This window comes from Delphinus delphis, chromosome 3, assembly GCF_949987515.2.
Source record: "Delphinus delphis chromosome 3, mDelDel1.2, whole genome shotgun sequence".
NCBI lineage: Eukaryota > Metazoa > Chordata > Mammalia > Artiodactyla > Delphinidae > Delphinus > Delphinus delphis.
In genome coordinates, this window is record NC_082685.1 from 105,000,439 (window position 1) to 105,072,527 (window position 72,089).

Genomic DNA, 72,089 nt, shown 5'->3' on the forward strand with positions numbered 1-72,089 from the left:
GGCACAGTAAATCTCAGTCTATTGACTTATTTGTTAAAATGCTAATAATTCATTTCAAAATTCAATATCTAACCTCAAATAAATTGTTAAAAGAGGCAAAATGTAATCCAATGATGAAAAAACTGCCATTTTTGATGTATAGATCTGACATTGAAAAATACCTCTACCTTATAAACTTAAGCAAGTTACTTAATGGACCATTGTTTTTCCACTCTCTGAATGTAACAATACTCATGTCATGTGTCTATTATGAGGACTCAGTGAGATAATATATTCCTGCTGTTTTGCAAAATACTGGATAAAATTATAGTTGGGGAGTGTATTCTGTTAGATTTTGTTTATTTGCTTGTTTCTTTCGCTTAGAGATTACATTCTATTAATAAAAGTTCTAATCATTTTTCTTGAAATACTATTGTCTAAAATATACACAGCTGCTAATTCTACATATCTCTGGCATACACAGTGTGTGAGTGGTAGAATGTAAGGGTAATTTCAATTATATCAAGAGGCCGAAGGAAAAATTTAGGAGGGGAAAAACCTGGAATGGGGGTGGTGGGTAATCAAATAATTAAGGCTTTAAAAGAAGACTAAATGGCAAGAAAGAGATAATGAAGGATACCTCACCAACAAAAAAACCTGGCTTTCTTTAGAGTAATGATCTGGAAACTTTCAATGGAAACTTGTATGTAAATAACTTTAGAAAATGAATTAATTAATAAATGACCATATTCTGTGTGTACTCTTTTTCTTGATACATGTCTAATGAGAAATAACTTGTGGTCTAGGCCTCTGCCCTTAGGCTTTATGCTTCTTCTTTCACACCTCCCTTTCACTTCTTTTAAACTTGTGCATACCCCAATTCTCCATCTTACCATGGCTTTTACCACTGGAGTATAAAACTCACTGGTAAATCAAACACAGGGTTGATTTAATTTCAGATATTGTCAGTGTTGAGAAAGGGAATGCCACTAGTGAAATATACACTTTTACAAGTTTAATGGTTTCAAATTCTTTGTTTTAAAAAAAAAGAAGAAATAGAATGATCAGCTGGTAAATTCTTTAAAATTTATTTTTGTGATAAATCATTGTCATCTTCTCCAGATGACTTAAAAGTTGTTCAAAGGATGAGTGACATTGTGCGGTAGTTTGTGATTCCAAAGACTACTGCAACAGTATTTCCCATATCACATAACCTTTTTATTATTAATGACCAATTATAAATTGAAATGGAGTCAATTTTTCATTGACTTGATGAAATTACTGGTTTGGCTTTGTGATCTCTTTTGACCAGTAGATTACAATGGATGTGAGTCTGAATAACTTCTAAGGCTGGGCCTTAAGAGATGTTTTTACAGCTTGGGATGCTACCATAGTGGAAGCAAGCATAAGCAACCGCATAGAGGGGACTTGAGAACCCAACTGACAGTCTCGGCTCAGCTACCAGTCATCACAGACTGCAAAACACTTGAGTGAGGAAGTCGGACCTTCTAACCATCCTAGAATCTTAGCTGATACCACATAAAGCAGAACTTTCTGGTCAACCCAAAGAATTATAGGAAATAATGCATTGCTGTTGTTTAAATCTGTAAATTTTTGAGTAGTTTATTACATATAGGAAATAATCAGAAAAAATTTCAAAGTCCTTCTAGTCTCAGCATTTACACCTTAAAAAGGCAAATAAATAGAGTTAAGGCTGAATCCGGAACCCTATGAATTGTTTAGCTAATTAAAAAATGTTTTTCCAATAAAATTTTACTTTTTTATATTTTATAATTGTTTAATTCCAAATATGTATTAAAAATCATACTAATGATAATTTTTAATAGTTTAGTTCAAAACAATTTTTAATATCAAGGTCTTTGAAAGTGAGGACAATTTATCTTTTAAATTTTAATTCAGATACTAGTTTTGTTGCAGGAAAGTAATACAGGATTTAATAAAACCTTGCATAACATATATTACCATGGTATAAAATACTGTGGAGAAAGCAGTTAATAATAAAAGCTTAAATAGTAAAAAAAAAAAAAATAGTAAAAGTATTAATATTAAAAGCAAACTTGGGCTTCCCTGGTGGCGCAGTGGTTGAGAGTCCGCCTGCCGATGCAGGGGACACGGGTTCGTGCCCCGGTCCGGGAAGATCCCACATGCCACAGAGCGGCTGGGCCCGTGAGCCATGGCCATTGAGCCTGCGCGTCCGGAGGCTGTGCTCCACCACGGGAGAGGCCACCACAGTGAAAGGCCCACATACCGAAAAAAAAAAAAAAAAAGCGAACTTGTTCTTGTCCTTTTAAAGTGTATAGTCAGCTTTCTTGAATTGTTATGGTATGGAAAGTCCATTACACATGTAAAAGGGTAATAAAGTAATTTTATTTTAAAATGAAAATACTTAAGATTCACTGGAATGTGTACCTTTAAAAATGATTTTTCCTCCTCACATATTTTAATGATGAAAGCTAACAAATTTCAACTTTACAAGAAAAAATCCAGTCATTGATATATGTCTGAAAAAAGACTTGCATTAAGCTTCTATAAAAAACTATTACAATCTAATAATAAATGGATAAAAACAATTAAAAATTGCATGTATTTTATATTTAATATATATTTTAAAACATTTTTATTTTGAAATAATTTTAGATTTAGAGCAGTGATAGCACAGAGAGTTTCTGCATATTTTCCCTCAGTTTCCCTTAATGTTAACATCTCATAAAACAATCACATATTTATCAAAACTAAGAAATTAATGTTGGTACTATTAACTAAACTACACGTGCTATTTAACTTTACCAGTTTTTCAACTAAAGTCCTTATTTCTGCTCCAGGATGAAATTCAGGATACCATATTGAATTTAGGTGTCATGACTCCTTAGCTCCTTAGTCTCCTTCAATCTGTGATATTTATTTACTCTTTCCTTGTTCTTCATGACCTTACCACTTTTGAATAGACTGTGTAGGGTATTTTGTAGAATGTCTCTCAATACAGGTTTTGGCTGATGTTTTCCCATGAGTAGACGGGGGTTATGGGCTTTTGGGAAGAGTACTACAGGGGAGAAGTGCTTTTCTTACTGCGTCATATTATGAGATACATCTTATCAACACTATTTATCACAAATTATGTTAACCTCAATCACTTGGTTAAGGTTGCATTTTCCAGATTTTTATTCTGAAATTGTTATTAGGTATCCCCCCCCACCTTTCTGTTTATTCAAAGTGAGTTACTAAGCCCAGCCAATGCTCAAAAGAAGGGGAAATGGGCTCCAACTTCCGGAAGGAAGAATATCTAAATTAATTATTTGGAATTTTTCCGTGAAAAAGACTTGAGCCTTTAACTCCTCAGAAATGGGTATAATTTTTTTTTTTTTTTTTTTTTTTGCGGTACGCGGGCCTCTCACTGTTGTGGTCTCTCACGTTGCGGAGCACAGGCTCCGGATGCGCAGGCTTAGCGGCCATGGCTCATGGGCCCAGCCGCTCCGCGGCGTATGGGATCTTCCCGGACCGGGCACGAACCCGTGTTCCCTGCATCGGCAGGCGGACTCTCAACCACTGCTCCACCAGGGAAGCCCCTTAAATACTTTTAAGAGAGTTTAGAATGAAAAGACTGAGGATACTAAATGTTGGTAAGAATATGAAAATTAGAACACTTCTGGTGGGAATATAAAATAGTATAGCTACTTTGGAAAACAGTGTAACTCTTATAGAGTTAAACACCCACCTACCTAGAGATGGAGCTTTTCCATTCCTGTGTATTTTTCCCTCAAGAAAGGAAAATGAAACACATATGCAGATGGAAAAATATACCCAAATGTTCAAATCAGTTTTACTTTTAGTAGCTGAAAATTGGGAACAACACAACTGTTAGTGAACAGATGAATGAATGAATGAAACAGTGTATCTATACAATGCAACACTCTCAGCAATAGAAAGGAACAGATGGTTGATACATGCAGCATGTATAAATATCAAAATCATTATGACAAATGAAGGAAGACAAACAAAAGAATTCATACAGTATGATTACATTTTTATGAAATTTGAGGAAATTATTACCAAGTTGCCTGAAATTAGAAGTCGGATTTACTACAAAGGGGTATGAGGAAGCTATGGGAGAAATAGAAATGTTCTATTTTATTTTGGTGGCTTCACACGTGTATGTATTTGGCAAAACTCACCCAAATGTACATTTTAAAGTTTGTTGCATCTAAATTAAATCTCATTAATATATGACAAGGGGCATGTCTTTTTCAAAATTATTTTAGGACTTTCATGGACAAAAATGTTGGCAGTCCCTGCATTAGACCATTATGTCTTGATGGCAGGGACCATGTTGTACTTCAGAGAAATTTCATTCTTTTGATCTCTGAGATCAATTTTAAGCTATATAATCTGTAGTCACCAAATTAGAAGAATATTGCTTGATGTATTAACTATTTTCATTCTTTGGACTCATAATTTTTACTTCTTTTTCACTCCAATGTCTTAATCTTACATTTTGAAAAGTTCTTTTATTGATAGAATTGCTTAGTTTTAATACCTTAGGAATGTGTGTGTGTGGCTGTATTAACCAGTCTAAATTTCCTCTCATAATTCTAATATTCACGGTCACATCTATGAGTTTAATAAGTCAAATTCCATTAACATTTTTCTTCACCTTATACCACTCAATTTATATATTTTTCCCCAGGTGACTCTTGGTACTGAATATGATATGAATGAAATAGCATAAATACATACACACTCACATACCCAAACCAAAACACACACACACACATTCATAAGCTTGTGTTTTTTAAAAGCATGTTCTTGGAGTTCTTTATTTCCCCTGCTCCTGTTCTCTTTTTCCATTAAAAAAAAAAATGCATCTACTCCTCTAAATCAGGAAGTGAAACTATGACTCTGACTTGTAGTGTGTTAATTTAGTTTAAGTTGAAATAATTAAAAGAGTTCTTAAGAATTATGGATCATAAAACTGGAGAAACAATACAGTGTGAGACAGTTCATATGGAAACCTTATCTCAAGGTCCTTGGAAATCCATAATGAAATAAAGGAAATGGTATGCTGAAGACAATTACTCATGTAATTATGACTATTGAAAAGTTCTAAATATCTTCCATGAGTTTTATAACCATTAATGTTTCAGAAATATCTTTGCCTCCTGAGAAGTATTATTTGAAATTATTTGACATGTTACTTTAAAGAGAGTGATTTAGCATATACTTCCATGTAATTGAGATGGATTTACAAAATAGATTGTATAAATATTTATTTGAGCTAGAAAAAGTAGTGTAGTGATAAGAGGATTTTGTACAAAGCCTTAGGAAGCTAGCTACATGGTAATTATTTATAATGAGATTACTGATTCAAAGATGAGAAAAGTAAGGAGTCCGTTGCTGAAAGAAATGTAATATTAATTCTTACAAGCCCTTTAAAAATGATCTGTTAGAGGACAACAGGCAAAAGGCCACAAGGAATTTATTGTTTACAAATGCCACAGTTTAGATACACAAAAATAGTACTAATGTCAAGGGATAAAAAAATATGAAAGTGAAATAATACAATCACAGGAGATAAAATAATGTCATAGATTCAATTTAAACATTACAAAGATGGCAACACATTTTTATTCCCATATTGCAGTCTACATGAGAAAACTAGGCATTCAAAAATATTTTTCAGAATTTACTCAATGGCATACGTAGTACATGAACAATACAAGATTTGAATTATAACAACATATATAGAACAAAGCTTGAAAGTTTCTCTTCATCTACCCTAATATCCTTGGGTCAAAGAGAGGAGCCACTGTCAGCAGATTGGTCCTCAGATTATACATATTGAGAAATTGTAATCTCAACATATGTGTCTGTATCTAGACAGTTATATATATAATATATACATATCTTAATATATAATACTAAGGGCATATACAAATCTGAAGGAGACATTGACCTATGCAGTACATTGCTCATATCAAAATAATAAACATACAGTAGAGATTTAAATAAAGGATAATTTCAAAGTTAAATGCAGATTTATGGATGGAAAATTTGCACACTCTCTCTAAAGTTAAGGCAAATTTTCATTATTTAATAGAAGACATTTTCATAAAGTGATTACTTTGAATTATGCTCATAAATTAATAACCTGAGCCTGTGCAGTATATATTCACCAGTTTGAATGCAAGAGCTGGCTGAATAAGGGCAGGTGTGGACAGGTGTTATTAGATTCAATTCCCTTGGTTACAGTTATGTTGTACTTTTCACTATGTCATTTGGAATTTATTACCTCTTTCTGTTTTTATTCTCTGAGTTATCTTACTATCTCAGGTTATCCCAGTATCACCTCTTCAGTATTTTACTTTCTCTCATCTGAAAAAACCTGGGCAAGAGCTCATTGAGAGAAATTAACATAGAGGTTAACTTTTAAATTTGGGAGCATTAACTCTTGACAGATTCAAAGCATTGTAACTCAACTTTAAATTATTCTCTGTATGCTTAATTACTCATGATGCATGAATACTAAATATACTCAACAGTTATTTCAAAACCATTTTATACAATATATTGCTTTACTACATGTATGAGTAGAGACGTAAAAAAATACCAATTGTTTCTTTTAATATAGCTCTTCCAAATTATAGATAGATGGACAGATATAGATATACATTTTTTTTATTTTCTCAAATTTAAAGTTTGTCAGTTGGTGGAAGAGATAGTAATCATTGGTTTTGAAACATAGTGCATTTAATATAAAACCTTTTAATTTAGGTTGTCTATTTTTGATGAATTTAAACAATATTGAGACATTAATATATTCAGCATATGAACTGAATGAAAATCCAGAAATTAATCCAAAGTATGTTAATGTGATTACTTTAAAATATATACATATTGTCTACTGGTTGTAATATTAAGCTTTACAAATTCTGCTTCCTGGGCTTTTTCTTTACTAGATTTGAAAATGAAATTCCCTTTACCTGAGAACCTTTGATTTTTCTTACCCAGTTGTTTTATTTTTATTTTTTTCCTAATTACAAAACTAGCAAAAATGAACGAATTTGTTTGTTCCAAGCACTGTGTGATTATATTTCTCTAACATGTGCACAGACACAGCGAGAGTATACAAAGGTTGATAAATGAGCCATTTATTTGAAATGGTAATAATCAAACTTATCAGAGGTCACCTATTGGCTTCTCTATGGATATATTAATCAGTAAGCTTTTGCTGAACCTCCACAAGGTGACAAACAGCTAGGCACTTTTTAAAGATTTCTATTTCTTGCATTATGTAAAATGAAGGAAATACTGATGAAATTTGAATCTTAGGCACCAATGTAAGCCTTCTTACAAATCATAGCACATTAATTTATACAGATATATAGAGATTATTTTAATTTATTATTGGAACTTATGTAATAAATTGTTTCATTTCAGAACTTGTATTCTCATCTGAAAATCTCTTTTTTTAAAGTGGCACCTTTATTATATTTATCTTTGCTTCCTTATGGATAACAATATCCCTAAGTAATTTCTCAACACAAATACTCATTGGCTGAAAGTTGCACAAATATTTTTTTTAACAAATCAGTTTCAAGAAAATTTTAACTTTTAATAATGGGCTAGTGAGGTCTTTATGCAGGTAAGTTAAGGATAGTTAAATATGTCTGCCTAAGATATGCAAAGGAAGGATAGAGCTTGAACCATAAAATGATGCTTCAATGGTTCTGGCTAGCATATCCAAATGCTATAGCATAGTTTACAGGAGGTTTTGTGAAATTAAAGGGGGTTTATATTTCAGGATAAGAGTAAATCAAAAGCTGAATATTAGAGATAACTTTTATTGCAAGTCCCTAGGCATTTCATAAATAGTTAAGATTCATTTTGCTCGATCCTATCGTTCCATGTTTCATAGTCTACAACAACTCATTCTTCCTTCCGAAATTCAATAATAACCAGTCTACTCTATAAAGTGATTTAGCTCTCAACATTCTTTCTTTGCTCCAGGCATGTATTTGCATGTGCATTGATTCACTAACACAGGAGACTGGGAAATAGACCACATTCTCTAGGTCCCATATATGGAGGTTTATAAAAAATAATAGATTTTAATATCATATTAATTATCTGCCTTCTTCTCCTTCCAGATTTTATGATACAAATAGAAATAAATATAGATTTAATTTCATAAAATCTGAATTATGCCACCACTACCACCATCAATAAACACACAGCTATGGTAAATAGTTTATGCATATCTTCTCTATATTATATAAGTAAAACCAATTATAGTAGATTATAGGAGATCCACATGTCAAAGAAGGGTGACACATATTTTTTAAGTGACTTGTAATTTGAATACATGTAATAAATGTAACTTGAATATTTTGAAGTTTTATTGTATGAATATGACAGTTCTTCTAGCTGCATATTAGAACTGTGTTGACTGTAAAATGACCATTAAGTCCTTTAATAGCTTTTTCATTGAGAGACGGTGTCCATATTCCCCACCTTTGAATTTGGGCTGGCTCATGATTGCTTTGACAAATATAGAATAGTGTGAGTGATACTAAGCTAAATCCATACCTAGGATTTGTAAGGGCTGTCAGTTTCTGCCTTGGTCTCTTGGAGCCCTGACTTTTGAGTAAGAAGTCTGAATACCCTGTCAGGAAGCCGTGTAGAGAGTCCCTGAGACTAAGTGGAGAGAGAGAAAGTAGCCTAAGTCTAGTCTTCCAGGAACCTCTGCCAAGATGCCAGATTCCAAATATGCTAAGATGCCAGGCATGTAAGTTAAGTCATCATATATTATCCAGAGCAATCTAGCTGCCAGCTGAATAACACCCAGTGACACCAAGTGACACCAGATGGAACTGAAGAATCTCCCTGGCCCAATTCCCACCCAACAAAATTAATGAACCATATTAAAATGTTTGGTGGTTTTGAGGCACCAGATTTTGGGGCAGTTTGTTTTTCAGCAACACCTAACAGAGTCAGAATATGCTATCAAAAGTGGTGTAATATCATAACAAAAAGCTAAATTATGTGACATATCTTAAAACAAGATAACAGACAAAAGGTGGAAGATTCTCAAGAATCTTGAGTAGAGTATTAGGGGAAACTGGAAGAGCCTAAAAGAGATTATTGGTGATAGCTTGAATGGCATTGAAGAAACAGTTATCGGGAACTGTAAAAAAGGGGACCCTACATTTGCTGTAGCGCAAAGTTTGTCATTAGTGTCACCTGTATGATGTGGAACATAGAAAGGGTACTTATTGGCCTCATGGGTCTGGCTGGGAAGATTTCCAAGTAAAATGCATAATGCAGTAACTGGTACTTCTAGCTGCCCATGATAAAATATGAAAAGAAAAAAAAATGAACTAATGTAAAATAACGGTTTTTGAAAAGAATTTGGGAAAATATGAGCCAGAACTTACGACTTTTAAAAATAAAACTCTAACAAATCCCCAGTCTCTCCCAGAAAAATAATCTCTGAGAGAAATATCATTTTTAGGTATCAAAATAATTATAGAACCTGGTGGCTGGATCAGGAGTTGGCAACCTGTGGCCAACAGGTTGACCAAGAATTTTTGTAAATAGTTTTTATGTAACATAGCCATGCCCATTTGTTTACATATGATCTATGGCTGCTGTTGTGCTACAACAGTAGAGTTGAATAGCTGTGACAGAGACTCTATGGCCCACAAGCTTAAAATATTTACTCTCCAGCACTTTACAAAAAAGTTTGCCTACTTTTAAGTTAGAAAATAAATCTTTATGGATTTCAAAGGTATATGTCATATCCTTTCCATTAAGCAATAGAGTTTCTGAGAATGTGAAGGATGCAGTTGAATAGGAGTCTCAAAGAACAAAGAACCAATATTATAGAGAAGGCTAATCTGGAAGAGATTTGTAGATGTGGCTTTTATCTAATGTAGTAAACACCAATACAATTCACAGGAAAACCAAAACACTTTTAAAATAATTTTACTGATACAAGCACCACTAGTTTGGACTAAAAGAGGGACAGTAAAAAACAAAAGTAATTCTTTGGACTCAAACTTTTACAAGCAAGAGGCAGGCCAAGAATTTAGAGAAAATACAAATGTCAGGACTTTATAGTTTCAAAAATAAAGCTATTATGCAACTCCAGTTTCTTCCAGCAAAATAATCTCTGTGAGAAACATCCTTTTTTTAAGACATCAAAAAGATTATAGGCCTCTCTGTGGCAAACATGAACGATTACCAATGGAAAAGAAAGGACTTCCAATCAGAAATTGGAATCAAGAAGCCATAGGGCAGAGCAAAGAGACATAGAGGAGCACTTCCCAAAACTGAATCGAGCCCTATTAATAGAAATGATAGCATATTTTCCTCTAGATTGCAGAATTATTATGGGGGCAGTAATGGCTATGTAACTTCTTTTTTGAATCAGAGTCTTGTATCAGTATGGTGTGCCTTTTTCCATAGTATTTTCAGTGTGTGGGGACAGATATCTTCTAACTTAATTCCTATATCTTCATATTGAGAGAAAATATACTAAAGAATATGTACTCCAGGAGCTTCATTCCCACATGGACCTTGTTTGGATAATGGGACCCTGGGCATCTAACTAATGCCATGATGGAATGAGATTATGAGGTATTGAGAAACAGAGGGTATATTTATCATGGGAGAAAATATAAATAATTTGTGATGAAAGAATACTTCTCATAGATTAAAATATATGCAGATTCTTTGGCATTTCTCCCATTATGATGTAGCGTTTCTCTTCACCTTAAATTTGGGCTAGCCTCTGAGTTCTTTGGCCACTAGAGTATGGTGAAAGTATGCCTTTAAAAGTCTGGCAGCTTTCACATAGTTTTCTGAGAGCCCTGAGCTACCATGAAAGAAGTACAACTAGGTTTTTGTAATTATGTCAAAATGTTCTGAGATAACTTGGAGAGAAAGAGGGTCAGTTAAGCCCAGATTTCTGATCATCTATGTCAATACATCAGACATCTCAGGGTAACCATCTTGTAACCTCTAGAGCATCTCAGCCACCAGCTTAGTAACACTAAGTGACAATAGTTATACTTATGTGACACAGAAGAATTACTCAGCTGAGCCCTACCCTAATTCCTGATCCACAAAATTGTTAGCTATTACCAAATGTTGTTTTAAGTCCTTAGGCTGTGGGATGGTTTGATATATAGCAATAGATAATTAGACAGGAAATAACCAATTTTCATTGCAGTAACCATAAATGAACATTTTTGAAATCTTGGTAAAAATTAAGACTAATGAAAACCTTTATGCCACATTTTCACAAGACAGGTGGAATTAAATAAAAGACAATAAATCAAACCAAACAAACAAAACACAACTCTCACACCAAAAAATCCAGAAGAGTTCGGTAGATAGGCTGTTACACTGCAAAACATATTTTAAAAGCAACAGCTTTTAAAAATACATGCACACACACACACATACATACACACACACACAAACACCATGTAAGAAAAATGTCCCCATTCATAATAACAGAATCAAAGGTAAAATACAGAAGAATGAATTTGTCAAGAAATGTATATAATTACAAATCTCAATGGAACGTAGAAGAAAAATTTAATAATTGGGTACAAATATTTATTGTTGAGTAATAAGCTTCAGTATTTAAGGGAACTTTTCATTGAAATATAACATATATAAATAAAATTGAACAAATTATAACTGTATACACTTTTAAATGAATATTCTTATTTAATAAACAGCCAAATCAAGCAAGAGAACATTAACATCTCCATGAAAGCTCACCTTTTGCCCCCTCTTGGTGTCTTCCACTCTAAGCCAACCAGCATTCTGACTTCTTTTGCCAAAGAAGTTTTGCCAGTTTTTTTGAAGTTTATATAAATGGAGTCATTCAGTTATACTCTTTCCTGTCTCACTTCTTTCCCTCAATATTCTTTCACTTTGTTGCACACAGAAGTTATTTATTATTTCTCATTGCTATAGAACAAGGATTAACAAACTATAGCCTCTGGGCCAGGTCTAGCCCACTGCTAGATTTTTATAAATGAAGTTTAAATAAACTCATTTATTTATGTTATCTCTGTTTTTATGCTACAACAGCAGAGTTTTGTAGTTACAAGCAGGACAGTATGGTCCATAAAGCTAAAGATATTTACAATTTGGCCTAGCAAAGAAAAGGTTTATTGATCTCTACTATAGAGAAATCCACTGTAAATAAATCTCATTTTATTTATCACTCTAAAATATGTGAACAATATTTGGGTTATTTTAAATATTTGATTATTACTGATGTTTTTATTAACACTCCTGACCATGTCTTTGGCTGAATATATACCTACATTTCTGTTGTTGAATACATACCTACATTTCTGTTAGGTATGTACCAGGAGAGGTATTGCAGCCAAATCATTTTCCAAAATGGGAGTGCCAATAGGTAGTGCCAGGCTGTACCCACCACTAGTTTATAAAAGTTCTAGTTGCTCTATATCCTAGCCAACAGTAGGTATTTTTAGTTTTCTTTATCTTTAATTTTATCTGTTCTATTAGAAGTGTATCTAATTGTATTTCTCCACTTGTATTGATAGATATAGTATTATATACATATCCAAATAATACAAAACAAACATATTCTTAATAACAGAGGTAAAATATTTTATGGAAGCATCTCTATACGTCATATATTGACTGCAAAATGGGACAATCATGGCATATTTCAAAAACCTACAATAAAGACTTCTAATACTTCCTAAGGGTATATTTTTTTCTATTTGATTACAATCAAGGTGTGACATTGGATACCATTTCCATGGGATAAATGGAAAGGAACATCAAAAGATCAGTTTTATTGTTATATATTTTGATTTTAAAAGTTAGGCTGACAATTTTTTAACCAACTTGGAATATTTCATCCAATCTTTCCATTCCTTTTAATAGCATCAGTTCCACCTTCCAGTGTCATTGTCTATACCCCTGTTTTATTTACCTAAGTCCCAAGACTGTGGACACACTGTACCTTTGCATAGCCCTCCTGGTTATACAACCATTTTCATGTTAGCAGCTCTCTCTGTGTAGCCCACTGTGTCTTTCCTAGTGTCTCTTCCGTCCCCTCCTTTCAGTTTTGGTTATTCTTGACAAACCTTTTTCTCGGGACACTCTCATAAACAGCAGTTTACAAGCTGCTATTGTGCAATTTTTTTTGAAATGACATTGTTAAAGACTGAATTGAGGGATTAGTTTAAAATGTTGCAAAATAACAATGTCAGATTATAATATGGAAATCTTCTGTGCTTTTTAAATGATTTTGCCAATATAGGTAGGTAGCTGGTAAAGATGCCACTATTAAGACTCAAATGGTCTGCCAGTGGCCTTTATATTCTCTGGAGTCGGAAGGGCTTCACAGGGACCGCAGTTCCACCTCAGTTCCTAGCAGATAAACCCTTAGGGATGACAAGACACAGGAAGATCAAGAATAAGTAGACGTTTATGACCCACAGCAAGGCATGCAGCACAGCCGACTGCACCTGGCTTCACCCGCACATCAGTATTGAAAAGCTCTGCAGCTGCTGTGGCATTACTCTCCCAATGGTGGATCTCTTTAAAATTTTAACTTGAAATTTCATAATAAGTACTAATTTTAAGAACATTTTAACATGTTTATTGTCCATCTGAAAAATTCTTCTGTGAATTGCCTATTAAATTATAATACCATTTTTCTAGTGGGTTGTCTTTTTATACTTATTTGTAGGATTTGTTGCTATATTCCAGATGCCACTTCTTCTTCTTGTCATGTGCATTACAAATATTGTGTCCAATTCTGTAGCTTGACTTTTAACTCTTTAAATATTGTATTTTGATGAACTGAAGTTTATTTTAATGAACCACAAATTGTTAATATTTTATCTTATAGTTAGTCTGCCTGCTTAAGAAATTTTTACTTGTGATAGTCAACAAAATATTCTTCTAGTTTTCTTTTAGACGATTATTGTTTTATATTTAGCATTTATTTCTGACCCACTTGGGATACATTTTTGTAAGGTGTGAGTTAATCCTCTAGATTCATTTTTTTTCCTACCTGAATGTCCAATTGATCTAGAAATATTAATTGGAAACATATTCTTTTCCAACTGTGCTACAAAGTTGTCTTTCATAATACAAGCAACCATACATATACAACGCGTTAGCCCAGTAAGCCTAAAACCACAAGAGATAAATCTGTAGCCTGACAAATCAAGTTTATTGGCCCATGGCATTAATACAAAGTGCACACCAGAGGACTAGGAGAGCATATCGTCAAACAAGGAAAAGACAGAGGCATTATAAGATTTGGAGGACAGGTGAAATTTAGGGGGTTTTTAAACAAAGAAGTGTTTGAAAGTCTCAAACAAAAGAAGTATATTGGACAAATGAGTCAATATCAATTATGAAATACAAAATAGACCCAGGAAGATATTTCATTTAAAATACAAAATTAATATATATGTGAAAAGTGTCCAGGACCTTTTATCTGAAATTCTGAACTAGGGTTTTAATTCATGACTGCTTCTCTGTGCCAGAGTGACTTAGTTCCTCAAAGCAAGCATGTATTGTTTCATTCTTATGAATATAATTTTAAATATCAAGTTTTCTGATACCCTATGATATTAGAGAACAGATTACTTCCATGATTAAGAATGTATTTGTCGCTCATAGAAGGAGATTGTAATAATATCTTACAACTGCAGCAAGTCCTTGAGGAAAATAATGTTCTGTGTAAATGTACACCTTGATTTATCTGTGTCTGTTATTCCAACTTAGTGACTGACTTTTCAATCCAATCTGATTTTTATTTCTTTCCTTCTTCCTGACAGCTCAGTAATAAATGTGCAGTAATGGGCAGATCATATTCAATGTATTCAGGTATGCAGGGAAAAACATTGTACTCTGTTGTGAAGACTGTAATTTGTATCATATTATCTTCATAAATAGTAATTTGCTAACAAAATCAGTATAATTCTGATATACTTTAGTTAAAGGTAGATATTAACAATATGTGAGAGCATCTGTATCTGGTCCAGAGGTAATTCATGTCAGATATTTTATGTATTCATAATATTTTAAATAAATAGAACACTTATGTTAATATAATTATGTGAGAATAGGGTTAAAGATGAACAACTATATGATTTTGCTTATGGTTTAAACATATACATATAATTATAAAAATATTATTTAATATAAGTTTTCCATATTTATACTGGTCAATGGAAGAAGAAAAGTTTAATGGTCTTTGATCAGGAACAAGTGATACATTAAATTTATCCTAAGGTTGGTTTTATCGTTAGCATGTGGCCTTTTGTATATTATCATAAAATAAATTAGTAGAGAGACACAGCATCTCAAAAACCTATGATTTGGCATTTCTGCTCACCAAGTAGGCTGCTGTTTTACTGTACTTATGGTTCTTGGAAGTCACAAAAGGATACTATAAAAACAAAACTAAACTAAAAAAACAGTAAAGACACAGATGTAGAGAACAAATGTATGGACACCAAGGGGGGAAAGTGGGGGGAGGGGGATGTGTGATGGGATGTTGGGATTGACATATATACACCAATATGTATAAAATGGATAACTAATAAGAACCTGCTGTATAAATAAATAAATAAAATAAAATTCAAAAAAAAAATTTAAAAACTCATTTATAGAAGAAAATCTCTAATCTTATTTCTTATTGTGATGACCTGGGCTATCCTTCTACAGATACCAGAGTCAGAATGTTATTTTCTATTATAATAACTTTAGCTCCAGTAGTGTAATCAGTTAGTGTGTGGCACATCTATTATAACTTTAGTTATCCCTGTGGAGATAAGTTTCATATTTTTGCACAAATAAAGTTGGTCAAAAATGGCATTACCTGACAGATAAAGTTTTGATTAATTGTATGTCACTTCAATATGATGATACAATGATTGGTTAAAATAAGCTATTTATTTTAAAATTCATATATTTTCAAGTAAAGCTTGAGTAAATGCAAAAAAAAAATTAACCATGTTCTTCTCATTTTTTGTTAGTGCATAGAATAAATAGCTTGTTAACAGGTCACCATTACAGCACAATAGTCTGTAGAAATGTTTAAAATAATAATGTTGAGATAGTAAAATTATTACCACATTGTGGCTGGTGATTGGATGGAGGAAGTAATAGAATAGCAGAATCTATAAGGCTTGTTCTGTGCTTTTATGGAGAGAGAAATGTGATTCTCATTCTCAAGAACAGAAAGTTTGGACAACAATCTTTGTTGGATTAATCTACCTTGTAATGAAAACATAAAGTTGGTGTTCTAATAGTAAGAGGTTTAAAAATTCCAGTAATTTATATGGTAGATGGTCTTACTGATTAGAAATTATCTGACTCTCATTCTATCCTATGTTTTGTCTCCTATTCTGACAAAAACTTGGACTGAGATGGTGAATTTTTTTCCAGTAACCTCAAAGTCCTGATCTACAGCTAGAGACTCAAAAACAGAACAAGTATTTAGATTTTTTGATGCCTTTGGATTTTCCACCAACTGCCTTTGATCATTCCTTGGGAATATTGCTTTAGAATGAGCAGTGACCTATGGTTCCTAACAGTAAATCCATGAATCATCCACGTGTAAAGAAAACTAGGGTCCCATATTATCTTCAAAACCTCTCCTGTTAAAATATATTTTAATGAGAGTCTGCCTCTCTGTTGTTTCTCTAAACATACTATCTGACTCATTCTTACAGGTATAAGTTATTTTATGCAATCAATGTGTTTATAAAAAAATTTGTGTAAGAATAGAAAGCTCAGAAATGAACCAACATTTATATAGTCAATTAATCTATGACAAAGGAGGCAAGAATATACAATGGGGAAAAGACAACCTCTTAAATAAATGATAATGGGAAAACTGGACAGCTACATGCAAAAGAATCAAACTGGACTACCCTCTCACACAGTGTACAAAAATAAACTTAAAATGGATTAAGGACTTAAATATAAGACCTGAAACCATAACACTTCCAGAAGAAAACATAGGCAGAATGCTCTTTGACATCAGTCTTAGCAATATTTTTGGAGGATATGTCTCCTCAGGCAATGGAAACAAAAGCAAAAATAATCAAGTGGGACTACATCAAGCTAAAAGCTTTTGCATACCAAAGGAAACTATCAACAAAACAAAAAGACAGCAGTCTACTAAATGGGAAGGGTTAATATACAAATTATACAAAGAACTCATACAACTCAACATCAGAAAACCAAACAACCAAAAATAAAAAATGGGCAGGGGGTCTGAATTGACATTTTTCTAAAGAAGACAAACAATGGCCAACAGGTACATGAAAAGATGCTCAACATCACTAATCATCAGGGAAGTGCAAATCAAAACCACAGTGAGCTATTACCCCACACTGTCAGAATGGCTGTCATCAAAAAGACCACAAATAACAAATGTTGACCAGGATGCGGAGAAAGAGGAACCCTCATGAACTGCTGATGGGAATGTGAATTGGTGCAGCCACTGTGGAAAACAGTATGGGGGTTACTAAAATAATTAAAAGTAGAACTACCATATGATCCAACAATTCCACTTCTGGGTATTTATCCAAAGAAAACAAGAACACTAATTTAAAAAGATATATGCACCCCAGTGTTCACTGCAGCATTACTTACAATAGCCAAGATATGGAAGCAACCTAAGGGTCCATCGATAGATAAATGGATAAAGGAGATGTGATACACACTCACCGCCCCCACCCCACCCCCCACACACAGAGGAATATAAATAAACCATAAAAAAACAATGAAATGTTACCATTTGCAACAATATGGATGGACCTAAAGGGTATTAGGCTAAGTGAAATAAGTCAGACAGAAAAACACAAATACTGTATGATTTCACTTATATGTGAAATCTAAAAAAACAAAACAATCAACAAACATAAAACAGAAAGAGAGTCATAGATACAGAGAATAAAGAGCAGGTTGCTAGAGGGTAGGGAGTTGGGAGGAGGGGAGAAATAGGTGGAGTAAAGAGGTACAAATTTCAAGTTACAAAATAAATGAGTCACAATTATAAAATGTACAGTGTGGAGAATATAGTCAATAATAATGTAATGTCTTTTGTACGGTGACAGATGGTAACTTGATTGATCATGGTGATCATTTTATAATGCATAGAAATATCAAATTACTATGCTGTTCATCAGGAACTAACATAATGTTGTAGGTCTATTATACTTCAAAAACAAACAAATTTATGTGTAATTAATATTTGGGTGAATTTGATAATATTAAGAAGGAATTATATGGTCTAAACCCTTACTGGAAAATTATTAATCCATTTGAAATGTTAAATGTAATGTATCAGATTTTAAAGAGAGAAAACAATCTCCTAATTTTTTCACTGGTTATATATTTTATGCAGAGAATAATTCTATATGGTATTTTTTGTAAGTGAAAATGAAAAAGCCAAGAAAAGTCAATATAATTTTGATGAAAAATAAGAAGTGGGTGGACTTCTGTTAAGACATTACAAAACTATAGTGACTACATAATTGCTATTGGTACAAGGATAAACGAAAAGACTAGAAGTAGTTACATGAAAAGCAACAATCTGGGTAGTGTTGAAGTGGTGTATCAGCTCAACAGTGTATGTTGTTATATAAACTGACCTCAGTTCCTAAACATAACCAAAGGGCAGCTGTTGGTTCCCAAACCATGATTCTTAGGTCATAGATGATGCCACCGGATTGCTGTGTCAGAGATCTGCAATGCAGATTGGACAGCAGCCCTCAAATTGTACCACAATATGGGCTGGTGATTTCTCAGTCATATATGCTTGGCTGAAAGAATACTGCCAGATACAAGTTTTTGTCATTACAGTTCAGCTTCTAATATTGCCAGTTGAGGAGATAATGTTTCCTTAAGAATACATCCTAGGAGGACCTTCAAGATGGCGGAAGAGTAGGACGCGGAGATCACCTTCCTCCCCACAAATACATAAGAAATACGTCTACATGTGGAACAACTCCTACAGAACACCTACTGAATGCTGGCAGAAGACCTCAGACCTCCCAAAAGGCAAGAAACTCCCCATGTACCTGGGTAGGGCAAAAGAAAAAGGAAAAAACAGAGACAAAAGAATAGGGACGGGACCCGCACCAGTGGTAAGGAGCTTTGAAGGAGGAAAGATTTCCACACACTGGGAAGCCCCTTCACGGGTGGAGATTGCGGGTGGTGGAGGGGGGGAGCTTCGGGGTCACGGAGGACAGCGCAGCAACAGGGGTGCGGAGGGCAAAGCGGAGAGATTCCCGCACAGAGATCGGTGCCGACCAGCACTCACCAGTCCGAGAGGCTTGTCTGCTCAACCGCCGGGCGGGCGAGGGCTGGGAGCTGAGGCTTGGGCTTCAGAGGTCGGATCCCAGGGAAAGGACTGGGGTTGGCTGCGTGAACACAGCCTGAAGGGGGCTAGTGCGCCACAGCTAGCCGGGAGGGAGTCCGGGAAAAGGTCTGGAGCTGCTGAAGAGGCAAGAGACTTTTTCTTGCCTCTTTGTTTCCTGGTGCACGAGAGGGGATTAAGAACGCCGCTTAAAGGAGCTCCAAAAACGGCGCGAGCCGCGGCTATCAGCGCAGACCCCAGAGACGGGCGTGAGAAGCTAAGGCTGATGCTGCCGCCACCAAGAAGCCTGTGTGCAAGCACAGTTCGCTCTCCACACCTCCCCTCCCGGGAGCCTGTGCAGCCCACCACTGCCAGGGTCCCGTGATCCAGGCACAACTTCCCTGGGAGAACGCACGGCGCGCCTCAGGCTGGTGCAATGTCACGCCAGCCTCTGCCGACGCAGGCCCGCCCCGCACTCCGTACCTCTCCCTCCCGCCGGCCTGAGTGAGCCAGAGCCGCCGAAGCAGCTGCTCCTTTAACCCCGTACTGTCTGAGCGAAGAACAGATGCCCTCAGGCGACCTACACGCAGAGGCAGGGCCAAATCCAAAGCTGAAACCCGGGAGCTGTGCAATCAAAGAAGAGAAAGGGAAATTTCTCCCAGCAGCCTCAGGAGCAGCGGATTAAATCTCCACAATCAACTTGATGTACCTGCATCTGTGGAATACCTGAATAGACAACGAATCATCCCAAATTGAGGAGATGGACTTTGGGAGCAACGAGATATATATATATATATATATATATTTTTTTTTTTTTTCCCTTTTTCTCTTTTTGTGAGTGTGTATGTGTATGCTTCTGTGTCTGATTTTGTCTGTATAGCTTTGCTTTTACCATTTATCCTAGGGTTCTGTCTGTCCGTTTTTTTATGTTTTTTTTTATTACTTAAAAATTTTTTTCTTAATAATTATTTCTTATTTTAATAACTTTATTTTATTTTATCTCCTTCTTTCTTTCTTTCTTTCTTTTTTTCCTCCCTTTAGTTCTGAGCAGTGTGGAGGACAGGCTCTTGGTGCTCCAGCCCAGTGTCAGGGCTGTTCCTCTGAGGTGGGAGAGACAAGTTCAGGACACTGGTCCACAAGAGACCTCCCAGCTCCACGTAATATCAAATGGCGAAAATCTCTCGGTGATCTCCATCTCAATGCCAAGACCCAGCTCCACTCAATGACCAGCAAGCTACAGTGCAGTACACCCTATGCCAAACAACTAGCAGGACAGGAACACAACCCCATCCATTAGCACAGAGGCTGCCTAAAATCATAATAAGTCCACAGACACCCCAAAACACACCACCAGATGTGGACCTGCCCACCAGAAAGACAAGATCCAGCCTCATCCACCAGAACACAGGCACTAGTCCCCTCCACCAGGAAGCCTACACAACCCACTGAACCAACCTTAGCCACTGAGGACAGACACCAAAAACAATGGGAACTACGAACCTGCAGCCTGCGGAAAGCAGACCCCAAACACAGTAAGTTAAACAAACTGAGAAGACAGAGAAACACACAGCAGATGAAGGAGCAAGGCAAAAAACCCACCAGACATAACAAATGAAGAGGAAATAGGCAGTCTACCTGGAAGAGAATTCAGAATAATGATATCAAAGATGATCCAAAATCTTGGAAATAGAATGGAGAAAATACAAGAAACGTTTTAACAAGGACCTAGTAGAACTAAAGAGCAAACAGTGATGAATAGCACAATAAATGAAATTAAAACTTCTCTAGAAGGGATCAATAGCAGAATAACTATGGCAGAAGAACGGATAAGTGACCTGGAAGATAAAATAGTGGAAATAACTACTGCAGAGCAGAATAAAGAAAAAAGAATGAAAAGAATTGAGGACAGTCTCAGAGAACTTTGGGACAACATTAAATGCACCAACATTCGAATTATAGGGGTCCCAGAAGAAGAAGAGAAAAGGAAAGGGACTGAGAAAATATTTGAAGAGATTATAGTTGAAAACCTCGTAATATGGGAAAGGAAATAGTTAAGCAAGTCCAGGAAGCACAGAGAGTCCCATACAGGATAAATCCAAGGAGAAACATGCCAAGACACATATTAATCAAACTATCAAAAAGTAAATACAAGGAAAACATATTAAAAGCAGCAAGAGGGCTTCCCTGGTGGCGCAATGGTTGAGAGTCCACCTGCCAATGCAGGGGACATGGGTTCGTGCCCCAGTCCAGGAAGATCCCACATGCCACGGAGCGGCTGGGCCCGTGAGCCATGGCCACTGAGCCTGTGCATCCAGAGCCTGTGCTCCACAACAGGAGAGGCCACAACAGTGAGAGGCCCGTGTACCACCAAAAAAAAAAAAAAAAAAAAAAAAAAAAGCAGCAAGGGAAAAACAACAAATAACACACAAGGGAATCCCCATAAGGTTAACAGCTGATCTTTCAGCAGAAACTCTGCAAGCCAGAAGGGAATGGCAGGACATATATAAAGTGATAAAAGAGATAAACCTACAACCAAGACCTTGCCCTCTAGGGGCAAGACGGGAATAAAGATGCAGACCTACTAGAGAATGGACTTGAGGATATGGAGAGGGGGAAGGGTATGCTGGGACAAGGTGAGAGAGTGGCATGGATGTATATACACTACCAAACGTAAAATAGATAGCTAGTGGGAAGCAGCCTCATAGAACAGGGAGATCAGCTCAGTGCTTTGTGACCACGTAGAGAGATGGGATAGGGAGGGTGGGAGGGAGGGAGATGCAAGAGGGAAGAGGTATGGGGACATATGTATAACTGATTCACTTTGTTATAAAGCAGAAATCAACACACCATTGTAAAGCAATTATACTCCAATAAAGATGCTAAAAAAAAAAAGAATACATCCTAAGAGCCCCAGCTTAGTTGGATGCTTGGGCTCTGCTTCAGAATTGGATGGTTGATAGAAAAAATATATAAACTACTTCTGCTTCCCTTTTCATGTTTCAGCAAGTGTGGTGTATAGTTTGGCCATTTGCCCTTAGTGTACTGATATATTTGATGATATTTTAAAAATCATTTTATTTATAAAATTTGAGGTACACAATTCGTAATATTATACAAAGAACTTGTGCCAAAAATACAGCCAATAGAAAAAGTCTAATATATGAACAGGTATTTCACAGAGGAAGAAACACATATGGTCAACAGAGCTATAAAATAATGGTCAACATTATTGGTGACAAATTATATGTAAATCTAGATGACCATGTGAAACCATCATACATAATTCCTATGGCAAAAAAAGTAATAATATTGCAAATATCAAGACTTTGAGAGGATTCAAATTCATAGGATCTCTTGTATATTGACAGTGGGAATATATCTGGCATGATTACTTTGGAAAGCAGTAAGAAATTATCTCATATTTCTGAACATTCACATATCCTACAAGTTCAGTCCTTCCTATATATTAACAATAGTCTCACACATTGTGTTATTTTAGGTCCCCTCAGATGTCAACTGAAGATAAGGGTTCAAGCACATGTGCTATATTTGAGGTGTGATCCTTAGAAACCTGAGTAGTGGAGTGTAGAATTAAGACAGGAAAGGGAAGCCCACAAATAAATGATGCATTATCAAGGAAGTTACAACCATAGTTAAATGAGGATTTATTTCTCTAGAGAAGTCTAGGAGTCTGTATAAAACTCTAGAGCACAGATCCCAGAAACATCTCAAGTGAGAGGCATGGGAAATGGCTATTTATACATCACCTTTCAGAGGTTGTTGTTTGAGAGATGCTCTCTGCTCTGCTGTGTACGTGGACAGAGAGTCTACTGCTTCCAGAGGAAGTCTTTACAAATAAAAAAGTAAAATATATATTCTTCCTGATGGTGACGTAGAGAAAATAAGTCTATGAAGGGGAGCTGGGAGTGCTGCGATTTTCAATTTTAAATAGGGTAGTCAGTGAAGTATTCCTCTCAGAAGTGACATTTGAACAGAGACATGAAGAAGGGGAAGGAGTGAGCCATGAAGGATCTGAGAGTAAGTGGCCCTAGGCAGAGCTTATAGAAAGTTGACCTGAGGTTGCATAGTTCTAAGAATGACAAAATGACACATGTATGAGTATAACAGGAGCACAGGGAGGAAGATGCATTTAGGAGAAAAAGGAATCTGGAACTTTTGGATGTTTGAGCATAGCACTGACACAGTCATGCTTAAGGTTTAAAAGGAACACTGGCTGCTCTGTAGTGGGGAAGAAAGAACATTCAGGAAGCTAGTGTAATAATTCCGGAAGAAATTATATTGACTTGTACCAAAGTGGTAGTGGTAAAATTGGGGGAAAGTAGTTTGATTATAGACATATTTTAGAAGGAGGAGCATGAAGGGGCTGTTTAGGTAGGAGCATGGACAACATATCCATTATAATGGAAACTAAAGTGAAGTGGAGGGATACAGGTGCTGAAAGTGAGTGAAGGTGGGGGCAGGGAGAGGGAGGAAAGTTAGGAGGTATATGGATTTTCCCTTCTATTTTCCCAGTGAAATGTGAAACAAACTTATTAGCTGATGGTGAAAAATGTGAAAGATGTTTTAAAGTATGGGGGAGAGAAGGAAGTTATAAAACGGTTTCTAACAGTGCTGAAAGATTTAATGGGTTAGAGCAGTGCTTGTTAGAGTATCTATGGTGAAGTGCAAGTTTTTGTTTGTTTTTAATTTCCAATTTCTCATGGACACCTAAGATGCAATAAAAATGAATTATTTGGAAAATGAAATAAAAAGCGTGCAGCATACAAATCCACTTTTTATTATTAGATTCAACAGACATTATTACTCCGTCAAATTGCTATAACGTTTTATAAAGGCTGCCTGTTGATTTCTCTACTTGTTTTTTTAATAAATTTATTATTTATTTATTTATTTTTGCCTGTGTTGGGTCTTCGTTGCTGCTCGGGCTTTCTCTAGTTGTGGCGAGCGGGGCCTACTCTTCGATGTGGTGCGTGGGCTTCCCATTGCAGTGGCTTCTTTTATTGCAGAGCACGGGCTCTAGGCACTCAGGCTTCAGTAGTTGTGTCGTGTGGGCTCAGTTGTTGTGGCACATGGGCTTAGTTGCTCTACGGCATGTGGGATATTCCTGGACTAGGGCTCCATGTCCCCTGCATTGGCAGACGGATTCTTAACCACTGTGTCACCAGAGAAGCCCCTCTCTACTTATTTTTATATAATACCAGGTTATAGAGGTGTGGAAGGATTGGTAGGTGGATTAAAATTCCCCTTGACATTATGAATTTTAAATATAAGTGTACTTTGAAATGATTCATACGTTTACATACTATTAACTACCATAATCTTTGGTGATCAGTACGGTAAATATATATGTCAAAAAATCTTTACAGTATTTGATATTGCATTTCTGTTTCTAGGACTCATGTAACTGAATGAAGATAAATGTATGCAGAATTTTGTTCATTACATTGTGGATCTTAAACGTATAATATTTTAGAAAGATAAATCAGTCATACAATAGTTTCACTATGAATTGTATATTGTATCACTATTTCGTAAACAAAATATGCAAGAAGTTTTTTAAAAGTTCATGTTAGCAGTGTTAAAAAAGCAATTTGAAAAAAACTGTATTTAATATAATCCCCTTTTTATAACTAGCTCATAATATATATTCAGAAATTTTTTAAAAGTGCATTATGATAAACAGGTGATCTCTGTGATTTGAGATTTGAAGTCAATTGATACTTTTAATTTCTCAAATATTACATTTAATATTGCAATATTCATGTTTTAACATTGCTTCAACAACACAGTTATATACATTAATAGTAAACACATATTTGTAGTAAAATTCTTATTTTTTCATAAAACTGTTTCTAAACTGCACATTAGTAAAACAAGAAATCCTTTTCTGTTAGAAGCTACAGGAAGTGCTAAAATATTAAAAGTACAATTATGTGAAAAAAACAAATTTCTTTTTTTAATGATTCAAATATTTTCTAAAAATTTAATATCAGATGCATTTAGTGAGGATTTTCATCTTTCATAATAACATGGGTTCTGATCTCTATAATAATCCTTTTGCAGTACAGGAAAATTTGCTTTGCTATCATTAAAACCTTAATGCACTCGAACTGACCTGGAAAAGGATAAATGTAAAAAATAAAAATCAATTAACTTTAATATTAGTTTTTTCATGTCTTGAAAGATTTTTCCCCTTGTTTACTTCTTAAGAAGTATAATATAAATATAGAAAGACATAGGAGAAATGAGAATTCAGATACAAAGAACATAGGAAGGACACCTGAAAATGAAAACCGTTAATAAGAATCAAGATAAGAATGGTTTACATAATTGATAACTAAGGAGGAAATGAAAACCAATTTCCAGAGGGCAAAATTTGTTGTTTATTTTTAGTTAAAAGGCCTTATTGTGTACTACCTTACTTAACCAAACTCTAATCTTTCTTTCAAAGACGATAAAATTTTTAAAAACTGATAAAATCAAGATTCACAGTGATTAGGTAAATTTCCTATAATCATATAGCTGGCAAGTGATAAGCTGCACATCAAAACTAGTACTGTCTTAATTCATTGCTAGACCTATTAGCCTTTGCTCAATACTCTAATGGGAAAGCAGTAATGGTAGGTTTAAACCCAACCAATGGTAGAGGGTTATTTTTAAATATCTAATAATTATAACAACAAAAATGACTTCCATTTATTAAGCACTTAAAAATAATAAGCACATTCTAGGTGTTATATATACTTAAGTAATTTAATCATCAGAAAAGCACAGAGTTAGTGCTATTACTTGCATTTTGTAGATATTAAAACTGAGTCATTGAGAAGTTAAGTTATTCAAACCAAAATTAACCTAAATTTAAACATAATTAAATTAATTAGATCAAATAAGCCAGACTGTGCTCACTTCAGCAGCACATATACTAAAATTGGAAAAATACAGATAAGATTAGCATGGCCCCTAAGCAAGGATAACTGTAACGTAAATTTGTGAAGCATTCCATATTTTAACTGTATAGCACAGCATTCCATATTTTAACTGTATAACTGTTATCCAATATCTTGTAATAATCTATGATGGAATGTAATCTGCAAAAAAAATTACTATACTATATACCTGAAATTAATGCAATATTGTAAGTCAATTAAAAAAAAAAAAAGGGCAGACTTAAAACAAAGGTCTGACTCCAGAGCCCATACTTTTCTTAACTGCCTAATGTTGGTTCTGCAAGTATGGATGGTTAATTTCAGGTCCATAAGTGAGGTAGATGAGACACATGTGGAAATGTTGCCATACATACTTATAAAATTAATATATTGCTTATTCATTTTTATTACTGTTTTATGTAATTTATATTGATTTTCATGTAAAATGATTGTTATCAATTTACTTTTAAAGGGGTGCTGGTATGAAACAGCCCTATAAATGCTCTTCAATATAACTTTGATAATTAGTAGTACTATATATCTTTATAACATAAATGCAATTTTTCAACATATCTTTAGCTATGTGGTTCAGCATTGAAACCCACAGAAGTTAAATTTAATGTGTTTACATCCCCAAAATGAGAAGGTACAGCAAGTCCAGTAATATATGTTTTCTTTAGGACAAAATAGCAATAAAGAATCTAATATTTTATTAAAGAAAGTGTATTAATAATTAGCTTTATAGAAACACTGTTTAAATGATAAGGATTTTTATTTAAACAATTTAACAAGTATGTATACATTTGAATGGTAGCATGAAGAGCTCTGTTCTTCAGTGAAAGAAGTATAATTGGTTAAAATTATTTTAAAAAATTAAGGTCTCCAGATATTTCCATTAGTGTATACAACAAATATATAAACATTTATTGAAGGAAATCTAAAACATAAAGGAATAGCAAGAGTCTGTATCATTTGAAACACAGTTCACACCTCCTCTCTCATTCTCAGCTCAGAATACTAGAAAATCCAATCCAAGAAGGTGTAACCAAACATGTAAGACGTCCTCTTTCTCTAGCTTAAAGTTGAGAGCTATATTATCACCGTGAGAATTGCAGGTTGCCAGCATTTCATACACATGTGCTCTGCTCCTCAGATCCAGTTTCAAAGCCTAAATTCCTAGAGAGTATGATCAAAAGATTAGCGGTTTCTTTCTTCCACTAATTCCGCACTGATAGAGTAGTGGCTTTACCTCAGGCATGGCACACCAAAACTGTTTTCCATCCAGCTGTCCTCACTCCAGCTTGCTTACAGGACAATGAATGAAATTGAACCTTTATTTTATACAAAATTTAAGTCAAAAACCTAAATTTTATAATTTAAAATTATAAAACTCTTAGAATAAAATAGGGGGAAAACTTCATGATATTGAATTTGGAAAGGATTTCCTAGATATGACACCAAAAGCCCAGGCAACAAAAGTAAAAATAGACAAATTGGACTATACCACCAAATGATAAATCAACAGAGTGAAAATGTGTCTGTGAAAAGCCCAGAGCCAACATCATACTTAATGGTTACCAATTGAATGCTTTTGCTGTAATAGCAGGAACAAGGAAAAATGTCCATTCTCATCTCTTGTATTCAACACTGTATTGAAGATTCTTCCAATTAGGACAATTATGTAAGGAAAAAAAAGAAATAGAAAGCATCCATGTTAGTAAGGAAGAAGTAAAACTGTCTATTTGCAGATAATATAATCTTATAGCTAGAAAATCTTAGGAATCCACTAAATCCTCTTAGAATTAATAAGTGAGTTTAGTAAGTTTGCAAGATACATGATCAATATACAAAATTAATTGTATTTCTACATACTTGTGATGGAAAATATGAAATTGAAATTGAAAAAGACAATTCCATTTATAATAGCATCAACAAGAATAAAAATAGGAAAATAAATACTTGGGAAAAATTAACAGAAGAAATGTAAAAGTCATATTCTGAAAACTACAAGAAAATAGGGAGACATTCAGTTGTTATTAATCAGAAAACTTAAATTTGTTCAGATGGCAATAACCCCCAATTTGATCTTAAGATTCAATGCAATATTTATCAAAATCACAGTTGGCAATTTTTGCAGAAATTGAAAATGTGATCCTAAAATTCATATGGAAATTCAAGAGACTCATAATAGCCAAAACAATTTGAAAGATAAAAACAAATTTCAGGTATTCATACTTCCTGATTGCAGAATTTACTACAAAGTCACCATAATCAAGATATTGTGGTACTGTCATACATTATTTGATTTTCAATGAGAGCGCCAAGGCAATTCAATACAGAAAGAGGGGTCTTTTTAACAAATTTGGCCAGAATGACCGGATTTTTGCATCCAGAGAATAGAGTTGTACCACTGCCTGCCTCGCACCATATACAAATATTTAACTCAAAATAGATCAAAGACCTAAATGTAAGAACTAAACTAGAAAATGCTTAGGGGAAAACAAGCATATATTTTTCTGACCTTGGATTAGCCAATGGCTTCTTAGATATAAAACCAAAAGCACATGTAACCAAAAAAAAAATACATTGGATTTCATCAAAATTAAAACACCACATAACTTTGAAGGACACCATCAAGATATTAAAGTACACCCCACAGAATAGGATAATTATTTGTCAATCACATATCTGACAGGGGAGTTGTATCTAGAATATAAAAAGAACTCTTACAACTCAATAATAAAAGGACAATTAACAAATTAATAAATGGGCAAAAGATCAATAGACATTTCTCCAGAATAATCAGTAAATTACCAATAAGAACATAAAAGGGGCATTATGCTAAGTGAAATGTCAGAGAAAGAAAGGCAGATACCATATGATCTCATTTATATGTGGGGTCTAAAAAAACCTGAACTCATGGAAACAGAGAACAGATTGGTAGTTGCCAAAAGTGGGGAGTGGAGGGACGGGGGGAGTGGGTAAAGGTGGTCAAAAGGTACAAACTTCCAGTTATAATATAAATAAGTTCTGGGATGTGGTATATAGCACTGTGACTATAGTTAAGTTCTCATCACAAGACAAATAATTGTAACTATGTGAGGTGATTGATGTTAACCAAACTTATTGTGGTTATCATTTTGCCATATATTCAAATATCAGATCATTATGTTGTACGTCTTAAACTAATACAAAGTTATATGTCAACTATACCTCAGTGAAACTGGAAAAATTAAAATAAGATCAGTTGATTAGTAACCTTTAGAAAAAGAAAGACTATGAAAAGACATTCAAATATCTTCAGCCATAAAGGGAAATGCAAATCAAATCCACAATGAGATATCATTTCACATTAGGATAGCTATACGAAAAAGACAGAGAACAGTTAAGTGGCAAGAATATGGAGAAATTGGGACTTTCATACATTACTAGTTGGATTGAAAAATGGCACAGTTACTTTGGAAAATATTGTGGCAGTTTATGGAAAGGATAAACATATACTTACCATGATCCAATAATTCTACTGCTAGGCTTATACCCAAAATTATTGAAACCATGTTCACACATAAACTTGCACACCAATGTTTATAGCAACATTATTAATAATAGCCAAAACGTAGAAATATCCCAAATGCCTATCAATGGAGGAATGGAAGAACACAATGGAATATTATTTGGCAATAAAGAGGAATTAAATAATAATACATGCTACAGCAAGGTAAACCTTGAGAACATCATGCTACATTAAGGAAGCCAGAAACAAAAAGTCACATATTATATGATTCAATTTATGACTTGTCCAGAATAGACAAATCTATAGACCAAAAAGTAGATTCAGTTTTACTAGGGCTAGAGGGGTTGTGGGGTTATGCTAAAGGGTACAGGGTTTATTTGGGGAATGATGAAATGTACAAATTGATTGTGGTGATAATTTACAACTCTATCAAATACTAAAAATCTTTAGATTGTATACATGAGATGGGTGAATCGAATGGTATGTGAATTATATCTTATCAAGATGTTTCAATTTTTTTTAACAAATATATATTAAACACCTACTACATGATATGCACTGAACAAGATACTAGGATTTAAAATAAGAAAGCACATGAAAAGAGGCTCAACATCACTAATTATTAGAGAAATGCAAATCAAAACTATACCAATCTGAATGGCCATCATCAAAAAGTCTATAAATAATAAGTACTGGAGAGGGTGTGGAGAAAAAGGAACCCTCCTACACTATTGGTGGGAATGTAAATTGGTACAGCCACTATGGAGAATAGTATGGAGGTTCCTCAAAGAACTAAAAATAGAGCTACCATGTGATCTTTCAGTCCCACTCCTGGGCATATATCTAGAAAAATACATAATTTGAAAAGATACATGCCCCCCCAAATTTCACTGCAGCACTATTTACCATAGCCAAGACATGGAAGCAACCTAAATGTTCATTGACAGAAGAATGGATAAAGAAGATGTGGTATATATATATATATATATATATATATATATATATATATATATATATATATATATATATATATATATATATATATATATATATATATACAATGGGATATTACCCAGCCATAAAAAAAGAATGAAGTAATGCCATTTGCAGCAACATGGATAGACCTAGAGATTATCATACTAAGTGAAGTAAGCCAGAGAAAGACTAATATCATATGATGCTGCTTATATGTGGAATCTAGAAAAGAAAAAAAAAGGTATGAATGAACCTATATACAAAACAGAAATAGACCCATAGACATAGAAAACAAACTTATGGTTACCAAGGGGGAAAGGTGGAAGAGGGATAAATAAGGAATTGGGGATTAACATATACACACTACTATTTATAAAATATGTAACTGACAAGGACCTACTGTATAACACAAGGGACTATACTCACTATTTTGTAATAACCTATAAGGGAAAAGAATCTGAAAAAGTATATATATATATATATGTATAATGGAATCACTTTTTTACCTGAAACTAGCACAACATTGTAAATCAACCAACTTCAATAAAAAAAATAAGAAAGTATTCCTCTTATCTTAGAAATATTATGATATAACATATATAATAGGAAGATGCCTTTTGTTCAAACTTAGGCTTAGGTGCTTTTCTATCAACGGAGGAATGGAGTGGTTAATATGCATTTAGTCTTCAATTTCCTGACTATGTTAAAAGTCAAATAATATTATATAATCCAATCATACTTACTTGCTTTTTAATGAAGTTCATTGCATTTTAAAGACCAGTTTGAGAGATAGTTTATACCAGGGGTCCCCAACCCCCATGCTACAGACTGGTAGCGGTCCATGACCTGTTAGGAACCGAGCTGCACCGCAGGAGGTGAGCAGAGGGCGAGCTAGCGAAGCTTCATCTGTATTTACAGCTGTTCCCCATCACTCACATTACTGCCTGAGCTCCACCTCCTGTCAGATCAGGAGTGGCATTAGATTCTCGTAGGAGCATGAACCCTACTGTGAACTGTGCATGCAAGGGATCTGGGTTGCATGTTCCTTATGAGAATTTAATACCTGATGATCTGAAGTGGAGCTGAGTCAGTGATGCTAGCACTGGGGAGAAGCTACAAATACAGATTATCATTAGCAGGGAGGTTTGACTGAACAGAGATCATAATAAATCAATTGCTTGCAGACAAATATCAAAACTCTATCAGTGAGTGGCAAGTGAAAACAAGCTCAGGGCTCCCACTGATTCTGCATTATGGTGAGTTGTGTAATTATTTCATTATATATTACAATGTAATAATAATAGATATAAAGTGCACAATAAATGTAATGTGCTTGAATCATCCCCAAACCAACACCACACTCCCACACCACCCCCACCCTGGTCCATGGAAAAATTGACCTCCATAAAGCTGGTCCCTGGTGCCAAAAAGCTTGGGGACTGCTGGTTTATACAAAAACACACATTTCAACAATTAATTAGAAAATAAATTCTTCATTGCAGAAGTGTTAATTAAATAGTCAAGCTATTTATTCATTTAAAAATCTATATATCTCTACTTCTTAGGGTATACTATTCTTGGCAGGTGGAATACTATATGTAGTGGACAATTTTTAGTAGTGACACTGCCTTTTTGGAGCTAGCATTCAATTGTGAGAGACAGTAATAAATAAGATAACTAAGTCATATAGTTTGAATGTTATATAGTGATTATTGCAAAAATTTAAAAATAAATTAGAAAATGAGAATTTAAAATGTTGAGAAATGTGGTTAGAAATGTTGATAAGGTGGTCAGGAAAAGAAAGGCCTCTCTAAGAAGGAGCCTTATGGAAAATACCCACATTTACCTTTTTGTGTATATTTAGGGATCTTATGTTTATAAATATCATTTACTCTAAGTGGTCTTGTTAGATGTAAATAAATCTAAGACAAGTAAACTCTGCTCTAATTTCTCTTTTCCCTGTTTTTCCTCTCTTCTCTCTCCCTCTCCCTCTGTTTCTTCCTCTCCCTCACTCTATCATATTTCAGAACAAGCCGCACTAGTTCTATTAAAATATAACTCTGTGTATGGACCCACCTTTCTGTCAACTAAGAATTGCTAAAAGTTCACAGTAGCCTTAGTATAGCAAGGATTCATGTGGCTTCTTAATAAACCACTGGATGGAAATTTCAAAGTTAAATTTTTGTTCTTTATATTTTTCAGCCTGGTAATTCTAATTATTTCCTTTTTTCCCCCCCCATATTCTACTATCGTCTGCTCTGACATTTTCTTCCTGTTTCAAGATCTGACAAAAGTTTACCCTACCCTCCAAGCAATTTACCAGTGTGGGTAAGTGTTTCATAATCGGACAGCTTTGTTGTATATGACACCTGTTTATTTTCAAAGAGGCATGGGTGGTTCGTTTTCCATGAAATCAGAATAAAAATACATGTATGGCATGTCATCCTGTACCTCACACTGAAGCAATCACTCCTAGAAAAGCCCTATTATTCTGCATTTCTTCCCATTGAGTTTATAATCTAAAGCAATACTTTAAGCCACAGGGGAAATTGAGCTCAATTCTTTATCTGAAGGATATGTATAATACAGTGACCAAAAATATGCCAAATTGTCAACACTCAGTTTATAACAGCTCAGGCTCATGTGTAACTAAAGGATGATTGTCTGGGAGGTCCAGAGTCATTCTTATGTGGATTGTAAATCAGTGTCGAGTTTGATGAAAATAAACTCTAATTTCTAGGAAAGTAAATGTGGTATGCTGAAAAAAACCTTCCCAAGTCCTAATCCCTAAAATGTTAGCTGATATGGGAAAAAAAAAAAAAAAAAAAAAGACTTTGCAGATGTATAATGTTAAGTATCTTGAGATGTGGAGATTATCCTCAGTTATCCAGGTGGACCCTAAATGCAATCACAAGTGTCCTTATAAGAGGGGCCAGAGGGAGATTTGAGATAGAAGAAAAGCCAAGTGACCACAGAGGCAGATATTGGACTGAATAAGAATGCCTACAGTCGCCAGGAGCTGGAAGAGTCAAGGAATGAATTCTCTCCTATACCTTATGTAGGGAGAACAACCCTGCTAGCACCTTGATTTTAGCCCCATAAGATTCGTTTTTGACTCTGGTCTCCAAAATCATAAAGAGAACCAATGTCTTTTGCTTTAAGCCATCAAGTTTTTGTTAATTTATTACAGCAGTCATAGGGAACTAATACAGTAGATATGTACTGAAACATCGAAGTTGAAATAAATGTTTTAAATTAAAAGAACTGATAGGATAACAAAATGACTTTTTTCCCCTTGGATTAATGGTTCAGTACACAAATAATTTTATAAACTACATTTTGATGTTTATATATTAATGGGGTATTTTGTAGTGAAAACAACCTACTTTGGCACTCTGCCTTAAATGATACATGTGTGTTAGTAATGTTATAAAATGTTAATTTTTAATTCATTTTTTCTAGTGAGGCCCATGAGAATAATCCAATTTATACAGAGATCTAGTTTTAAGTCATATATTGAATTTTAAAACATGCTTTAAATGTGGTGGAATTAATACAGAAAAATGCAAATATAATATTGTATATTAGTAAAATATATATTTTGATCTTAATGCATTTAAAGAAAGGATCAGAAACTTTTTTCTTCTTAAGATCATATACGGTGAAAATGCTATGATTTGTAATTAACATTACAGTATTTTAGACCTGGAAATATCCCTAGAGGGCATTTTTTAAGTCTTTCATTTTATAAATAAGCAAACTGCAGGCTGGAGAAAGTGTAGACTCTACATATTTTATTGATTTGCGGTAGGAAAAAAAAATTTTTTAACTCATAATAGCATCATATCGTACTTTGAAATATATAGTTTTAAAGCAAATAAAGTCAAAATGAATGCAGAGTCTCCTTACCTAGGTTAAATAGCAGTTGATCTTTGTGTTCATGGTAGAGTTACATAGATTGATCAGAGATCCTTCTAATGCTAATGATTCCACAAATAGGATCTGTTTATTTGGAGATGGTACATAAATGGTGTTAAAACCTGTTAAGGGAGGCATGTCACTTCATTAAATGAAAATGGAGTGACCTGATGTAAAAATTAATCTGAGCTTCATTCTATGCGTACCTCAACTTTTCAAAAAGGAAGAAACTCTCACTGAAGAGGTAAACATGCTGCTCTACCTTACCAACCCCTACTGTTGTCTGAATTAGAGTCCTTAAGTCAGGACCAACCAGATAATGGAACAACTCTCATTCTCCCTAAGAGACAGAACTGTGACACAAGAAGAGTATGCTTTCCCCATATCTTTTCTACACTTCCATCTGTTTGCAACCAAACTAATAAGACTTCAAGTTGCAATAACCAATGAGAAGAAAGTGAGAGTAGTGGGGGAGTGACTGAGGGGAAGGAGGAGGGGGGCTATTCAGAGGTACCATAATAAAATTTTAGAGGTTTATACCACATGGATAATATACCCTCATGAGGACAGAAAATAACCTGGAGAACATTTCATAAGATTACCTTTTCTTTCTTTTCTTGGTGTAAGTTAAGGGTTACAAAATTCCATGAGTAAGGACAAAGGAGATATCTTTGCTTGCTACAGGGAATAAAATTAGGACTTGTGTATTTCAACTTGATCTTATAAGAATATAAGAATAATTCATGAGAAGGAGAAATAAGTTCCATCTAATCATTTAGTCTCTGGAGCAATGGCAAATCTGAGTATATTTAGATTTCTGTTTGTATAGCTAAAGAGAAAATAACAACATTGGATACATCAAAAAAAAAAAAAAAGAAAAAAAAGAAAAAACTACTGAGAAACTCAAGTAGGTTGTAAATCTGAAAATGGACCTCAATATTTTAACGTGACTTCAATAACTGACAATTTCATATACTATATATTGAATGCCTCTTTCATCTGCTGCATGCCAGGGTTGGAATTTTGCAGGTAAAATAACAAAGGAAGAATCTATGCACACTTTCTTTAGATTCCAGCAGTTTAGTTATGTGAGTCATATTCTTTTCTTTCTTTTTTAACACCTTTATTGGAGTATAATTGCTTTACAATAGTGTGTTAGTTTCTGCTTTATAACAAAGTGAATCAGTTATACATATACATATGTTCCCATATCTCTTTCCTCTTGCCTCGTCCTCCCTCCCACCCTCGCTACGCCACCCCTCTAGGTGGTCACAAAGCACCGAGCTGATCTCCCTGTGCTATACAGCTGCTTCCCACTAGCTATCTATTTTACGTTTGGTAGTGTATATATGTCCATGCCACTCTCTCGCTTTGTCACAGCTTACCCTTCCCCCTCCCCATATTCTCAAGTCCATTCTCTAGTAGGTCTGTGTCTCTATTCCCGTCTTGCCCCTAGGTTCTTCAGGACCATTTCTTTTTTTTTTAGATTCCATAAAAATGTGTTAGCATAAGGTATTTGTTTTTCTCTTCTGACTTACTTCACTCTGTATGACAGACTCTAGGTCCATCCACCTCACTACAAATAACTCAACTTCGTTTCTTTTTATGACTGAGTAATATTCCATTGTATATATGTGCCACATCTTCTTTATCCATTCATCCAATGATGGACACTTAGGTTGCTTCCATGTCCTGGCTACTGTAAATAGAGCTGAAATGAACATTTTGGTACATGACTCTTTTTGAATTATGGTTTTCTCAGGGTATATGCCCGTAGTGGGATTGCTGGGTCACATGGTAGTTCTATTTGTAGTTTTTTAACGAACCTCCATACTGTTCTCCATAGTGGCTGTATCAATTTACATTCCCACCAACAGTGCAAGAGTGTTCCCTTTTCTCCACACCGTCTGCAGCATTTATTGTTTGTAGATTTTTTGGTGATGGCCATTCTGACCGGTGTGAGATGATATCTCATTGTAGTTTTGATTTGCATTTCTCTAATGATTAATGATGTTGAGCATTCTTTCATATGTTTGTTGGCAATCTGTATATCTTCTTTGGAGAAATGTCTGTCTAGGTCTTCTGCCCATTTTTGGATTGGGTTGTTTGTTTTCTTGATACTGAGCTGCATGAGCTGCTTATAAATTTTGGAGATTAATCCTTTCTCAGTTGCTTCATTTGCAAGTATTTTCTCCCATTTTGAGGGTTGTCTTTTTGCCTTGTTTATGGTTTCCTTTACTGTGCAAAAGCTTTTAAGTTTCATTAGATCCATTTTTGTTTATTTTTTTTTATTTCCATTTCTCTAGGAGGTGGGGCCAAAAGGATCTTGCTGTGATTTATGTCATAGAGTGTTCTGCCTATGTTTTCCTCTAAGATTTTGATAGTGTCTGGCCTTACATTTAGGTCTTTAACATGTTTTGAGTTTATTTTTGTGTATGGTGTTAGGGAGTGTTCTAATTTCATACTTTTATATGTACCTGTCCAGTTTTCCCAGCACCACTTATTGAAGAGGCTATATTTTCTCCACTGCATATTCTTGCCTCCTTTATCAAAGATAAGGTGACCATATGTGGGTGGGTTTATCTCTGGGCTTTCTATCATGTTCCATTGATCTATATTTCTGTTTTTGTGCCAGTAACATACTGTCTTGATTACTGTAGCTTTGTAGTATATTCTGAAGTCAGGGAGTGTGATTCCTCCAGCTCCGTTTTTCTTTCTCAAGGTTGCTTTGGCTATTCAGGGTCTTTTGTGTTTCCATACAAATTGTGAAATTTTTTGTTCTAGTTCTGTGAAAAATGCCAGTGGTAGTTTGATAGGTATTGCATTGAATCTGTAGATTGCTTTGGGTAGTAGTCATTTTCATAATGTTGATTCTTCCAATCCAAGAACATGGTATATCTCTCCATGTATTTGTATCATCTTTGATTTCTTCCATCAGTGTTTTTTTTGTTGTTGTTGTTGTTGTTTTTTGGAACATGGTCCTCTTACTGTTGTGGCCTCTCCCATTGCGGCGTGCAGGCTCAGCGGCCATGACTCATGGCCCTAGCCACTCCGCGGCATGTGGGATCTTCCCAGACCAGGGCACAAACCCGTGTCTCCTGCATCGGCAGGTGGACTCTCAACCACTGCGCCACCAGGTTATCCCCATCAGTGTCTTATCAGTTTCTGCATACAGGTCTTTTATCTCCTTAGGTAGGTTTATTCCTAGGTATTTTATTTTTTTTGTTGCAATGGAAACTGGGAGTTTTTTCTTAATTTCACTTTCAAATTTTTCATCATTAGTGTATAGAAATGCAAGAGATTTCTGTGCATTAATTTCACATCCTGCTACTTTACCAAATTCATTGATTAACTCTAGTAGTTTTCTGGTCGCATCTTTAGGATTCTCTATGTATAGTATCATGTCATCTTCAAACAGTGACAGCTTTACTTCTTCTTTTACAATTTGGATTCCTTTTATTTCTTTTTCTTCTCTGATTGCTGTGGCTAAAACTTCCATAACTATGTTGAATAAGAGTGGTGAGAGTGGGCAACCTTGTCTTGATCTTGTCCTGATCTTAGTGGAAATGCTTTCAGTTTTTCACCATTGAGGATGATGTTGGCTGTGGGTTTCTCATATATGGCCTTTATTATGTTGAGGAAATTTCCCTCTATGCCTACTTTCTGCAGGGTTTTTATCATAAATGTGTGTTGAATTTTGTCAAAAGATTTCTCTGCCTCTATTGAGATGATCATATGGTTTTTCTCCTTCAATTGTTAAAATGGTGTATCACCTTGAATGATTTTTGTATATTGAAGAATCATTGCATTCCTGGGATAAACCCCACTTGATCATGGTGTATGAACCTTTTAATGTGCTGTTGGATTCTGCTTGCTAGTATTGTGTTGAGGATTATTGCATCTATTTTCATCAGTGATATTGGCCTCATCTTTGTCTGATTTTGGTATCAGGGTGATGGTGGCCTCGTAGAATGAGTTTGGGAGTGTTCCTCCCTCTGCTACATTTTGGAAGAGTTTGATAGGTTAGGTTTTAGGTCTTCTCTAAATGTTTGATACAATTTGCCTGTGAAGCCATCTGGTCCTGGGCTTTTGTTTTTTGGAAGATTTTTAATCACAGTTTCAATATCAGTGTTTGTATTGGTCTGTTCATATTTTCTATTTCTTCCTGGTTCAGTCTCGGAAGGTTGTGCATTTCTAAGAATTTGTCCATTTCTTCCAAGTTGTCCATTTTATTGGCATATATTTGCTTGTAGAAATCCACTTAAATATAAAAACACAATTAGGTTAAAATAAAGGGATATAAAATGATATACCATTATAACACTGTTCCAAAGATAGAGTGGCTACATTAATGTCAGTAGATTTCAAAGAAAAGAATATTATTAGAAAATTTTAAAAGGATACTTTTAATAAAGAAATAAATGTATTAATATATCATAGCAGTCATCGTTTTTTAGCATCCCAAATATTTATGCATATAATAACACATGTTCTAAATATGTGAAGGAAATAAAGATAAAACTTGAAGGAGAAATAGACAAATCTACAATTACAGTTAGAGATTTCAATGTCCCTTATTCCACAGTTAATCAAACAAGTAAACAAAATCAGTGAATATGCATAATGTTGAACAAAACTACTAACAAAATTAACCCAATTGACATTTAAATAAGAGTCTACCCAGTAATAGCAGAGTACACATTTTTTACAGGTGACCATAGCACACACACCAAGACAGTTTATATTCTGGGCTTTAAAACAAGTTTCAATGAATCTAAAATAATTTCATATAAAACATTTTCTGTGATTATAATAAAATCAAACTTTAAATCAGTAATAGAAATATATCTGGGAATTTCAAAATGTTTGGAAACAATATATTAAACACTTAAATAACCATCGTATCTAAAAAGAAATAAAAAATTAAATTAGAAAGTATTTTGAACTGAACAAAAATGAAATCTCAACATATTAAAATTCGGGGACTTCCCTGGTGGCACAGTGGTTGGGAGTCCGCCTGCCGATGCAGGGGACGCGGGTTCATGCCCCGGTCCGGGAAGATCCCACATGCCGCGGAGCGGCTGGGCCCGTGGGCCATGGCCGCTGAGCCTGCGCGTCCGGAGCCTGTGCTCTGCAATGGGAGAGGCCACAACAGTGAGAGGCCCTTGTACCACAAAAAATAAAAAAATAAAAAAAATAAAATTCGGGAGATCCAGCTAAAGCACTACTTTTTAAAACAATTTTATTAGTATAGTTGATTTACGATGTTGTGTTAGTTTCGGGTATACAACAAAGTGAATCAATTATACATATACATATATCCACTCTTTTAGATTCTTTTCCCATACAGGTCTTTACAGAGTATTGAGTAGAGTTCCCTGTGCTATACAGTAGGTCCTTATTAGTTATCTATTTTATATATAGTAGTGTGTATATGTCAATCCCAAATCTCCCAACTTATCCCTCCCCCTGACCCCCTGGTAACCATAAGTTTGTTTTCTACATTCTTAACTCTATTTCTGTTTTGTGGGTAAGTTCATTTATACCCTATTTTAAAATTCCACATATAAGCCATATCATATGATATTTGTCTTTCTCTGTCTGACTTACTTCACTCAGTATGACAATCTCTAGGTCCATCCATGTTGCTGCAAATGACATTACTCCATTCCTTTTTATGGCTGAGTAATACTCCATTGTATATATGTACCACATCTTCTTTATCCATTCCTCTGTCATTGGACATTTAGGTTGCTTCCATGTCCTGGTTATTGTAAATAGTGCTGCAATGAACATTGGGATGCATGTATCTAGGGAGATATAACACTATCTTCCTATATTTGAAAAAAAGAAAGTTCTCAAATCAAACATCCCAGATTTCACATTAAGAATCTAGGAAATGATGGGCAAATTAAACCAGAAGTAAGCAAAAGAAAGGAAATGATAAAGATCGGAGTGGAAATCAATGAAATAGAAAGGAGACAAAGAATAGAGAAAGAGAATAAAACCAAAAGCAGATTCTTTAAGCAAATCAGAAAGATTAATAGAAACTTTAGCCAGACTGATCAAGAAAAAAAGAGAATAGTCAAATTAGCAATAGTAGAAATGAGGGAGGTTACAACATCACAGATTTTCTAGATATCAAAAGGAAAATAAGGGGATATTATGAATAATCAAGTCAATAAACTAGACACTAGATGAAAATGACAATTTCTTTGAAAAACATAGACTATGAAAACTCACTTAAGAAGAAATAACCTGAGTGTTCCTATATCTATAAAACAAACAATTTTTTATTTACAAACTATTCCACAAAGAAAACTCCAGGCCAAATTTTATTCCAGAAAATTGAGGACTAGATATACTTCCTGATAAATTCTATGAGGCTGGCATTGGCTTGATACCAATAGTAAAGTAAAAGGACATTACCAAAAAAGAAAACTATAAATTTAAATGCTTCAGGTCCATAGATGCATTTTAAAAAGTATGCTAACCAATGATACATAAAAATATAAAATATCATGACCAAGTGGCTTTTTCCCCCCAAGAATGCAAAGTTGTTTTACTATAACAAATAAATTTTGAATAATCAACACAGAAAAAACAAATTTTACTACATTGAACATCCACATCAGATTAAACGTAAGAGTTTTTTCTTAACCTGATTAACAGCATCTACCAAAAAAATACAAAGAATATCATTCTAAAGTGTAAGAATCAAAGTCTGTTTTTCCTTTAATATCAGGATCAACATGCCTATTTCTGCACTCATCACTTCTATATAGCATCATACTAGAAAGTCTAATGACTATAAAGCAAGATAAAGAATAGTAGCTTCCAGATTTAAAAAAAAAGTAAAAATTCTTTTATTTGAAGATGATATGATCATATATGTGAAAATCCTACAATGTCCATAAAGAAAATTCCAGGATTTATAAGTGAGTTTAACTAATTTTCAGGAAAAGAGATCAACTGTATTTTTATATACTAACAATCAGATATTAAAATTAAAACTGAAAAACCATTAACAAAGAATTAAATGAGATATTTGTCAGTAAATCTCATAAAAGATGTGCATCACATAATACTAAAAACTACAAAGTATAGTTGAGAAAAATTAAAGCTCTAAATAAAGAGATTTACCATGATTATAGATAAATGATCCAATATTGAAGATGTCAATTCTTTACAAAATAATGTATAGATTCAAAGCAACTTAAATCAAAATTCAGGAAGTATTTTTAGTAGAAGTTTAAAAATTTATCCTAAAATTCATATAGAAGAGAAATTACCTGATATCATCAAAATATCTTTTAAATACAAGATGAAATTTGGAGGACATACACTGTTGTATTTCAAGATTATCATAACATACAATGTTTTATTGGCATTAAAGATAGACAAAGAGATGAATGATAAGGAACTGAGCCCACTTAGTCATACTTCACTGAGAATATCGAAGTAATTAGAAAGAAAATATACTACTGAGCTTGACTCTGAAGTTAAAATTTCATGTACGGGTGAATGAAGGAAGCTAAGGGATACAGACATAGGTGCAATATCAAAGATATAAGAGAATCTGATTTGATTTTGAAATGTTGATATAGACTACGTGATGGAAAATGTTTTTGTTTTTTGTGTTTTTTTAACTAGCCAACATTTTTGGCTAGCCAATTATTTTTGGATAGCACATTTCATTGATTTTGGTGAAATTATGTATCTCCTTGCCCTCCCCTCCCCTATGAAGTCAAAGGGTGTGTCTGTGATCCAGGATTATAATGGAATTCTCTCTTTGGGGAATTCATCTCTCATGTTGGAAAGTCCAGAAGAAAAAATAGGTAAAGCTAATCCACTCTAATGCTCAAACTCTAAAGATATTACCCATTAATTCCTGCTACCAACTTTCTAAAACTACTTTGATTCCAGTGCTTTCAAAAGTCTGCTTCTTCGGATTTTGCTCCAATTCTTTGAAGTAATATTCTTTTTTTTCTTTTATTTTTGCTACTTTTATCAGATTCAGTTTCTGTTGCTTAAAGACAAAGAATCACAACTGTTGCAAGGTGTTAATTGTATTTCTTGATGAAAATATCAAAATACACAGATAGAAATGTAGGCCAGGACCCAGAGAAAATGTTTTGTGTGAAGATACAGATTTGGGAATCATACAAAGGGATTGAGTGAGATTTCTGATAGAGAAAAAAAAAGTATAAAATAAAATTTTGGAAACATGCCCAAAATATAAGTGCTTGACAAGTTATTAAAATCAAGCAACTTCACATATAAGTGCATGATATTCTATATGTTAACAGCAGAATTAACCTTATGTTTCATTAAAACTGAACAATCTTCTGGAATCATAGGTATCTTGACTAAATAGGCATTCATATAGCCTAACTAAAAACCAGGTGATAGAAAAACTTGACTCTGAACATACACAGAAACTGCTTCTCCAAACCTTAGAGACATACATAATCTTTATATTGTCCCCCATTTTTTTTTTTTTTTTTTTTTTTTTTTTGCTGTACGTGGGCCTCTCCCGCTGCGGGGCACAGGCTCCGGACGCGCAGGCTCCCTGGCCGCGGCTCACGGGCCCAGCCGCTCCACAGCATGTGGGATCTTCCTGGTCCGGGGCACGAACCCGTGTCGCCTGCATCGGCAGGCGGACTCTCAACCACTGCACCACCAGGGAAGCCCTGAACACCATTTTATTCTTTTATGCCATTTAAAACACAACAAACATCAAAACCACACGATAAAGCTGAAGCTTCTCAGAAAAGGTAATTTGAGAGAATGATAATATTGTTAATGTGTAAGTTAATTTTCACTTGTAATTTGAGACATCAGTCTCTGCTAACTACTATGTACTTTTTTCTCCTTCAAAATTTTGCTTTGCACTTACACAGCATCAAAAAAAAAAAAAAAAACTAAATCAATCTAGGCAGGGTATCAGAGCCTTCTCAATTTCAATAATGCAATTTAAATCCCATTACTTTTTGGCAGGCTACTAAAAAAGCACCATGATGCAAAGAATTCTACTAGTTATTTAGTATTGCCAGATTATGTTTTATCAACATTCCATAAAATGCAGTCGATATCAAACAAATATTTTGTTTTTTATAACCCTTATTATTTATAAGATTTTTGAGTTGTTGTCATTTTTAATGCCCTAGTACATTGCAAAATATTTTTCCCTTATTTGTTCCCACTATCCTTGAAAGTTTCACATATTGCTGCTATAATATGACATTCATTACAGGTACCTTAATCACTTTCAATTACTTTTAATGTGATAAAATTCTATGTTATGGAGTTCTTAAAGTGTTTAATATGGCGTCATTCAGCTAAGTTAAATACCCTCAGGTAACATTAATTATTTGATTTAAACCTGAAGAAAAAAGACACTTAGATGAAGTTTAGATTAAGAATTGCAGTTTAGCTATTTACTCACGTCTTTACATAGGGAGGAGGGAACTGTTGGAGATACTGAGAGAGTAGACAGAGGAAGGAGAAAATGTAAAGATATCAGCTTCTTGAATGATAAAGAGCAAAGATGTTGCTATATTTTCCATTTTATTAATGAATTACTCCGGAATTACTTTGATTTTATTATTTTAAGACAGACTTCAATGAATATGAATATTTAGCATTTATAAAGCTTTCTATCTTCCAAGCACTTAGCTAATTAATCTTTAAAACACCCTTGTGAGGATAAGTATCATTATACCTTTTGACACATAAAGAAACAGATACACAAAGAAAGGTTAAATGCTACATATTCTATTTCACAAGCAATGGAATGGAAATATGAGAATCACAAATCTCAGATACAATGAGATCATACTCATATTACTTGGCAGTTATCATTTAATTCCCCATATTAAGTCAATAGCTACTTGCACTATACTGCTATACAAGAATGGTGCTTGCCATGGGCAGAGACAAACAGCTCTTGCTTGGAGTACTGAAAAAAGAAGATGACTTAATAATAGCAGCAGAGTAATTTATACATTAGGGAAAATCACAAATATCAGTAGAGTTTTTTTTTTTTTTTCCTTTTTCTCTCCTGTACCAACAGAAAGGAATTCAGCAGTTTTTCTAGGACTTAGTCTCTCGCCTGTGTTTTTACTCCCATTCCTTCCAGACATCCCCTGGATCTCACCTTGCCATAGGCATTCCTGAATCTTTTCTTGACTTCAGTATTTGTTCTCCAAATCCATGGTGCTTATACCTGTTCAGGTGACAGACTCCTGAAAAAAATTATGCATTTTACAGATCACTACAATGCATTTATTTATCATCATTTTAATCTCATCTTTCAAACTTGAAACCATTTTACCTACAGGAAATTTGATTCTATATGTAGGCAGTTAAAACTGAAAAGAAGTCCTTAAACTATATTAGTTAAACATGACCATTTACTTTTAGAATTTCTGGGAATTTTCTTGTTTTAAATTGCCTTCCCTTCTTTGCAGATAAGTGATAGCTTGTGTCAAATACTTCAAAGACATCTAAGAAAAAAATTACAATTAGTGTCATTAATGATTAGAAAAGTAACTTGATTAGTGTTACAATTTTTATACTAACCCTATTATCAGTTTTAAGTTTTGGAATATGTTCCCTCTTGTAGGATATACCTGTTGCGTTGGATGAAGACTTGCTAATCACTAACCTGAAAACACACACACACACACACACACGCACACACACACACAGATACAACTCTTCTAAAATTCTATCAATTGTTTAATCTTTTTTAAAAAAAAATTTTATTGGAGTATAATTGCTTTACAGTGTTGTGTTAGTTTCTGCTGTACAATGAAGTGAATCAGCTATATGTATACCTATATCTGCTCCCTCTTGGACCTTCCTGACCCCACCCCCATCCCACCCATCTAGGTCGTCACAGAGCACTGAACTGAGCTTCCTGTGCTTCATAGCATATTGCTATCTATTTTACACATGATAGTGTATATATGTCAATCCTAATCTCCCAGTTGGTTCCACCCTCTCTTTCCTCCACTGTGTCCACATGTCCCTTCTCTACATGTGCATCTCTATTCCTGCCCTGCAAATAGGTTGATCTCTACGATTTTTCTAGATTCCACATATATGCATTAATATACAATATTTGCTTTTCTCTTTCTGGCTTCACTCTGTATGACAGACTCTAGGTCCATCATATTTCTACAAATGACCCAATTTCGTTCCTCTTTATGGCTGAGTAATATTCCATTGTATATATATACCACATCTTCTTTATCCATTCATCTGCCACTGGACATTTAGGTTGTTTCCATGTCCTGGCTATTGTAAACAGTGCTGCAATGAACATTGGGGTGCATGTGTCCTTTTGAATTATGGTTTTCTCAGGGTATATGCCCAGTAGTGGTATTGCTGGGTCATATGGTAGTTCTATTTTTAGCTTTTTAAGGAACCTCCATACTGTTCTTCATAGTGGCTGTATCAATTTACATTTCCACCACCAGTGCAAGAGGGTTCCCTTTCCTCCACACCCTCTCCAGCATTTATTGTTTGTAAATTTTTTGATGATGGCTATTCTGACTCGTGTGAGGTGATACTTCATTGTAGTTTTGATTTGCATTTCTCTAATAATTAGTGATGTTGAGCATCCTTTCATGTGCCCCTTGGCCATCTGTATGTCCTCCTTGGAGAGATAATTTTTAATCTTAAATTACTATTTTATCTTTCTTTTAATTACTGCCCAGTAATTTGAAAGATAAACCATTTTTGTTGCTGCTGTTTCTTTACCCCTTTTCGGTCTCTTGCAATCTGGTTTTGACTTTGTCTACTGAAAAATACTCTCAGGGTAGCAAATGACAACTTTATAAAAAATTCAATGGCCTTATTCTCATTATACTCAAATTCTTTGCAGCATTTTGTGTTGTCTGATACAAATTCCTAAGTCTCCTCACATCTCACATTCCTTTCAGTCATCACATTCTGCTGTTCCTATTTCCATATTGGATAAATTTCTTCTTTTAGAATCCCAAGACCTCTAACCTGCTTCAGATAACAATTTCTCTTGGCTGAACTCTGAAATTGGCTTTTCAACTGACCTTGCAGCCTCCAGTTTGTTCTTGCACCATATTAAAATCTACCCTCTCCCACACCTGGAGGCTGTATAACAGTGGTCAGAACTCAAACTCTGGACATATTCCTGATTTGAATCCTGGCCGCGTCATTTACTAGCTGCTTGAATTGAGTCAATTACTTGAGGTCTATTCCATTGATTTCCTCAACTTAAAACGTTGATGCATGTGAAAAATCCTCATAAAACTACAGTAGCCATTCTAACAACTCAGTGGGTGATTGTTAATATTATTCTGACAGTATAATTTTTTAAAAACCCAAGCCTGAATATGTGCATTCAATTGCTTTAAATTTTTCAAATACTGATGTTTCTGTTTCTTTTGCTGTATTGTGTTTTAGTTTACTATTACAGGTTCTTCCTTCTTAGTTTGTTAATTTATCATCTACCACACTGCAAACCAGAAATATTATCACTCACTCAATATAACTTTTCCTTTCCTCTGTCGTGTATTTTTTCTTGACTATATTTGTGCCGGATAGTCCTTTCCTCCATCTCTGCATGTCAAAAAATGTTAACTGTATTCTGGGGTGCAGATAATAATATTACCTTCTCTGTGAAATTTACGCTGAGCCAAGCCATAATGTATTTCTTCATTGACTGCATTGCCTTAGCACTTTTTGTTACTCCTTTGATTCATCTCTCCTAATAAAGAGTTAAATCCTTGGGGGCATACAAATTGTTTATTGAAATTACATCCTCTACAGTGTTTGCTAAACAATACTAGGTACATAGTAGGTGCTCAATTTCTGATATATTAATGAAAACCTTATACTCCTTTGTACCCTAGGGATGATAACAATATTTTCAAGTAGCTGAACTGATATATTAGTGGTTACAATAAAAGAGGAATGAAAAAGCAGAAACAGAATATGCTGTGTTGTATTTCTGTTTTTCCATATTAATAATTCTTTGAATCCACAACAATATAAATAACAGTAATACTCTTTTCTTTAGTTTTAACGTGCATTTAAAAAACACCACCGTAATTACGCTTATTTTTCTAATATTTTTCTAATATTTAACATTTATTTTTCTAATATTTAATCATATTGAGAAAATAAAAGTAACATTTGATTCTATGTAAAGTTATCTGTTTATGAATAAAAATCACTGATGAATATTTATTCTTCCCAGAGGTATTAAAGTAATTTCATTGATAATTTTTAAAAATATTTTCATATTAGCTTTCCTTTCAAGTGTTAATTAGTTCTGAATTATAGTGAGGTGAAAAAATGATAGTTTCATTTAGAAAGACCTGATTAAACTCCCAAGGCAACAAACTCAAAAGAGTCCATTTTCTTCCAGGTTAGAATTTAAAAGAATTTTTCTGATATGTTTTACATTTACACTTTAAAACATAAATTATATTTTAAGTAGGTAATATATGTATGCTATATAATTATTATATAAGGGATGTGCAATAATAATTATATCTTTCTCTGAGCCCCTAGTATCCATACAGAATAAATAACTGTAGTCATATCATTTACCACCTTTGATGGTTTATGCTAATACAAGAACATCATACAGCACGAATACACTTTATATCTCTAAATCCATGTATTATTATGTAGCATTTTCCAACTAGAAGGTCTCGCTCTAAATTTCGAAAAACATTTCTAAAAATGTACTAAATTAACTATCTTATTGACCACTTATTATGATTATTTATGGTTGTATATCCCATCTAACGAGGTTTTAGTAGCTTAAAATATTTTAAAATATCCAATAAGATTAAAATAGTACTTTAATTGAGAAAGATTTAGGAAAGATCAAAGAAAATAAGGTCCAGGAAAACACTATCCTACAGGGGTCCACAACCCCTGGGCCACAGACCGGTAGCAGTCCCTGGCCTGTTAGGAACTGGGTCACACAGCAGGAGGTGAAAGGCAGGTGAGGGAGCAAAGCTTCATCTGTATTTACAGCTGCTCCCTATCACTCTCATTACCACCTGAGTTCCACCTCCTGTCAGATCAGCAGTGACATTAGATTCTCATAGGAGCACAAACCCTACTGTGAACTGCGCGCGCAAGCGATCTATGTTGCCCGCTCCTTATGAGAATCTAATGCCTGATGATCTGAGGTGGAGCTGAGACAGTGATGCTAGCGCTGGGGAGCGGCTGCAAATACAGATTATCATTAGCAGAGAGGTTTGACTACACAGAGACAATAATAAATCAGTTGCTTGCAAACTAATATCAAAACCCTAATAGTAAGTGGCAAGTGACAATTAAACTGCATCTAGTAGCAGGCTTTATAGTGGCAAGTGAGGTGGCATGTTTTAAGTCTGAATCCAACACTTAACGTTAGTCCGTGCACGGCCTGCCCATTATTTTGTTTACCACTTCCATCCGCTCCTCTTTCCCACACTGCGCACTTGTCTCAGTCACAGTTTTGGTAAGCCCACAAGCTAACCCTAGCCGAAATGAGTAAAAAAACAAATGTCACTGGAGAGCTTCTTTGAAAAGGGGGAAAGACTCAATGATGAGACAGCAGAAGACTCTAGGACTGCCAACAAAAAGAAAGCTGCATTTAAAAGAAAATAACAAGAATCCTTCTTAAATTACGGGTTCATTACAGCAGGTGATTCACATTCTCCAAGCCTGCTTTGTATAATATGCGGTAACTGGCTATCCAACAAAGCCATGAATTCTTCAAAACTGTTTTGCCACATGGAGACCAAGCACCCTGCATTAAAGGACAAGCCTTTGGAGTTTTTCAAAAGAAAAAACCGTGAACACGAAGAACAAAAGTAATTATTGAAGGCCACCACTTCATCAAATGTGTCTGCACTGAGAGCATCATTCTTAGTGTCTAACAGCATTGCTAAAGCTAAGAAGCCCTTTACTATTGGTGAAGAGTTGATCCTGCCTGCTGCTAAGGACATTTGTTGCAAACCTTCAGGAGAGGCTGCAGCTCAAAACGTGGCATGTGTTCCTCTTTTGGCTAGCACCATAACTAGATGAATTGATGAAATAGCAGAGGATATTGAGGCACAATTGTCAGAGAGGATTAATGAGTCACCGTGGTATGCAATCCAGGTTGACCAGTCTACCGATGTTGAAAATAAGGCAACAATGCTTGTTTTTGTGCTATATATTTTTCAGGAGGATGTGCATGAGGATATGTTATGTGCCCTTTTGTTGCCAACCAACACCACACCTGCAGAGCTATTCAAGTCTTTGAATGATTTCATATCAGGAAAACTGAAGTGGTCATTTTGTGTTGGTATATGCATGGAAGGAGTGGCTGCCATGACTGGACAGCTTTCTGGTTTCACTACTCAGGTCAAAGAGGTCGCTTCTGAATGTGAGTGTAGGCACTATGTTATCCATAGAGAAATACTGGCTAGCCAAAAAATGTCACCTGAACTTTACAACATTTTGCAGCATGTGATTAAAATTATCAACCACATTAAATTACATGCCCTTAACTCACGTCTGTTCATGCAGCTCTGTGAGGAGATGGACGCAGAGCACACACGTCTTCTCTTATACACAGAAATGAGATGGCTTTCTAGAGGTAGATCGCTAGCCAGAGTTTTTGAGTTATGCTCCAGAGATTACTTTTAGAAAAACAGTCACCACTGGCAGCACATTTTACTCACACAGAATGGGTCACAAATCTTGCTTACTTGTATGACATATTCAATCTGCTCAATGAACTCAATCTGTCACTTCAGGGGAGAATGACAACTGCGTTCAAGTCGGCAGATAAAGTGGCTGCATTCAAAGCCAAACTGGAATTGTGGGGACGACGAGTGAACGTTGGGGTTTTTGACATGTTTCAAACATTAGCAGAGATTTTGAAAGAGACAGAGCCAGGGCCTTCTTTCTCCCAGCTGGTGCATGATCACCTATCTCAGCTTTCAAAAGAGTTTGAGCATTACTTCCCAACCACAAAAAAAAACCTGAACTGGGAACGAATGGATCCACTGCTCATTTGTGAATAAGCCAGGTGAATTGACTTTGTCCGAGCTAGAAGACGAGCAACTGCTTGAGATCGCAAATGATGGTGGCCTTAAAAGTATGTTTGAGACAGCTTCAAATCTCCGTACGTTCTGGATTACAGTCAAGGAGAAATATCCTGAGATTGCCACAAAGGCACTGAAAAGCCTGCTTCCATTTCCAACATCCTGTCTTCCTGTGAAGCAGCATTCTTTGCAGTGACAGCAAACAAAACGAGATGACGGAGTAGACTGGACATTAGCAACACACTTCAGGTCACTGTCTACCATCACCCCCAGACAGGACCATCTAGTTGCAGGAAAACAAGCTCAGGGCTCCCACTGATTCTGCATTATGGTGAGTTGTATAATTATTTCATTATATATTACAATGTAATAATAGAAATAAAGTGCACAATAAATGTAATGCACTTGAATAATCCCGAAACAATTCCCAGCCCCCACCCCTGGTCCATGGAAAATTTGTCTTCCAGGAAACTGATCCCTGGTGCCAAAAAGGGTGAGGACCGCTGGTACACTATAAAGTTGGGGATAAAGTCAGTATGCAAAGAATATGCCATTAGATCTTATACAACTTGTTAGAAATGGGTTGTAGATTTGGCTCAAATTCTTAATAGTAGAGGAAAATTTTATCAGATAGAAGTATTAAAGAGTTTATAACATTAAAAAATTAAGCATATAGAGAAAATATAGGAGAATAATTACATGTTCTTTGAGGAGAAGAAGATATATTAAACAAGTCACCCAAAATCACAAATTAAAAAAAGAAATCATTGAAAAATTGAACTTTATTCAGCCTACCACAGACTTACATAGTTCTAGCATTTAATATTATGGTATGATTTATGTTTTGATATGTAAATTTAAAAAAAATCCTTAAAGTATAATTTCTTTGTTATTTTAAAACTGTAGTTCCTCTAATATTTTTAAATGTTTGTAATTTTGTTTTAGTGCTTATCTTTGTAATTATATCTTTATATCATCCTCTTGTCTTCCTTCTTAACATCACACCTATCATTTCCTTTTCCTAAACTCTTCAACTCCTCATCTCCCAATTTTAGTCAATAATATTAGATTTCTTAGTGTTTACTTGTTTGCTCTTTTATGTACTTATATTTTACTGCTTCATTTGTCAGCTTTAAACACCACCTAACTTTTCCATTACAAATAACTAAGCTGATTCTACTTCCTGACTTAACTCCCTTTCTTCTCCCATTTTATTTTGGTTGTTTTATTTCTACTTTAGAAGCACCTATACATTTACACTGTTCTGTACTCTGTTAGTCTCATCTCTGTTTTTGTCTCAGATCTGCAATTAACAATATTCAATCCTCATGGCCAGTTCTTTGCTGTTTACTTAATAATGTTTTTGTTGGTTGAGGCTTAGCCTACAATAGTTTCCTCAAGCACAATACATATAAGCAATAAGTCACATACTTTAATGTGTTCAAAACTATTTATCATCTTTATAGTAGTTGAAAGAGAGATGGATATAAAATCCTTGGCTCACTCTTTTCGTGTATAAGTTTCCATATAGATATTACTTTCTTTCCAGTTATTTAGTATTAATTCAGTATTCAATTTTCTGTTCAGCAGATTTGGAATATGTACTAAATTGATCTTTTGGTTCAAATATTTATCCCTTGTTATATATGTGCTTATGTCACACATTACAGTCCTTCCCACTAAGGTGGATTATTTTTTAAATATATGTAAACTATATTATTTATCAGATTTTGCAATGTGATCTAATTAGCCTACTCTGGCCAGTGTTATCTTGATAAAATATAAGATTTTTCTTATTATCTACTACATATATAAATATGCAAATAAAGTAACAATATAGTGCTCACAAAGTACTGATTCCTAGCAATATCATATAGAAGTTAGCAATGATTTTCAAATTTCAATTCTCATCAGAATCATCTTAAGGAGATTTTTTTAAACAACACTGACAATATACTAATCCTAGAGATGCTAATGAAGAAAGGCACTTCAGAAATCTGCATTTTTAACAACACCACAGGTAATTCCAGTTTAGGTAATGCTATATTCTTAGTAACAGTGGACTAAAGTAATATAGTGTTAAATTTTAATTCATATGTTATTATTCAAATTAAAAAGGAAGATTTTTTTCTATAATATATAAATGGATTAGGCAATCATGTGAATCATTTATGATACTTAAATTAATTAGCCAAACATTTAAATAGATTAACTAGGCAGGAGTTAAACAAAATGTTTAGAGTCCATTTATCCATGAATAATATTTTCAACTATTTAAATAATTCCCTGAGTATAAACACTAATAATATAAAACACAGCGGGCAAAATAACTGAATCAACAAAATGGATACCTCAATCTCTCCTTTAGAACCAGCTATTTTACTCAGGAATTCACTGACCCTTATTTTATAATTCTGGTATCCTGGTTTACTCAAGCCAAACAGAAAATAAAGGAAATTGTTATAGAAAGTCTCACTGTGTACAAGATAGTAAAAGCTTATGGGCCATGACTGAAGGAAAATCCATTACAATGGTCCAAAACTAGTAAGTAAATAAATAAATAAATATTCAGTGATGATTCTCTATCATAAAGAAAAGCTTAATTTATATTCAATAGCCTATGTTAAAGAACTTGGACAGCATTTAATAAATTATGGAAGAATCTCTTCCAAGACAATGGAAACCTAAAAATAAGAAGAATATCAAAAGTACTTGTTTTATCTGGAAAATTAACACGTATTTTATACCCATCTTTTCTAACAATTCAAAACATAAAGATCATTGGCTTTTTCACTGAATATCTAGATTTTTGTTTTTAAGATTTAAAGTCTTACTTTAGCAGTGCCATTGAAATCTTGAGTTTAGGATGAAACTTTTTACATTGTAAGGCAATTCTAATAAAAATAACTAAATAAATAAAATAAACTGAGGGGTATTACATTTCCTTTCAGAGTCTTTATGAACTTTAATCTAGTTTCCACTGTATCATGCACCTCTTTCTTTCAATTTTAGTATTTTCTAACATTTAAAATATAAACATTCTTTGCAAGAGTAAAATTAGCTGTAAGTGGTGAGTGGGAGGGAGTTTGATTGGTGGGTGGGATCTGTTTGGTATTAAGAAGTTAATACCTAATAAAAGAACCATTCATTTTAGAGTTGTGCTTTCACCTTAGATATTTGAATATCTTCTCATCATTTCAAAGTATTACCCTAAAATTACTATTTGAAATATGCCACCAGTGAAAAATGTGTTCATTGTTCTTCTTTCACAAACCACATTTCATCAGTTAAGCTACACTACCAATTCTCATGTTCATCTGAAAAATGTGTCCAATTTTCTCTTAGCCTAATTCTGTCTTTGAAGACAAAACAGTGAATCAAGTTTGCTTTCACATGAAAGTATTCCAAATGTTTAAAGACTTCAATCCTGTCTTTACTAAATCTTTGTTCTCCTTTATTTCTATGCTCTCTGTTACTACTTTCTGCAAACATTTCAATGGTACATGATTTCCAGGCATTTAAACTGCAGGTCATTTTTCCATAGAACATTAATTGGTTAGAAGTCTTCTTGGAAGTTATGCTTGGAATTCATCATAATCTTTGAGATATAATCTGATAAGCAGGATTACTTCCTAGAACTTTATGCTTTTATAAATACATACTGGGTTTACTTTAGTTATGCATTAACTCCAGTTATATATTATTAGTTTATTCATTTACTTGCATCTATGTATATAATTGTCATTTAATCTTGAAATAAATTAAAAACCTGATTTACCTCACTGCTGAGATTCACTAGATTCAAATCGCTATTTTTTTCCAATCTAAATTTAGGATATTATATTAAATCCTAGTATGCCTGTGGCAGCTGGAGCTCCAAGGTCAGTCACCAACACTTGTTAGCAGTCTCTCAGTTTAACTCTATGCAATGTTGAATAATATAATTTTCTGTGTGTACAATGACAAGAAATTATCTTTGGTAATTTCTTGGTATTTCTGAATTTTGGTAATTCAGAATTGTCTGAAGTTAAAATTAATTTTTGTTTTGTAAGAAAACTTATACAAGTATATTCATAGCTAACCTGTTTGAAAACAATCTAAATATACTTCAAAAGGAGAATGAATACTTAACAAATTAAGCCATTTGAAATTGATGATATACAACCTTTTTTGATCTATAGAAAGAGCAATCTTTTATGGGTCATCCTGATATATTCTGATATATGTACACTATAGAAAACTATTAAGCTGTAAAAGTGAATGAACTGGAGTTGCAGATATCCTTATGGAAGACTTTAAAAAATATATATCAAGGAAAACCAAAATCAAGTTATAGAAGCTCACCTATAGTGTGATATTGTGTTATAAATGTAAAACAATTAAAATAGTATTATACATTATTTTAGAATACTTACTTTTATAATAAAGGTGTTAAAATATCCACAAGAATAATAAACACCAGTAGTAAGATTGTGGTAACATTGGAGTAAGTAGGGATAAGTATAGATTTCTGACTAAGCAGGTAGGTTTTATAGGTGACAACAAAGTGGGTGAGACTGACTTAGTTGGTTGATCAGTCATCTGTTTCCCTAAATCCTCCCTTTCCAAACCCCTCTATGGCTATATACTTGTTTCTGAACAATAAATAAAGTAAGACATTTAAGTGTCTTAGTTCAATATTGGCATGCCATGAAATGTCAGTAAATATTATTTAAAATAAAATAATAACTTAAATGGCTTCTGGAAAGTGAAGGTTATTTACTGAATGCATTTATGTATTTATGGTATTTAATAAATGTAAAAGAAGTATTAGTAGGAAGCCTGATAGAGAGAAGTCTGAAAGATAAATGGAGGATTCAAAATAGATAATTTTATTATTGATACCTATCAGACTACAGTGTAAACTTCTTGAATCCAGAGTACATAGCTTATTCATCTTTTATCCACAGTGTTTGAAACAACTAAAGTGTTCAAAAATGAGTGGAAAATTAAGAGGAGGACAAGAGAGGTTGTGTGACTTAGTACTAGCGCAACATCAGATGTGTGTACTTAAATATGCAAATCCTAATAATTTTCAATTAAGTGAAAGCAGGAAGAATAATTTATACCCATCAAAATGCTATGAATATGAAAAGTTATTATCTTAATTATTTTACTTTTTAGGTATATTACTATATTACTATAGTCTCTCTATGGATAAATTAACTAGCAATTATAGGAACATTTCATGATCTTTTGTTCATATTAAGAAATGATAGAAAAGAGTTTACCTATCAAGAATTGTCTAAAGCTTTGGAAACCAGAGAACTAATGTTACTACCTATTAATCTCTTCTGCCTTTTGAAAAGGCCTTTACTTAATAGAGAAATCACAACTTGAGTTTCCCTTCTTGTCAGTACAATCTCAGTCATCACATATGCTCTCTCTATTGTACAATAAAGAATGCTTGCCACTCCAGTACAATCAAAGAGGAATGAAATGAGGTCAGCCTCTATTCATACTCCAATTCTCTCTTTCAGGCAATGAAGACCAGGCACCTTTGTGAGATATCACATTTAATAGAAAGGCCTAGCAATTCAGAAAAAAAGTCTATACATCACTTGAGGGAAGTAAGAAAACTGAAAGAAAGATTTTACCCTTTATTCTATAAGACTATTTCTTCTAAAATGAATGCAGAACAAGCACCTACTATTTGAATCTGTATAGCCACAATTCATCAAACTTACTGAGTTTCTGGAAAACTGTAATAAAGTTGATATGGTTTAAAAGTGCAGGTTTTATTCAATGTTATATCAAAGCTATAGAATTTCTATCTGACACATAATATATTTATATGTATAGAAAATTTCTTAATAATCATGGATACTTCCTTCCAGAAGGGTAGTAATTACACATAATTTTAGAATTATGTGTATCATACACATTTTGTGGGTAGGTCTTGTGTAAATAGCACCATTTTTACTACCTTTTAGACAAGTTACTTAGGTCTGTTGCCCCTGAGTGCTCAATTCAAAACGGAAGGTAATTGGGCAATGTCAGTGAAAATAGAGTGAGGACCTCTGAAAATTCATCCCACCATAAAACCACCCCCCAAAAAAGCACAAAAATTATCAGAATCAAAATGTTTAGAATTCTGGACGTTAACCAAAAGCTTGTGTCAACCAAGGGGCAGTTACTCAAGAAAAGTGGCTGAATCTCTTAAAGAATAGCAAATGTGTGGCATAGTATTTACCCTAGTTCCACCTCTGGCCCTCAAATCTGAAGCAGCTTTGAAAAATAACAGGCTATATTCCTGGTACTAGAGGGAGCCAAATGGGGCAGGAACTCTTTCAAAGCTTCATTCTCAGAGAAAATTCATTATTTGATTGTCTGTTTTTCCCTGAAGACCCCAATCAAAACACCTGTCTTTATTTGACCTAGTGATAAAAACTTCTGAGGACCCAAGGGGAGGGCTGCAGTACATTTGTCAAATGTTTTAACACTATGGCTAAAGGAATAAGGTGAGAAAGTAATCTGAGGAGTAAGATGACCATAGGGGCCTTGAAAAACAACTGCATATGCCTGGGAATCTAGAGACCTCATGTGTAAATATAGCTATGCACATGTTCAGGAAAGACCTAAGAAGGACCTGATCTCTCAACCCTGACTGAACTTGAAGTTCTGTGAAATCAAGAAGTAAAAGTAAAGCAGAATTGCAAGCTGTCTGATTGTTGAAGGCATGCCCAATTATACAAAGCCCCCCACCAAAACAAGGAGCCTTACTGCTTTCAGACACTTAAAGAAATTTCTGTCCAATCATTAATTGACTACAAAGTTAATCAAATAGAAACCCAAGGACCATATATGACACAGATATAGAATTTACATAATTAGGCAGAAAAGTCACTAAACAAACAAAAACTAAAATACCTGTATATTAAAAAATAAAAGAGACCACAAATTAATAACCTATGCTTTCACCATAAGATAGTGGACCTACAGGGGAGAGTAATCCAAACAAAACTAGATCATTCAATATTCTACATAAGAACACGTGACACATACGGTGTTTGGTGTAAACAGATTAGCAAATGTGGCCCAACGCAAAAGCAGCTAAAAGTTTCAAGGGGATTGTTAATTATATTATTTCGAAAGTTTCCCAGTACTTCTCTCACAGGGAGGGTAAGATGAGGAGGTGTTACTCCAGCAGGAAGACACTTCTATGCCAAATGGCTTTAATATCTCCCTCATTCCTCTGGAATGCAGACAACACAGAAACTTATAAATAATTCAGGAGTCAAAGCAGAAAAACTTGAACTCCAAAAGTGACGACACCTCCAAATAAGCTTAGTTTCTAAAAATAGTGCTGCAACTTTACACAACCATTGTTGCGGTTAACAAGCATCAAGGCTCAAGATAGTCATCTAAACAAATGTATACGTAAAACTTAAACCTCTGTTACAGTAACTCAAATAATCGTGGGATGGATATCAAAATTTTCCTAATTCTGTCAAGATCAGGTAAAATTAGAAAAATAATTCACTACAGAAAGACAAGGCCAGATTAATACAAAATATATTTCCTGTCACCATGTTGATTAACATTTTTGCAAGTTCTTTTGCCAGGAGAAACTAGAGAAGGGCATCAGGACTCAGTGTACATTGTCCTTCATTACATCTGAGTAAAAAGAAATGTGTATATGTATGTATATATATTTGTATATATGTGTGTATATATATGGATATGGATATATATACATGGATATTTTTGTGTGGAAATGAACTGAATTTCAAAATTTCATTCTCATGTAGGCACTGTCTCTGTCAGGAACACTAGCAGCTCTGGGCTTACATTAGCAAGGAAACAACGTCATTGGAAGGATTCAGTTCCTCCCAGTAGTTTCAGGAAGAGCTCAGACAAATCTGCATTCTTTGTCATGTTGTGGGCAGTTTCTTATTATGGAGAAGGTAGTGAGGAGATAGAGAGGTGAAACATACATACTGGGGAAAAAAGTACTGATTATGAGAAAAACATGTTTTCCCAAACAAAACTCAAGATCATGAAGAATAATGAGGGGGAAGGAGATATTTACAGAGTTTTATTTTATCTTAAGGAAACCAAACTAGTACTATCAAAATTGTCCATGAAGAGATCTAACTAAATTACATATGCTCACTATTCATATCAGAGTCTCTAAATTTGGGCTTTGGAAAATTTAACTTAATTTTAATTCATTTTATAAAATTTGATGAGATAAAAAAATATTGGATAATACAACAGGCAGTTGAAAGGAGTCTAACAGCTGAGAGAATGCAAAAGACAGAGAAGATTAAAATGGAAAATATAATGTCTATTAAGTTTAAATGGCTTAATGAGGACCTATTGTATACCACAGGGAAATATACTCAATATCTTGTAGTAACCTATAATGGAAGAGAATGCAAAAAAAAAAAGAATATATACATCTATATTTATATGTATAATTGAATCTCTTTACTATACGTCTGAAACTAACACAATATTGTAAATCAACTATATTTCAATACAAATTTTTTAAAAAGAAAGGAGACAATGTCTATAAGACAAGAAAAAAAATTAAATTGCTTAAAAAAATCCAAAAATTGGTAAGTATTTAGGTAGGTAAGGACTTTTGTTTAACTGAATATTACTATTATATATGTGTGGAAAATATTAAATGAGTAAAAAACAAAATTTCTCTCAAAATTCTACTTGGTTAACCTGAACTAGAGAATGATATAGTTAGTTTACTAAGTGATGAGTTACTGACCAAGGACAGAAGAAAAATTTTGTTTACTGAAATATTTTGCCAATGTGAGGAACTAAGGCACAAATTTTTTAACACAGGATATTAAACAATGTGTGTTAATGTTCTTTTGTGACTGTATATTAGAAGCATATGATTTGTAATATATTTTAGGTATATATAAGAAATGGATTTTTAATTTAATCCTATTCATATACTTCCTAAGTAAATAACACTGATTAAATATTAGGAATATTTAAGGTAAAAAAGTATAGCATTAACATACAGATATATAGGAGTGGTGAAAATTATATGTCTTGTCACATTTGGGTGACAAATAGCTATGAGTTATTGGAATTGCTGCTACCAAAATAGACTTGTCAATTTTCTCACTGTGTGTACTTCATTGCTCGATGATGGTAAAAGATGAATAGTAGGAGCGATGTTAAATGCTAAAATTTTTTTTTTTCTCTATGATGCCTTAATGCAGCTATGATCAGTACAAATTAGTTCCTACATTATTTGCAATTAGTATTTTTCTTACAACACTCAACAGAATTTTAACTCGAATACTTAAATATAAATAACCACAGTTCATAAACATTTTATTTTTTAGGACTTTCAAGCTGCCTAGAGTTTATTATAATTTTTTGAACACCTTTACTGGAGTTTAATAGCTTTACAGTGTTGTGTGAATTTCTGCTATATAACAAAGTGAATCAGCTATATGTATACATATGTCCCCATATACCCTCCCTCTTACATCTCCCTCCCCCACTCCCTATCCCACCCCTCTAGGTGGTCACAAAGCACCAAGCTAATCTCCCTGTGCAATGCAGCTTCTTCCCACTAGCTATCTATTTTACATTTGGTAGTGTATATAAGTCAGTGCTACTCTCTCACTTCGTCCCAGCTTACCCTTCCCCCTCCCCATGTCCTCAAGTCCATTCTCTACATCTGCGTCTTTATTCCTGTCCTGCCCCTAGGTTCTTCAGAACCTTTTTTTTTTTTAGATTCCGTATATATGTGTTAGTATACGGTATTTGTTTTTCTCTTTCTGACATACTTCACTCTGTGACAGACTCTAGGTCCATCCACCTCACTACAAGTAACTCAATTTTGTTTCTCTTTATGGCTGAGTAATATTCCATTGTATATATGTGCCACATCTTTGTTATCATTTCATCTGTCAGTGGACACTTAGGTTGCTTCCATGTCCTAGCAATTGTAAAAAGTGCTGCAATGAATATTGTGGTACATGATTCTTTTTGAATCATGGTTTTCTTAGGGTATATACCCAGTAGTGGGATTGCGGGATCATATGGTAGTTCTATTTTTAGTTTTTTAAGGAACCTCTGTACTGTTCTCCATAGTGGCTGTACCAATTTACATTCCCACCAACAGTGGAGGAGGGTTCCCTTTTCTCCACACCCTCTCCAGCATTTACTGTTTGTAGATTTTTTGATGATGGGCATTCAGAATGCTGTGAGGTGATACATCATTATAGTTTTGATATGCATTTCTCTAATGATTAGTGATGTTGAGCATCCTTTCATGTGTTTGTTGGCAATCTGTATATTTTCTTTGGAGAAATGTCTATTTAGATCTTCTGCCCATTTTTGGATTGGGTTCTTTATTTTTTCCATATTGAGCTGCATGAGCTGCTTATAAATTTTGGAGATTAATCCTTTGTCAGTTGCTTCATTTGCAGATATTTTCCCCCATTCTGAGGGTTGTCTTTTCATCTTATTTATGGTTTCCTTTGCTGTGAAAAAGCTTTTAAGTTCCATTAGGTCCCATTTGTTTATATTTGTTTTTATTTCCATTTCTCTAGGAGGTGAGTAAAAAAGGTTCTTGCTGTTATCTATGTAACAGAGTATTCTGCCTGTGTTTTCCTATAAGAGTTTTATAGTGTCTGGACTTACATTTAGGTCTTTAATCCATTTTGAGTTTATTTTTGTATACGGTGATAGGGAGTGTTCTAAATTCATTCTTTTACATGTAGCTGTTCAATTTTTCCAACACTACTTATTGAAGAGGCTGTCTTTACTCCATTGTATATTCTTGCCTCCTTTATCAAAGATAAGGTGACCATATGTGCATGGGTTTATCTCTGGGCTTTCTATCCTGTTCCATTGATCTGTGCTTCTGTTTTTGTGCAAGTATCATACTGTCTTGATTACTGTTGCTTTGTAGTATAGTCCGAAGTCAGGGAGCCTGATTCCTCCAGCCCCATTTTTCTTCCTCAAGATTACTTTGGCTTTTCAGGGTCTTTTGTGTTTCCAAACAAGCTGTAAAAAATTTTTTTCTACTTCTGTGCAAAATGCCATTGGTAGTTTGATAGGGATTTCATTGAATCTGTAGATTTCTTTGGGTAGTATAGTCATTTTCACAATGTTGATTCTTCCAAACCAAGAACATGGTATATCTCTCCATATGTTTGTATCATCTTTCACTTCTTTCATCAGTGTCTTATGATTTTCTGCATACAGGTCTTTTTTCTCCTTAGGTAGGTTTATTTCTAGGTTTGGATTCTTTTTGTTGCAATGGTAAATGGGAGTGTTTCCTTAATTTCTCTTTCAGATTATTCATCATTAGTGTATAGTAATGCAAGAGATTTCTGTGCATTAAAATTGTATCCTGCTACCTTACCAAATTCATTGATTAGCTCTAGTATTTTTCTGGTGGCATCTTTAGGATTTTTTATCTATAGTATCATGTCATCTGCAAAGAGTGTCAGGTTTACTTCTTCTTTTCTGATTTGGATTCCTTTTATTTCTTTTTCTTCTCTGATAGCTGTGGCTAAAACTTCCAAAACTATGTTGAATAATAGCGGTGAGAGTGAGCAACCTTGTCTTTTCCTGATCTTAGAGGAAATGCTTTCAATTTTCACCATGAGAATGACGTTGGCTGTTGGTTGGTCATATATGGCCTTAATTATGTTGAGGTAGGTTCCCTCTATGCCTACTTTCTGGAGGGTTTTTTTCATAAATTGGTGCTGAATTTTGCTGAAAGCTTTTTCTGCATCTATTGAGATTATCATATGGTTTTTTATCATTCACTTTGTCAATATAGTTTATCTCACTGATTGATTTGCATGTATTGAAGAATCCTTTCATTCCTGGGATAAACCCCACTTGATCATGGTGTATGATCTTTTCAATGTGCTGTTGGATTCTGTTTGCTAGCATTTTGTTAAGGATTTATTTTTCTGTGTTCATCAGTGATATTGGCCTGTCGTTTTCTTTCTTTGTGATATCTTTGTCTGGTTTTGGTATCAGGGTGATGGTAGCCTAGTAGAATGAGTGTGTGAGTGTTCCTCCCTCTACTATATTTTGGAAGAGTTTGAGAAGGATTGGTGTTAACTGTTCTCTAAATGTTTGATAGAATTCGCCTGTGAAGCCATCTGGTCCTGGGCTTTTGTTTGTTGGAAGATTTTTAATCACAGTTTCAATTTCAGTGTCTGTGATTTGTCTGTTTATATTTTCTATTTCTTCCTGGTTGAGTCTCAGAAGGTTGTGCTTTTCTAAGAATTTGTCCATTTCTTCCAGGTTGTCCATTTTATTGCTGTAGAGTTGCTTGTATCAATCTCTATGATCCCTTATTTAACTGCAGTGTCTGTTGTTACTTCTCCGTTTTCATTTCTAATTCTATTGATTTGAGTCTTCTCCCTTTTTTTCTTGATGAGTCTGGCAAATGGTTTATTAATTTTGTTTATCTTCTCAAAGAACCACGTTTTACTTTTATTGATATTTGCTGTTGTTTTCTTTATTCCTTTTTCATTTATTTCTTATGTGATCTTTATGATTTCTTTCTTTCTGTTAACTTTGGGTTTGTTTTTTGTTCTTCTTTCTCTAATTGCTTTAAGTGTAAGTTTAGCTTGTTTATTTGTGATTTTTCTTGTTACTTGAAGTAGGATTGTATTGTTATGAACTTCCCTCTTAGAAATGCTTTTGCTGCATCCAATAGGTTTTGGGTCATCATGTGTCCATTGTCATTTGTTTCTAGGTATTTTTTGATTTCCTCTTTGATTTCTTCAGTCGTCTCTTGGTTATTTAGTAGTGTATTGTTTATTGTGTTTGGAATTTTTAGTTTTTTTCCTGTAATTGATATCTAGTCTCATAGCATTGTGGTCAGAAAAGATAAGATTTCAATTATCTTAAGTTTACCAAGGCTTGAATTGTGACACAAGATATGCTCTATCCTGGAGAATGTTCCATGGCCACTTGAGAAGAAAGTGTATTCTGTTGTTTTTGGATGGAATGTCCTATAAATATCAGTTAATCCATCTTGTTTAATGTATCATTTAAAGTCAGTGTTTCCTTATTTATTTTCATTTTGGATGATCTATCCATTGGTGAAAGTGGGGTGTTAAAGTCCCCTACTATTATTGTGTTACTGTCGATTTCCCATTTTATGGCTGTTAGCATTTGCCTCAGGTATTGAGGTGCTCCTGTGTTGGGGCATAACTATTTACAATTGTTATATCTTCTTCTTGGATTGATCCCTTGATCATTATGTAGTATCCTTCTTTGTCTCTTGTAATAATCTTTATTTTAGAGTCTATTTTGTCTGATATGAGAATTGCTACTGCAGCTTTCTTTTGATTTCCATTTGCATGGAATATCTTTTTCCATCCCCTCACTTTCAGTCTGTATGTGTCCCTAGGTCTGAGGTGAGTCTCTTATAGACAGCATATATATGGGTCTTGTTTTTGTATCCATTCAGCCAGTCTATGTCTTTTGTTTCAAACATTTAATCTATTTACATTTAAGGTAGTTATCGATATGTATGTTCCTATTACCATTTTCTTAATTGTTTTGGGTTTGCTATTGTAGGTTTTTTTCCTTCTCTTGTGTTTCCTGCCTAGAGAAGTTCCTTTAGCATTTGTTGTAAAGCTGGTTTGGTAGTGCTTAATTCTCTTAACTTTTTCTTTTGTAAGAAAGAGGAAAACAAATACCGTATGCTAACACATATATATGGATTCTAAAAAAAAAAAAAAAAATTGTTCTGAAGTACCTTGGGGCAGGACAGGAATAAAGATGCAGACGTAGAGAATGCACTTGAGGACACTGGAAAGGGGAAGGGGAAGCTGAGACAAAGTGAGAGAGTGGCATGGACATATATACACTACCAAATGTAAAATAGATAGCTAGTGGGAAGCAGCTGCATAGCACAGGGAGATCAACTCGTTGCTTTGTGACCACATAGAGGGTTGGGATAGGGAGGGTGGGGGGTGACGTAAGAGGGAGGGTATATGGGGATATATGTATACATATAACGTATTCATTTTGTTATACAGCAGCAAGTAACACAACAATGTAAAGCAATTATGCTCCCATAAAGATGTTTACAAAAAAAAAAAGAATTGCTGCCCTGTACTTTCTGTAGTCATGAAGAAATATCTTTAGAAGATCTTTTAATAGAGTTGTTCCATCTAATCAATAAATATAGACTAATAACTGCATTCCTCAAATAATCAGATTACTTCTTTCCTTTTCCCCACACCAACTATTTCAGTAACTTGCATTCATCATTTCAAAATTAATGTAGTTAAAGTCAAGCACATTGCTAAGCCTTGTATTCAGTGTTGCAAACACTTCCTGATATATGGAATTTTTCATTTGTGAGGAAGACTATATTAAGAAGCAAAGAAACAAAAGACATACATATGAACGATACCTAAAATTATGATATCATAATGAAAATGAATAGGGTGCCATGATAGAAAAGAGAAGGGGACTTCTATAGAGCAAGTAGTTTGGGAGGTTGATTCTGAAGAGTTGACATTTTAGTTGAGGCCTGAATGATGAACGTTAGCCATCCAAAATAGGAAGAGTGGGGAGTGGGAAATGAGTGGGGAATGAGACAGTCTGAGAACAAGGGAAACATGCATGTATGTAAAGAAAGCTGATTGACTCCAGATTATAGCAAGTCTTATAGATATATCAGACTCAATCTCCTTAAAATTTGCATGAGGACCCAAAACATATGCACTGATAAAATTTAAATGCTATAGGTTTTTAAGATAGTCTTCTTTTCAAGAAAATGGTGACTAGTCCAGATGATATAGTCTGGAAGTCATAGGAGAGAATAATTTGGAATGAATGAATAACCATGGAATGAGTTTTCTTATTTAATACTTAAGGTACTACATCCTTATTTACTTCTCTGCTGAATATCTCTATCTAAACCAATTGCTAAATGATATATAGAAATTGATAGAATGGGAAATAAGAAAGAGAAAGTAAACAAAAACTCTGGGTGCCCTATTGGTCCCTACTTAACTTCAGATTTCTATTTTGGAAAGGTTAATGAACACTAGTATTTTCTAATTTAATCTGAGGTTTTTATACAATATTTCATATATTAATGCAAGTGAAGTCACTTTTATATTGACTTTTTAGAAGTAACTCTTATATCGAGATCCAAATAGACTAAAAGTTTTTCAGAATAATATAAGAGATCATCTATATATCAGTTGAAAGAAGTCACAGTTCACCCAGGGCCCAGGAAGATTCTGCTAATAAGAAATAGATTTTCTTAAAATATTGGAACATTTTTCACACAATTATCTAATCTAGCCTTTACATTTTCTTTAATAGGAGGCAGAAATTCCATGGGCATTTTTGTAAAACAAGTTGAAAAAATGAATAGTAGAAGTGGAAAGGAACCTTTATTTACAACAATGCATGGAGCAGATAAAGACTTATTTAAAATGCATGAATAAATTGTATTTCTAATTTATATGTGAATTATATTCATATTCATTAGAAAAATAATGATATTTAAGGATGGGTATATCATTGTATTAATCATATTTTTAATTTCTGCAAATGGATGCTTTAACATCCACCGAAGGGACTATTAGTTACCCTTAACCATATTATGACTCACTCATAGATATACGGAGTCCTCAGATAGTTTTAAACTATATGCTCTAACAGTCACCGTGAATATGAGTATCATGGGGGTGCTACTTTCAAACATAGTGAATCAAATCTGAACCTGTTTGCCTTGCTTCTTCCTTTTCTTTCCACAGAAACCACTAAAAGGTGCTTGCCCACAGTTCCCCCCTCTCTCTCTGCCTGTGGCCGACTCCAGTGCTTTCCTTGAGTGTCCCTGCTTACTGTGCTCTCCCCAGGGAACTGTGAGTATATTGAACCTTTAAATGTGCCAGCTCTCTTTCTCTTGATCGGTATCTGGTTATTACCATACTTCACCCAAAGTAATATGATTGAAACAATCATGTGTTCTCAGATTCCCTGACCTTAAGAATGGTAGTGCAGAGCATGATAGTACAATGTTATTTCTAGGGAAAAAAAAATGTTGATTTTTTTATTCCAAGAATTCCATGGGAAAAATTAATTCTATATTCATAATTATTAATTTCTGTACCTCAATTAATGAGGAGACAAAGTAAAAAGTATTATGTCTGACCCAATATAAATTATTGAGAAAACATCATATATAGTTTTCAAAAATCTATATTGAATGGATACATAACCTCTATTATTTCTCATGTATTTCATATAAGTATCTGTTATTCTTTGAAGTGGCTCCGTAAATGAGATATTGTGAAATATTCATTTTTGTGACTATAATATGATAAATGAAGTCAGTTTGCTTCAGCTTCCAGGATCTACAATTCAGTGCTACTTGAGCTGCGTTGGGGTATGATTGATCTTGGTGTCAGTATAAACTATGGAAATATTTTCAACTTTCGGTTAATGTAGTTTCTTACTATTGAAATAAACATGCATCAGCCATATCTGGGAGATAAACATATTAAGATTGCCCTAAACATATATTCCTTAATTTCCTACCTATATTTTAAGGCTTTCTTATAAGTAAGGTAGGTAGATGCTCTTTGATAATGTTGAGTAGCAGCCAACTTTTTAGTCATAATAAAGATTAGATGAAAAGAACACTGTTCAGTTTAGAATAACCCAACCTATTTAGAGCTGCAAAAACATTTCCAAAAAAATAATCACCATCAAAACAACTATTGTACTTCAGACTTTTACTGGATATATAGTTACACATTAAATTATCACTTTTATAACATTATAAATGTACAATCTAATAAAAATAACAAAAGTTTACCACATTAATTGCTGTTAGTTAGAAATAAGAAGTTCACTTGAAGTACTTCCATGGTAAAGGAAATGTGAAAATTTTGCATTGCTCTCACCTTAAAGTTCACAGTGAAATGCCTACATGAGGCTGAATCGAGAACATTAGGTAAGCTCTTTCAAAATTCACAGTGTGCAATATACTTTATTTTTCTCTCAAGTCTCATTTTATAAACTATTATTGGAAGAAAAATAGTCTAATTTTGAGGGAGCAATGGACTGATTCAATATGTCAGATGCCATGTTCCTATCTAGTAGACTGACAAAAAGTCACAAGAATTTAATTTCAAATAGAGCAAATCAAGCATTGCTTTATAAAGACCATTTACATGTCATGTAGGAGATCTTAAACAAAAGTACTTTTGTGCTTATCTGAGCATATAAATACCTGGGAAACTTTTAAAAGCTGAACATATTTTTCCCTCTATCAAAATTGTACTATGAAGGGTAATCTAATGGATTTTTTTTCACTGATAAAACAGATCTCAAATACTGTGCAAAGTAAATAAAATAACACATTTTCTACTTATGGCTATAGCCTTGCAATATAAAGTGAGTATAAATAGTTAAAAAAAAAAAGAGTTAATTATTGGCTTTCTTATTTACAAAGTATTACAAAGAGCTTAATCCACTTAGGTAGTATGGAGTTAAATGGAAGTATTGTAGTATAATTAAAAAAAATTTGAAGGTCTTTAATGATATCAAAATAATATTATATTCCTAGAATATGTTTGAGGATTTCTTAGATTTATTTATTTTATCCACCCATGTGTCTGTAATGCATATGTGTTTGTATATATACAAAGTAGAGACATTCAGCATTCACAGGTAACTGAAATGCATTTTAGGAGACTAATGAGAAATGTTAGTCCTGTGTTTATATTTAAGGGAAACAGATATATACACCTACAACACTCTTTATACTTTAGTTGTAAAAATATGTTTCTTCATATTACTTCATATTCTGATTAACATAGAGGAAGAATATGTCTTATTTTTGTACTGTCATTAAATCAAAATGCTAATTTGGGGAAAATATGTTTAAATACAATCTCCTCCTACATTCTCTGTAAGCATTTCTATCCATATCCACCGTCTATCTATCCACTGTCATTAAGTCAAAATGCTAATTTGGGGAAAATATGTTTAAATATAAACTCCTCCTACGTTCTCTGTAAGCATTTCTATCCATATATGGGAAAGAAATATAGAAAATCATTGTTACAGTCATGAACTGTTTTTCCCAATAAAATCTGATTTCTAGATTAAAAAAAAGTTCGCTACAGAGGAAGAAATGATGATCTTTTTCTTGTCATTCTGCATATTTGCAGTGTGCACTTTGCCAACTTGCTTCCTTTTTGTGTAGTTATGGCATTGTGCCTGTGCTCGCCTACGTTCACATTGGGGTGCTCACCAGGGTATACTTCAGTGGAAACGCCCCTTTAAACCACAGCGCCTGAAACAAATAAATGGTTAAACAAAGAAGTAACAGCAATGCAGAATAGGGAGCATAATACATGCTCATGTTTCCTTGTTTAAATATTACAAAATTTATTTTTGAGTGGTGAAAAAATGATAGGATAAGAGGGAAAAAAGGAGACGTGAAAGGGAGCTACTGGGAAACAATTCAAGCCCCAATAGGAAGAAATTGATCTCTATTACATTAACCAAATTATACATTCTCTTTCTCTGTATAAGTTTAAGATATGTTATGTTTAAGGTAAGGGTATATGAGGTTTAAGACTCTCAGATGACCTTCTGTCATAGAATGTTCATAGGGATTTTTAAGAAAATCTCTAAAGCCATTAATGCCAGTTAGATCCCTTGATCATTATGTAGTGTCCTTTGTCTCTTGTAATAGTCTTTATTTTAGAGTCTACTTTGCCTGATATGAGAATCTTTTGATTTCCATTTGCATGGAATATCTTTTTCCATCCCCTCACTCTCATTCTGTATGTGTCCCTAGGTCTGAAGTGGGTCTCTTGTAGCCAGCATTGTTTTTGTATTCATTCAGCCAGTCTATGTCTTTGGTTGGAGCATTTAATCCATTTACATTTAAGGTAGTTATCGATATGTATGTTCCTATTACCATTTTCTTAATTGTTTGGGGTTTGCTATTGCAGGTCTTTTCCTTCTCTTGTTTTTCCTGCCTAGAGAACTTCCTTTAGCATTTGTTGTAAAGCTGCTTTGGTGGTGGTGCTGAATTCTCTTAGCTTTTGCTTGTCTGTAAAGGTTTTAATTTCTCTGTCGAATCTGAATGAGATCCTTGCTGGGTAGAGTAATCTTTGTTGTAGGTTCTTCCCTTTCATCACTTTAAATATATCCTGCCACTCCCTTCTGGTTTTCAGTGCTTTTGCTGACAGATCAGCTGTTAAACTTTTGGTGATTTCCTTGTATGGTATTTGTTGCTTTTCCCTTGTTGCTTTTAATATTTTTTCTTTGTATTTAATTTTTGATAGTTTGATTAGTATATATTTGGTGTGTTTCTCCTTGGATTTATCCTGTATGGGACTCTCTGTGCTCCCTGGACTTGATTGACTCTTTCCTTTCCCATGTTAGGGAAGTTTTTGACTATAATCTCTTCAAATATTTTCTCAGTCCCTTTTTTTCTCTTCTTCTGGGACCCCTATAATTCGGATGTTGGTGTGTTTAGTGTTGTCCCAGAGGCCTCTGAGACTGTCATCGATTCTTCTCATTCTTTTTTCTTTATTCTGCTCTGTGGTAGTTATTTCTACTATTTTATCTTCCAGGTCACTTATCAGTTCTTCTGCCTCAGTTATTCTGCTATTGATTCCTTCTAGAGTATTCTTTATTTCATTTATTGTGTTGTTCATCATTGTTTGTTTTCTCTTTAGTTCTTATAGTTCCTTGTTAAACTTTTCTTGTATTTTCTCCATTCTATCTCCAAGATTTTGGATATCTTTACTATCATTACTCTGAATTCTTTTTCAGGTAGAGTGCCTATTTCCTCCTCTTCATTTGTTTGGTCTGGTGGGGTTTTACCTTGCCCCTTCATGTGCTGTGTATTTCTCTGTCTTCTCATTTTGCTTAACTTACTGTGTTTGGGGTCTCCTTTTCACAGGCTTACAGGTTCTTTGTTCCCATTGTTTTTGGTGTCTGCCCCCAGTGGGTAAGTTTGGTTCAGTGGGTTGTGTAGGCTTCCTAGTGGAGGGGACTGGTGCTTGTGTTCTGGTGGATGAGGTTGGATCTTGTCTTTCTGGTGGGCAGGACTGCATACAGTGGTATGTTTTGAGGTGTCTGTGAACTTATTATGATTTTAGGTAGCCTCTCTGCTAATAGGTAGGGTTGTGTTTCTATCTTGCTAGTTGTTTGGCATGGGGTGTCCAGCACTGGAGCTTGCTGGTTGTTGAGTGGAGCTGGGTTTTAGCGTTTAGAGGGAGATCTTTGGGAGAGCTCTCGCCGATTGATATTACGCTGGGCCAGGAAGTCCCTGGTGGACCAATGTCCTGAACTTGGCTCTCCCACCTCAGAGGCTCAGGCCTGACACCTGGCAAACGCAGCAAGACCCTGTCAGCCACACAGCTCAGAAGAAAAGGGAGAAAAAAGAAAAAAAAAAAAAGAAAGAAAGAGAAAATAATAAAATAAATAAAGTTATTAAAATAGAAAAGTATTGTTAAAGTATAAAAATTTAAAAAGTAATTTAAAAAACAGAAGAAGATAGCCACCAAACCAATAAACAAATCCACCAATGATAACAAGTGCTAAAAAGTACACTTAAAAAAAAAAACGGACAGACTGAACCCTAGGGCAAATGGTAAAAGAAAACCTATACAGGGCTTCCCTGGTGGCACAGTAGTTGAGAGTCCGCCTGCTGATGCAGGGGACACGGATTCGTGCCCTGGTCTGGGAAGATCCCACATGCCACGGAGCAGCTGGGCCTGTGGGCCAGGGCTGCTGAGCCTGTGCATCTGGTGCCTGTGCTCTGCAACGGGAGAGGCCACAACAGTGAGAGGCCCATGTACCACAAAAAAAAAAAAAAGAGAAAACCTATACAGACAAAATCACCCAAAGAAGCATACCCATACACACTCACAAAAAGTGAAAAAGGAAAATAAAATATATATATATATATAAAAATGGAAGAGAGCAACCAAATCAATAAACAAATCTACCAATGATAATAAGCTCTAAATACGAAACTACAATAAACATAAAATTAGAAACAAATTAGATGCAGAAAGCAAACCCCAAGTCTACAGCTGCTCGCAAAGTCCACTGCCTCAGTTGTGGGATGATTCTTTGTCTATTCAGGTATTCCACAGATGCAGGGTACATCAAGTTGATTGTAGAGATTTAATCCACTGCTCCTAAGGCTGCTCAGAGAAATTTCCCTTTCTCTTGTTTGTTCGCACAGCTCCTGGGGT

At 34.3% G+C, this 72,089-nt stretch overlaps 1 non-coding gene across 1 annotated transcript; it reads left to right on the forward strand.

Moving 5' to 3' along the window:
- Positions 1 to 26,306: 26,306 nt before the first annotated feature.
- On the forward strand, positions 26,307 to 26,417 carry LOC132423731 (U6 spliceosomal RNA). Its single transcript, XR_009519052.1, has one exon. It is a non-coding gene; the product is annotated as a U6 spliceosomal RNA (small nuclear RNA).
- Positions 26,418 to 72,089: the final 45,672 nt, after the last annotated feature.